The sequence below is a fragment of the Triticum dicoccoides genome, chromosome 4A, assembly GCF_002162155.2.
Source record: "Triticum dicoccoides isolate Atlit2015 ecotype Zavitan chromosome 4A, WEW_v2.0, whole genome shotgun sequence".
NCBI lineage: Eukaryota > Viridiplantae > Streptophyta > Magnoliopsida > Poales > Poaceae > Triticum > Triticum dicoccoides.
Window position 1 is genome coordinate 571,156,311 of NC_041386.1, and position 72,089 is coordinate 571,228,399.

Here is a 72,089-nt window from a genome sequence, read left to right on the forward strand (position 1 = left end):
ATGAGACCCATGATTGTAATATCTCGCTCCTCGGAGCCTATTGAATAAACTACTTGAGTCGTAGAGTCATTTTGTGATGCCATGTTGTATTGCACATATCGAGCATATTGTGTGTATGTTATTGAAATGCTTGGTATGTGTGGGATCTGACTATCTAGTTGTTTATCTTTAGTAGCCTCTCTTACCGGGAAATGTCTCCTAGTGTTACCGCTGAGCCATGGTAGCTTGCTACTGCTCTGGAACACTTAGGCTGGCCGGCATGTGTCCTTCTTCGTTCCTGTGTCTGTCCCTTCGGGGAAATGTCACGCTTTGAGTACCGGAGTCCTGTTAGCCCGCTACAGCCCGGTTTACCGGAGTCCTGCTAGCCCAGTGCTACAGCCCGGACCCACTTGCTGATGACCGACACGTTCGAAGCTGGGTCATGGATGCCTGTCCCTGTAAGTCTGTGCCACTTTGGGTTTACGACTAGTCATGTCAGCCCGGGCTCTTTATCATATGGATGCTAGCGACACTATCATATACGTGAGCCAAAAGGCGCAAACGGTCCCAGGAAAAAGTAAGACGACACCCGTGGGGATACCGTGCGTGAGGCCGCAAAGTGATATGAGGCGTTACCAGCTAGATCGATGTGACATCGAGTCGGGGTCCTGACAGCGTTGGCATCAGAGTCGGACTGCCTGTAGGTTCTCCAAGCCAAACTGGTCGATGTTGAGTCTAGAAATTCTTTAGTTATATGTAGGGGAATTGTTTGTGGGTTGGAACGTAAGGCTCTTTTTACTCCTTATACCTTATGACTTTCTGATCTGAGTCAGTCCATTCTTCCACCGGGGGTTAAGGAATTAGGATCTGTTCTCTCTATCAGGATCACGAGTTACTAATCAGTAGTACCCTATAAGTTTGATGGTTACCAGCCTAGTTCAGTTCTACTACCACATTATGTTGCCAGAATGGTTTCAGAACTTTGATATGGTGATGTTGAGTGTGTACGAAATCCTTTGTCAAATGTCTCAAATCCTTTCTGAGCATTTACAGCTGTTATGCTGCCAAAATTTTGCTAGAAATTCTAATGCCTTTGCATTATGATTGTGCTTTCAGATGGCCACTCGCGACCTCAATCAAGTGGTTCGCCTGACTCGATGCCTAGATGTACCCGGCCATACTGCTAAGTTGGTCAGGGTAATGACTGAGGCTGGATATCGCTGGTATCCCGAGTACACGGTCGAAGAGCAATTCCGAGACTTTAATCAAAGCCAGTATCTCTGCACTGTCAGGATATTTCCATCTTATCCTGGATCCACCGAGCCTCTTCACTGCTCTTATGGACTCGGGGTTACCATTGAGATGGCTGTGCAGGACGCCGCCTACTCTATGATGACCATTATGCGGGTCAGATCTGGCCTATTTCGGGACTCTGATTTCCGGTATATGCCAGGATCACTTCCGGGAGCACAAGGGTATCTCCAGGCTATCTATGCTGACCCCACCCAGGAGGATTCACGGACTCACACCACTGCTGAGATGCTCGAGGATAAGGACCGTGAAAATCGGGCCTTGAGGTTAGAGCTCTTCAATACCCGTGCTGACCACTGGGCCACTTTGACTCGGTTCGCACCGGCGGTGCAAGCTGGATATTCAGATATGCGCGATCTCTATCCTGTGAGATCCGCTCTGCCAGACGTGATGGTTTGGCGTGATGTAGGAGGCATCACCCCACCTCGCGGTCCCCGCAGGCCACCGTTTGTTGGTCCAAGGCCTCATCCTAGCCCCTATGGTCCACAAGCTTCGCGAGATCGTCTGTTTCCGGATGATCATGTTGAGCTTCCAGGCTATGGAGGTGACTTCTACGAGGACTACTACGGATCGGTCTGAGTTAGCAGTAGTATCACTAGTTCGCACTAGCTGTGTCTTCTATCGTCCCGCGTGACTCGTGGGTTATGACCTAGTTTGTACTCTTTCCGAAGGTGTAGAGAAATAATGTATAGGAGCTTGGAATGCCTCCGATGAGATGTAATCCTCTTTTCACCGTAATAGTACTTTGTTTGGTCTTGTACTAAACCCTGTATGGTGTGTATGACGATGGAATAAAGAAGCAGTTTCTGTATCTACCATGTCATACGGATGATCATCTTGCATTTCGAGTTATTCCTTACATTTTATCCTATGTCGGAATCTTATCATCCTGATTAAATCATTGTCTTGTTTACCTAGGATGGTCAACACGCGCGCTAACCCTGCTTCTCAAGAGCAGGCCGAAGGCAGTGAAGCCAGGAATGAAAATCTGCCTCATCCTCCTTCACTAGCCGAGGTGATGATGGAAGCTGAGAGAAACAAGCGGGAGACAAACCGTTTGTTGGAGCGTATTGAACAGAATACAGCACACCATCAGAGGGCTAACGTGGTGTCACTCAGTGATTTTATCAAATTGCATCCACCCACGTTCCACCACTCCGTCGAGCCTCTCGACGCTGATGACTGGCTTCGCAGTATCTCTCACAAACTGCGTTCCGCGCTGGTAGCGGAGGCTGACAAGGTCACCTTTGCTGCATATCATCTTGAAGGCCCCGCCAGTCTATGGTGGGAGAATTATGGAGCTATGCGCCCAGCGGGCCATGTCACTACTTGGGCTGAATTCAGCGAGGCTTTCCGTGAACATCACATTCCGGAGGGTCTCATGGACCGTAAACGTGAAGAATTTTGCAGTTTCACCCAAGGCCGACTTTCTGTGGATGCCTATAGCAGGGAGTTTGGTAATCTTGCCCGATATGCAACTGAGGAAGTTTCTACTGACGCCAAGAAGCAAGCAAGGTTCCGTAAGGGCCTTAGTCCTGAGCTTCGCCGCGACCTCCGTCTGCATGAGTGCACATCTTTTTCGAAACTTGTCAACAAAGCCATCAGTGCTGAAACTGGTCAGACTGACTATGACGCAACACGCAAGCATGGACGTGACACGGGTTCCTCATCCGGTGCTGGTCCTCAGAAGCGCCGCGTGTGGGTGCCCAACACCGCCCTGCCACCCAGGTTCACACCGAGGCCATTTTTCCAGGCGCCTCGCCCTGTACAACAGTCTGCTCCAGCCAAGCCCTATGGGGGTCCAACCAATAATGTTCCTCCACGTACCAGTTCCATGACTTGTTTCAAGTGTGGGGAATCTGGTCACTATATGCGTGAATGCCCCCAGACCAACCCCAATCAATCTGCTAAAGCTGTTGGCCGTGGCAAGCCGACAGGAAAAGTATTCCACGCCAAGCCGGTCACCGCTTCACGTGGCCATGTCAACTGTGTCTCTGCCGAAGAAGCTCAAGAGGATCCCAACGTCGTTCTCGGTACGCTTCTTGTTAATTGCCACCCGACATCTGTCCTTTTCGATACAGGAGCCTCTCATTCCTTTATATCTGAAAATTATGCTCGTTTGCATAACGTTGCATTCTGTGACATGTCATCCACTATGGAAATCTCTACCCCTGGGTCTAGATGGCAGACCTCTAGGGTAAGTTATGGAAATGAGATCCAAGTCGACAGACTTGTTTTCCTTGCGTCTTTAATAGCCCTTAAATCTTCAGATATTAATATCATTCTGGGTATGGACTGGATGTCAGCTCATCATGCCCAAATTGATTGCTACTCTAGGACTGTTCAACTCACCCATCCTTCGGGGAAGATAGTCAATGTCTTGACCCGAATAGCCAAGCGACAATTATATTCTCTTAACGCCAGCCCTTTGCCAGACCTTGAGGACGTTCCGGTAGTCCGTGACTTCCCGGATGTCTTTCCAGAGGAATTGCCAGGTGTTCCACCTGACAGAGATGTTGAGTTCGTAATAGACCTCATTCCAGGAACCGTTCCGATTGCTAGAAGACCTTATAAGATGGCACCACTAGAACTAGCCGAGCTTAAGAAACAACTCGATGAGTCCTTGAAAAAGGGTTTCATCCGCCCTAGTTCATCTCCGTGGGCTTGCCCCGTCCTATTCGTCAAGAAGAAGGATGGTACGGACCGGATGGTTGTAGATTACCGACCTGTCAACTTGGTCACAATCAAGAACAAATACCCGCTTCCCAGGATCAACGACCTGTATGATCAGCTCGCGGGATCCTCAGTCTTCTCCAAGATGGATTTGAGGTTGGGCTACCATCAAATCAAAATCAGAAACGGGGACATTCCTAAAACGGCCTTTGTTACTCGTTATGGCCAATACGAGTACACCGTCATGTCCTTCGGTTTAACCAACGCTCCAGCCACCTTTTCTCGGTTAATGAACTCAATCTTCATGGAGTATTTGGATAAATTCGTCGTAGTTTATCTCGATGATATACTCATCTACTCCAAGAACGAGGAAGAACATGCCGAACATCTAAGGCTAGTGTTGAAGAAACTTCGAGAGCATCGCCTTTATGCCAAATTTTCTAAATGTGAATTCTGGTTGTCAGAAGTGACCTATCTGGGTCATGTAATATCTGGTAAAGGTATTGCTGTTAACCCTGAGCGAGTTCAAGCCGTCCTTAACTAGACTCCACCTGAATCAGTCAAGCAAGTTCGGAGTTTTCTAGGCTTAGCGAGCTATTGTCGTCGCTTTGTCGAGAACTTCTCCAAGGTTGCCAAACCTCTAACCGAACTCCTCAAGAAAGATAAGAAGTTCGAATGGACTCCACAATGTGAGCACAGCTTTCAGGAACTGAAAAGACGCCTGACTTCTGCTCCCGTGCTGGTACCGCCAGACTTCTCCAAGGACTTTGTTATCTACTGCGACGCCTCGCGACAAGGACTAGGTTGCATTCTCATGCAAGATCGACACGTAATTGCCTACGCTTCACGGCAATTGCACCCACATGAGGAGAATTATCCTACTCATGATCTAGAGCTTGCAGCCGTAGTCTATGCACTTAAGACCTGGCGACATTACCTCCTCGGTAATCGTTGCGAAATATTCACTGATCACCAAAGTCTGAAGTATATTTTCACCCAACCGGATTTGAATCTCAGGCAGAGACGTTGGGTTGAATTGATCACCGACTTCGACTTAGGAATAACCTACACCCCATGGAAAGCCAACGTCATGGCTGATGCGCTAAGTCGTAAATCTTATTGTAACAACCTGATGTTACAACAAAGTCAACCGCTTCTCCATGAGGAATTTCGGAAGCTTAACCTTCACATTGTTCCTCAAGGTTTTCTCTCCACCTTGGTGGCAAAACCTACCCTTACGGATCAAATTATCAAAGCACAGAAGGTAGATCCGGGAATCTCCCGCATCAAGAGGAACATTCAGAAAGGAATTGCGGATTGTTTCTCCATTAATGATCAAGGAGTCGTATACTTCGGGAATCGACTAGTAGTTCCCAAAGTGCGCAACCTAAGGCGATTAATCCTTAAGGAAGCTCATGAATCTCCTCTCACTATTCATCCCGGTAGTACTAAGATGTATCAGGACCTACGCCAGAGGTTCTGGTGGACTAGGATGAAGAGAGAAATTGCTTAGTATATTGCTAAGTGCGACGTCTGTCGTCGTGTAAAAGCAGAGCATCAACGGCCTGCTGGCACCCTTCAACCCCTAGCTATTCCTGAATGGAAATGGGATAAAATTGGTATGGATTTCATTACCGGTTTTCCCAGGACCAAGAGAGGGAATAATGCTATTTTCGTCGTGGTCGATCGTCTTTCCAAAGTAGCCCACTTCTTACCTGTTCGTGAGAGTATAACCGCTAGTCAGCTGGCAGATTTGTACATCTCCCGAATAGTGTCTCTCCATGGTGTTCCTTTGGAAATTAACTCGGATCAAGGAAGTCTTTTCACCTCTCGATTTTGGGAAAGTTTCCAAAATGCTATGGGAACCCGTCTTTCCTTTAGCACCGCTTTCCACCCTCAGTCGAGTGGTCAAGTGGAACGCGTCAACCAAATTCTAGAAGACATGCTTCGAGCCTCTGTTATCTCATTCGGAATGGACTGGGAGAAGTGCCTTCCATTTGCCGAATTCGCTTACAACAACAGCTATCAATCTAGCTTGGGTAAAGCCCCTTTTGAAGTTCTCTATGGACGACGATGTCGAACACCCCTTAACTGGTCAGAGACCGGGGAAAGAAAATTCTTTGGCCCGGACATGATTCAGGAAGCAGAAGAACAAGTTCGTATCGTTCGTGAAAAGTTGAAAACAGCCCAATCCTGTCAAAAGAGTCAATATGACCGAAAACATAAGGCTATGACTTTCGAGGTTGACGAGAAGGCTTATCTTTGGGTCACCCCTCTGAAGGGAACCCATCGTTTCGGTATCAAAGGCAAATTGGCTCCTCGTTACATTGGACCTTTTCGCATTCTTGCCAAACGAGGAGAAGTTGCCTACCAGTTGGAACTACCTCCGCACCTCTCCAGAGTTCACGATGTCTTCCACGTTTCTCAACTCAGGCGTTGCTTCTCGGATCCTATCCGTGAAGTGGACCACGAAACGCTTGATCTCCAAGATGATCTTACATATCGAGAGTACCCCATTCGTATCCTCGATCAGGCCGAACGTACCACGCGACGTCATAATATCAAGTTTCTCAAGGTTCAATGGTCGCACCATTCTGAGGATGAAGCAACTTGGGAAAGGGAGGATCGTCTTCGACTTGAATATCCCGCCTTCTTCTCGGAGGAACCCAAATCTCGGGATGAGATTCTTTTGAGTGGGGGTGAGTTGTCACAACCTAGCTAGTCATGCATTAGAGTGTTGCATCATGTTTACTCTTTCATCAGAAACTTGAAATGGGGATGACAGAACCCCCAGTCCCCTCTGAAACCAACTAGGGTTACTAAAATAATTTTTCAATGAACCTGAAATGCCCTTCTAAAATGCCCATCATTTTTGCCTTGGTTCAGAACCTCTGCCAAAAGTGGTGCACATTTTCCTAGGACATCCTAGGGTTTTTGATTTAAATCATAAATATTTGAATTTGGGCATTTAAAATAATATAAAATATTTAAATGCTCAAATATCTCCAAACTAAAATGTTTCATATTGGAAATAATCCAACTATGGGCCAGGAATAGTTTGGTGATTTTTGAAGTTGCCTAGGTATTTTATTAAATTCAACAAAGTTGCAGATATATTAAATAAAAACAGAAACAGAAAAAAAGGGGAAAAACTTCCCTGTGCGGCCCAGCCAGCTGGCCGGCCCAACAAGCCAGCCCAGCCCACCACCGCCGTCGTCCTCCTGGCGCCAGTCGGCCAGGCGTGTGGCCGGCGCGCGCGCACGGCCGGAGCGCCACGCCACCAGCCCGTCTGCCTGCCTCCCCCGCCAGCACGACGCCGCGGCGCTTCTTCTCGGTGCCGCCCCGATCCCCTGGCCTTATCCCCCTCTCTCTCCCGTGCTGCTCTCTCTCTCTCTCTCTCTCTCTCACGGCCGAACACCACCGTCGCCGCCGTTCGCCATAGCCGCCGTCTCCGACCACCCCTCGCTCCCCCGAACAGCTCAGGAGCTCCGCCTCGACTCCCTCTTCCTCCCCACCGCTCCACAGCTCCCCGGAAGCCCTGCATCGCCGCCACGTCGCCGTTCCCCTCTTCGGGCTCCGACCACCGTCGCCGTCGATTCGCCGTCTCCAGCACGTCCCCGAGCCCACTTCGACGCCCACTGCAACCGCGGTGAGCTACGCCACCGTTTCCCCCTCTCCTCCCCCTCGTTTCCCCACCGTAGCCTCCTCCCCACCATGGCCGAACCTCCGCCGTCGCCGAGCTCGTCGTCGACGCAGCTCCGGTGACCATTTGGTCACCCCGGCGAGTCCAACGAGTTCGCAAGACCCCGTAGAGCATCCCTAGCGCCTCGCTTCGCTCGACTTCGAGCTCCAACCCCGTTCCCGTGCACGACCGAACCCCGGCGGCCGCAGCCGAGCTCGCCGCCGTCGACTCCGGCCACCCCGACCCCAACGAACTCTGCCAAGAGCTGCGGTTTGTCCTCAGCTCCACTCCGGTGGTCTCCGCGGCCCCTCTGGTGGCCGAAATGGCCAAAACCACTCCCGCCGCCGTGTCGGGCTCGCCGGCGGCTAAACGCCGGCAGCCGACTTTGACTTTGACCATGGGTGGGCCCTGGTTGACTCCCCTGAGTCAATGACAGGTGGGGCCCAGCCCTGTTAATTAAACAGGATTAGTTTTAATTAAATTTTAATTAAAATAATCACCCTGACATGCGGGACCCACTGTCAGGTTTGACCCGGACCTGTTCCGTTGACCTGCTGACGTCAGGCTGACGCAGTAATTGATTTTCTGAATTTAAATTAAATCAGGAAATTCCAGAATATTATTTAAACTTCAAAAATTCATAACTTTTATTCTGTAACTCCAAATTGGACAAATTATATATGAAAAATGATCAGAAAAATCCAATCTATCCATCTGTACTATTTTCATGCATGATCAAACAAGTTAAATTGATGTTTTAAGCAGAACAAGGAAAAGCACTTTAAAAGACCATATTTGAACTTAAAATTTGAATCCTTGATTCAAATTTGTTCAAACCCCTCTGTTCTTGGTTGCATTAGCCCAACACACTCATATTGCCATGTTTCATGCATGCATCATATTGTTGCACATTGTTTGGTGATGGTTGTGTATCGATGTCCTTTGCGACAGGTTCTGCCCCCGAGGAGTACCGTGATTACCCTAACGAAGAACCATATCAGTGCATCGAACCATCAGGCAAGCAACCAACCATTTGATCATATCGATACAATCCCATGTTCTCGCTCCTGCTCTCTTTTACTGCATTAAGACAACGCGATTCAAACTGCTGTGTGCTACGGTAGTTGAACCCATTTCCTCTGCATGACCTGTCATTGCCACAGTAACTAGATGAAACCCACTAGCATGTGTAGGAGTTGCTTGAGCCATATGTATGTGTTGTTCCTACCTTGCTATGCCTGCTATGCTTAGAGTCGTGTCAGGTCTGGTTCATCGGGGTGATGGGCTGGAGTGAAATGATTATGTCGGTAATGAGAGTGGTGTGGTGAACATGATTTGGTAAAGGTATCGATGAGAGGCCATGTAGGAGTACATGGTGGGTTGTTTCATTGAAGCCGACCTTAAGCACTGAGATCTGTATGTGTGATTTAAGAATCAGCTACTACCATGCATTGGGCCCGAAACCAATGGACCCTCTCGGCTTCTTATTCACCCTAGTTCTCCGTCCAGGAGTTGCAAGTAGTTTCTGGTGTTTGTAGCCTACTGGAGGCCGTGGACAGCGCTGACCGTAGGGGTGGGCTGTGATGCGGTAGGTACGTGGCCGGGTGTACCGAATACCCGTTAGGTATCTCGGGAACCCTGTTCACATCGTTCGGGGCCGTATGGGAAACCTCGGCTGGACTCCCTGCGGATGGAACCTGGATAGGCGATAAACCTGGACTGGAGGCTTAGGTGATTAGGTAGGTCGTGGCCGACACCCACGTTGGGCTTCCGCTTGAAGGTTGCCGAGTACATGTCGTGTAAACGACGGTAAGTGGTGAGAGCGTGTATGAAGAAGTACCCCCTGCAGGGTTAACATGATCTATTCGAATAGCCGCGTCCGCGGTAAAGGACTACTTGGTTGCCTATACAGTTCATAGACAAGTAAATGGAAACTACTAAAAGCCTCAAGATAAGTGTGAGTGCCGAGGATGGCTCTTCCGTAGGAAGACGGAGGCGGATCCTGGGTAGTGTATTGAATTGGTGAGTAGTGGACTCGTGTGCGCAAAATCATTTCAGTTGGAGTATCGTAGGATAGCCTAGCCAAGTGTCAAAGCTGGCTTGCTGCAATAACTCCACCAACCCTTCTTGATACTATGCATGTATGTAGGATCTGATGTAAGTCTTGCTGAGTACCTTTGTACTCATGTTGCTATAATCTACATTTTTACAGAAGACGCTGCAACCCCTTCTGATGGGTTCTATGTAGACGTTGACATCAACGAGTAGGCTAAAGACCCAGGTGGTGACCCTGAGCTTGTGAAGGACCACGTAGTATAGCTAGGCTTTCCAAGCCTCTTTTATTTTACTAGTTGTCTGTACTCAGACAAGTTACTTCCACTGCTGGTTTGTATGACTGTATGACTTGTATGTTGGGTCGTGAGACCCGTACCTTTGTGTATGTTATGTATGGCTCCCTGAGCCTTAAATAAAGTACTTGTGTCGTAGAGTCATGTTGTGATGCTTCGTTGTATTTGCACATATCGAGCATATTGTGTGTATGATTGAAATGCTTGGTATGTGTGGGATCTGACTATCTAGTTGTTTATCTTTAGTAGCTTCTCTTACCGGGAAATGTCTCCTAGTGTTACCGCTGAGCCATGGTAGCTTGCTACTGCTCTGGAACACTTAGGCTGGCCGGCATGTGTCCTTCTTCGTTCCTGTGTCTGTCCCTTCGGGGAAATGTCACGCTTTGAGTACCGGAGTCCTGTTAGCCCGCTACAGCCCGGTTTACCGGAGTCCTGCTAGCCCAGTGCTACAGCCCGGACCCACTTGCTGATGACCGACACGTTCGAAGCTGGGTCATGGATGCCTGTCCCTGTAAGTCTGTGCCACTTTGGGTTTACGACTAGTCATGTCAGCCCGGGCTCTTTATCATATGGATGCTAGCGACACTATCATATACGTGAGCCAAAAGGCGCAAACGGTCCCGGGAAAAAGTAAGACGACACCCGTGGGGATACCGTGCGTGAGGCCGCAAAGTGATATGAGGCGTTACCAGCTAGATCGATGTGACATCGAGTCGGGGTCCTGACACGCATATGCAAAAGATAGGTCTAATCATTTCATCAAAGCGCTCAAAATCCTCATCATCCTTTTTCTTGGATGATTTAGGAGGAAAAGGCATGGGTTTCTGAACCCAAGGTTCTCTTTCTTTACCGTGCTTCCTAGCAATGAAGTCTCTCTTATCATAACGTTGATTCTTTGATTGTGAGTTATCAAGATCAACAGCAGGTTCAATCTCTACATCATTGCTATTGCTAGGTTGAGCATCAACATGAACATCATCATTAACATTATCACTAGGTTCATGTTCATTGCCAGATTGTGTTTTAGCATCAGAAATAGAAATATCATTGGGATTCTCAGGTGTGTCAACAACAGGTTCACTAGAAACATGCAAAGTCCTATCATTTTTCTTTTTCTTCTTCTTAGAAGGACTAGGTGTATCAACATTAGCTCTCTGAGAATCTTGCTCAATTCTCTTGGGGTGGCCCTTAGGATACAAAGGTTCCTGAGTCATTTTACCTCCTCTAGTCATAACTCTAACAACATTATCATTCTTCTTATCATTTCATTCATTGAGCAAATCATTCTGAGCTTTAAGCACTTGTTATACTTGAGTGGTAACCATAGAAGCATGTTTACTAATAAGTTTAAGTTCACCTTTAACTCTAGACATATAATCACTCAAGTGTTCAAGCATATGAGCATTATGTTTCAATTGTCTACCAACATAAGCATTGAAGTTTTCTTGTTTAACAATAAAATGATCAAACTCATCTAAGCATTGGCTAGCAGACTTATAACGAGGGATATCACCTTCATCAAATCTATTGAGAGAATTTACCTTTACTACCTGTGTCGGGTTATCAAGACCATGTATTTCTCCAATAGGTGGTAAATTCTTAACATCTTTAGCTTTAATACCTTTTTCTTTCATAGATTTATTTGCCTCTTGCATATCTTCGGGACTGAGAAATAGGATACCTCTTTTCTTCGGAGTTGGCCTAGGAGTTGGTTCAGGAAGTGTCCAATCATTTTCATTACTCAACATATTGTTCAATAGCAATTCAGCTTGATCAACAGTTCTTTCCCTGAAAACACAACCAGCACAACTATCCAGGTAGTCTCTGGAAGCATGAGTTAGTCCATTATAAAAGATATCAAGTATTTCATTTTTCTTGAGAGGATGATTAGACAAAGCATTAAGTAATCGGAGAAGCCTCCCCCAAGCTTGTGGGAGACTCTCTTCTTTAATTTGCACAAAATTATATATTTCCCTTAAGGTAGCTTGTTTCTTATGAGCGGGGAAATATTTAGCAGAGAAGTAATAAATCATATCCTGGGGACTACGCACACAACCAGGATCAAGAGAATTAAACCATGTTTTAGCATCACCCTTTAATGAGAATGGAAACAACTTAAGGATAAAGTAATAGCGAGTTTTCTCATCATGAGTAAACAGGGTGGCTATATCATTTAATTTAGTAAGATGTGCCACAACAGTTTCAGATTCATAGCCATAGAAAGGATCGGATTCAACCAAAGTAATTAACTCATGATCGACAGAGATATCATAATTCTTATGAGTAACAAATATAGGTGAAGTAGCAAAAGCAGTGTCATATTTCATTCTAGCATTCAAAGACTTTTCTTTAAGCTTAGCTAATAATTTCTTAAGATCAGATATATCATTGCAAGCTAAGAAGTCTCTAGCAGTTTCTTCATCCATAACATAACCCTCAGGAATAACGGGTAATTCATATCTAGGGGGAGAATCTTCATCATCACTTTCATCAATATTATTAGTTTCAATGATTTCATTCTCTCTAACCCTAGCAAGTTGTTCATCAAGAAATTCACCTAGTGGCACAGTATTATCAAGCACAGAAGTAGTTTCATCATAAGTGTCATGCAAAGCAGAAGTGGCATCATCAATAATGTGCGACCTATCAGAATCAATAGCATGTGTAGGTGTCACAAGTTTACTCAAAACATAAGGTGAATCAAGTGCAGAGCTAGATGGCAGTTCCTTACCTCCCCTCGTAGTTGAGGGAAAAATCTTGGTTCTTTGATCTTTCATGTTCTTCATAGTGATAAGCAGATATAAATCCCAAGTGACTCAAAGAATAGAGCTATGCTCCCCGGCAACGGCGCCAGAAAATAGTCTTGATAACCCACAAGTATAGGGGATCGCAACAGTTTTCGAGGGTAGACTATTCAACCCAAATTTATTAATCTGACACAAGGGGAGCCAAAGAACATTCTCAAGTATTAGCAACTGAGTTATCAATTCAACCACACCTGGAAACTTAATATCTGCAACAAAGTGTTTAGTAGCAAAGTAATATGATAGTAGTGGTAACGGTAGAAAAAGTAATATTTTTGGGTTTTATAGTGATTGTAACAGTATCAACGGAAAAGTAAATAAGCGAAGAAAAATATATGAAAAGCTCGTAGGCAATGGATCGGTGATGGATAATTATGTCGGACGCGATTCCTCATGCAATAGTTATAACCTAGGGTGACACAGAACTAGCTCTAGTTCATCAATGTAATGTAGGCATGTATTCCGAATATAGTCATACGTGCTTATGGAAAAGAACTTGCATGAAATCTTTTGTCTTACCCTCCCGTGGCAGCGGGGTCCTATTGGAAACTAAGGGATATTAAGGCCTCCTTTTAATAGAGTACCGGGCCAAAGCATTAACACATAGTGAATACATGAACTCCTCAAACTACGGTCATCACCGGTAAGTATCCCGATTATTGTCACTTCGGGGTTAACGGATCATAACACATAATAGGTGACTATAGACTTGCAAGATAGGATCAAGAACTCACATATATTCATGAAAACATAATAGGTTCAGATCTGAAATCATGGCACTCGAGCCCTAGTGACAAGCATTAAGCGTAGCAAAGTCATAGCAACATCAACCTCAGAACATAGTGGATACTAGGGATCAAACCCTAACAAAACTAACTCTATTACATGATAAATCTCATCCAACCCATCACCGTCCAGCAAGCCTACGATGGAATTACTCATGCACGGCGGTGAGCATCATGAAATTGGTGATGGAGGAAGGTTGATGATGACGATGGCGACGGATCCCCCTCTCCGGAGCCCCGAACGGACTCCAGATCAACCCTCCCGAGAGAGATTAGGGCTTGGCGGCGGCTCCGTATCGTAAAACATGATGAATCCATCTCTCTGATTTTTTTCTCCCCGAACACAAATATATGGAGTTGGAGTTGAGGTAGGGGGAGCGTCAGGGGGCCCATGAGGCAGGGGGCGCGCCCCCACCCTCATGGCCAGGGTGTGGGCCCCTGAGTGGATTCTTTTGCAAGTATTTTTTATATATTTCAAAAATAATCTCCGTTGATTTTCAGGTCATTCCGAGAACTTTTATTTCTGTACAAAAATAACACCATGGCAATTCTGCTGAAAACAACGCCAGTCCGGGTTAGTTCCATTCAAAACATGCAAGTTAGAGTCCAAAACAAGGGCAAAAGTGTTTGGAAAAGTATATACGACTGAGACGTATCACAACGCGATAAAGGGGTTGTCAATCCCTTCACGGTCACTTACGAAAGTGAGATCTGATAGAGATAATAAGATTAATATTTTTGGTATTTTTATGATATAGAGTAGAAAATAAAGATTGCATAATAAACGGTAATAGAAATAGCAAGTTGATATGAAAATAATATGATGGAAGGTAGACCCGGGGGCCATAGGTTTCATGAGTGACTTCTCTCAAGATAGCAAATTCTATGGTGGGTGAACAAATTACTGTCGAGCAATTGATAGAAAAGCGAATACTTATGAGAATATCTAGGCATGATCATGTATATAGGCATCACGTCCGCGACAAGTAGACCGAAATGATTCTGCATCTACTACTATTACTCCACACATCGACCACTATCCAGCATGCATCTAGAGTATTAAGTTCATAAGAACAGAGTAATGCATTAGGCAAGATGACATGATGTAGAGGGATAAGTTCAAGCAATATGATATAAACACATCTTTTTATCCTTGATGGCAACAATACAATACGTGCCTTGTTGCCCCTGCTGTCACTGGGAAAGGACACCACAAGATTGAACCCAAAGCTAAGCACTTCTCCCATTGCAAGAAAGATCAATCTAGTAGGCCAAACCAAACTGATAATTCGAAGAGACTTGCAAAGATATTTAAATCATGCATAAAAGATTTCAGAGAACAATCAAATATTGTTCATAGATAATCTTGATCATAAACCCACAATTCATCGGATCTCGACAAACACACCACAAAAAGAATTACATCGAATAGATCTCCAAGAGAATCGAGGAGAACTTTGTAGTGAGATCCAAAGAGAGAGAATAAGCCATCTAGCTAATAACTATGGACCCGAAGGTATGTGGTAAACTACTCACACGTCATCGAAGAGGCTATGGTGTTGTTGTAGAAGCCCTCCATGATCGATTCCCCCTCCGGCGGAGCGCCGGAAAAGGCCCCAAGATGGGATCTCACGGGTACAGAAGGTTGGTGGAAATAGGGTTTCATGGTGCTCCTCGATGTTTTCGGGGTATATGGGTATATATAAGAGGAAGAAGTACATCAGTGGAGCTGCGAGGGGCCCACGAGGGTGCGGGGAACGCCTACCCCCCTGTGCGCTGATACGTCCATTTTGCATCATGCTTTTATATCGATATTTATTGCATTATGGGCTGTTATTACACATTATGTCACAATACTTATGTCTATTCTCTCTTATATTTTACAAGGTTTACATGAAGAGGGGGAATGCCGGCAGCTGGAATTCTGGGATGGAAAGGAGTAAATATTAGAGACCTATTCTGCACATCTCCAAAAGTCCTGAAACTCCACGGGAATTATTTTCAAAATATATAAAAAATATTGGGCGAAAGAAGTACCAGAGGGGGGCACCCACCGTCCACGAGGGTGGGTGCGCGCCCCCTGCCTTGTGGCCCCCCTCGTGGCCCTCCAATGCCCATATTTGGCTATATGGAGTCTTTCGTCGAGGAAAAATCATAAGCAAGCTCATGGGACGAAACTCCACCGCCACGAGGAGGAACCTTGCCGGAACCAATCTAGGGCTCCGGCGGAGCTGTTCTGCCGGGGAAACTTCCCTCCGGGAGGGGGAAATCATCACCATCGTCATCACCAACGATCCTCTCATCGGGAGGGTGTCAAACTCCATCAACATCTTCACCAGCACCATCTCATCTCAAACCCTAGTTCATCTCTTGTATCCAATCTTTGTCTCAAAACCTCAGATTGGTACCTGTGAGTTGCTAGTAGTGTTGATTACTCCTTGTAGTTGATGCTAGTTGGTTTACTTTGTGGAAGATCATATGTTTAGATCCATTATGCATATTAATACCCCTCTGATTATGAACATGAATATGTTTTGTGACTAGTTAAGTTTGTTCCTGAGGACATGGGAGAAGTCTTGCTATGAGTAGTCATGTGAATTTGGTATCTTCGATATTTTGATGAGATGTATGTTGTCTCTCCTCTAGTGGTGTCATGTGAACGTCGACTACATGACACTTTACCATTGTTTGGGCCTAGAGGAAGGCATTGGGAAGTAATAAGTAGATGATGGGTTGCTAGAGTGACAGAAGCTTAAACCCTAGTTTATGCGTTGCTTCGTAAGGGGCTGATTTGGATCCATATGTTTCATGCTATGGTTAGGTTTACCTTAATACTCCTGTTGTAGTTGCAGATGCTTGCAATAGGGGTTAATCATAAGTGGGATGCTTGTCCAAGTAAGGGCATTACCCAAGCACCGGTCCACCTAGATATCAAATTATCAAATTATCAAAGTACCAAATGTGAATCATATGAACATGATGAAAACTAGCTTGACGATAATTCCCATGTGTCCTCGGGAGCGCTTTCCTTTATATAAGAGTTTGTCTAGGCTTGTCCTTTGCTACAAAAATGATTGCGCCATCTTGCTGCACCTTATTTACTTTTACTATTTGTTACTCGTTACAAATTACCTTATCACAAAACTATCTATTACCGATAATTTCAGTGCTTGCAGAGAACACCTTGCTGAAAACCGCTTATCATTTCCTTCTGCTCCTCGTTGGGTTCGACACTCTTACTTATCGAAAAGGCTACGATAGATCCCGTACACTTGTGGGTCATCAAGACTCTTTTCTGGCATCATTGCCGGGGAGTGAAGCGCCTTTGGTAAGGAAAAATTTATATAGTGTGCTGAAATTTACTGTCACTTGTTACTATGGAACATAATCCTTTGAGGGGCTTGTTCGGGGTATCTTCACCCCGACCAGTAGAACAAAGAGTTGGACCTCAACCTACTGAACCTACTAAAAATGTTTACTTTGAAATTTCTTTGGGTATGATAGAGAAACTGCTAGCTAATCCTTTCACAGGTGATGGAACATTACATCCCGATTTGCACCTAATCTATGTGGATGAAGTTTGTGGATTATTTAAGCTTACAGGTATGCCCGAGGATGTTATCAAGAAGAAGGTCTTCCCTTTATCTTTGAAGGGAGACGCATTGACATGGTTTAGGCTATGTGATGATATTGGATCATGGAACTACCAACGATTGAAATTGGAATTTCATCAGAAGTTCTATCCTATGCATCTTGTTCATCGTGATCGTAATTATATATATAATTTTTGGCCTTGCGAAGGAGAAAGCATGGCTCAAGCTTGGGGGAGACTTAAGTCAATGTTATATTCATGCCCCAATAATGAGCTCTCAAAAGAAATGATTATTCAAAAAAATTATGCTCGGCTTTCTCTCAGTAATCGCTCCATGCTCAATACTTCTTGTACTGGATCTTTTATGATGAAGACTATTGAATTCAAATGGGATTTATTGGAGAGAATTAAACGCAACTCTGAAGATTGGGACCTCGACGAAGGTAAGGAGACAGGTATAACACCTAAGTTTGATTGTGTTAAATATTTTATGGATACTGATGCTTTCCATGAATTTAGCACTAAATATGGACTTGACTCCGAGATAGTAGCTTCTTTCTGTGAATTCTTCGCTACTCATGTTGATCTCCCTAAGGAGAAGTGGTTTAAATATAATCCTCCCATTGAAGTAAAACTAGTTGCACCTATTAAAGCTGAAGAAAAGACTATCACTTATAATGATCCTGTTGTTCTACTTCTTATATTGAGAAACCACCTTTCCCTGTTAGAATAAAGGATCATGCTAAAGCTTCGACGATGCTCAACAAAAGTAATATTAAGACACCCAAACCCCCTGAGCAAATTAAAGTTGAACCTAGTGTTGCTATGCTTAAAGATCTCTTGGCCGATAACATTGTTGGGCATGTTATTTACTTCTGCAGTGAATATGCTAGAATTGCTAGACCTGATACTAAAAATAAACATAGACCTGTTGTAGGCATGCCTGTTATTTCTGTTAAAATAGGAGATCATTGCTATCATGGCTTATGTGATATGGGTGCTAGTGCAAGTGCAATACCACATTCCTTATATAAAGAAATTATGCATGATATTGCACCAGTTGAGATTGAAGAGATTGATGTTACAATTAAGCTTGCCAATAGAGATACTATTTCACCAGTTGGGATTGTTAGAGATGATGAAGTCTTGTGTGGGAAAGTTAAATATCCTGCTGATTTTCTTGCTCTTGGTTCCCCACAAGATGACTTTTGTCCCATTATATTTGGTAGACCCTTCTTGAATACTCTTAATGCTAAGATAGACTGCAATAAGGATATTGTTTCTGTTGGTTTAGGGGATATGTATCATGAGTTTAATTTTGCTAAATTTCGTAGACAACCCCAAGATAAAGAATTGCCTAGTAAAGATGAAATTTTCGGTCTTGCATCTATTGTCGTGCCTCCTAGTGATCCTTTGGAACAATATTTGCTAGACCATGAAAATGATATGTTTATGAATGAAAGAAGGGAAATAGATGAAGTATTCTTTAAACAGGGACCTATTTTGAAACACAACTTGCCAGTTGAAATCCTAGGGGATCCTCCTCCACCTAAGGGTGATCCCGTGTTTGAGCTTAAACCTTTACCTGATACTCTTAAATATGCTTATCTTGATGAGAAAGAGATATATCATGTTATTATTAGTGCTAACCTTTAAGAGCATGAAGAAAAGAAATTATTGAAAACTCTGAAGAAGCACCGTGTTGCTATTGGATATACTCTTGATGATCTTAAGGGCATTAGTCCTACTCTATGCCAGCACAAAATAAAATTGGAGAAAGACGCTAAACCGGTTGTTGATCACCAACGACGGTTAAATCCTAAGATGAAAGAAGTGGTAAGAAAAGAAATACTAAAGCTTCTGGAGGCAGGTATAATTTATCCCGTCGTTGATAGTCAGTGGGTAAGTCTTGTCCATTGTGTCCCTAAGAAGGGAGGCATTACTGTTGTTCCTAATGATAAAGATGAATTGATCCCACAAAGAATGGTTACAGGTTATAGAATGGTAATTGATTTCCGCAAATTAAATAAAGCTACTAAAAAGGATCATTACCAGTTACCTTTTATTAATCAAATGCTAGAAAGATTATCCAAACATACACATTTTTGCTTTCTAGATGGTTATTCTGGTTTCTCTCAAATACCTGTGTCAAAAGAGGATCAAGAAAAGACAACTTTTACTTGCCCTTTTGGTACCTTTTCTTATAAACGTATGCCTTTTGGTTTATGCAATGCACCTGCTACTTTTAAAAGATGTATGACTGTTATATTCTCTGACTTTTGTGAAAAGATTGTTGAGGTTTTCATGGACGATTTCTCTGTTTACGGAACTTCTTTTGATGATTGCTTAAGCAACCTTGATCGAGTTTTGCAGAGATGTGAAGAAACTAATCTTGTATTTAATTGGGAGAAGTGCCACTTTATGGTTAATGAAGGTATTGTCTTGGGGCATAAAATTTTTGAAAGAGGTATTGAAGTTGATAAAGCTATAGTTGATGCTATTGAAAAGATGCCGTGTCCTAAGGACATCAAAGGTATAAGAAGTTTCCTTGGTCATGTCGGTTTTTATAGGAGGTTCATTAAGGACTTTTCTAAAATTTCTCAGCCTTTGACCAATCTTTTAAAAAAAGATGTCCCATTTGTTTTTGATGATGATTGTATAGAAGCATTTGAAATACTTAAGAAAGCTTTGGTTTCTGCACCTATTGTTTAGCCTCCTGATTGGAATTTACCATTTGAAATCATGTGTGATGCTAGTGATTATGTTGTAGGGGTTGTTCTGGGACAAAGAGTTGATAAGAAATTGAATGTTATTCAATATGCTAGTAAGACTCTAGACAGTGCTCAAAGAAATTATGCTACTACTGAGAAAGAATTTTTAGCAGTTGTATTTGCTTGTGATAAGTTCAGACCTTATATTGTTGATTCTAGAGTAACTGTTCACACTGATCATGCTGCTATTAAATATCTCATGGAAAAGAAAGATGCTAAACCTAGACTTATTAGATGGGTTCTCTTGCTACAAGAATTTGATTTGCATATTATTAATAGAAAGGGAGCTGAGAACCCCGTTGCAGACAACTTGTCTAGGTTAGAAAATGTTCTTGATGGCCCACTACCTATTGATGATAGCTTTCCTGATGAACAATTAGCTGTGATAAATGCTTCTCATACTGCTCCATGGTATGCTGATTATGCTAATTGTATTGTTGCTAAGTTTATACCACCTAGTTTCACATACCAGCAAAAGAAAAAGTTCTTCTATGATTTAAGACATTACTTCTGGGATGACCCACATCTTTATAAGAAGGAGTAGATGGTGTTATTAGACGTTGTGTTCCTGAGCATGAACAGGAACATATCCTACGCAAGTGTCACTCCGAAGCTTATGGAGGACACCATGCTGGAGACATAACTGCACATAAGGTACTGCAATCCGGTTTTTATTGGCCTACTCTCTTCAAGGATGCCCGTAAGTTTGTTTTGTCTTGTGATGAATGTCAAAGGATTGGTAATATCAGTAGACGTCAAGAAGTGCCTATGAATTATTCACTTTTTATTGAACCATTTGATGTTTTGGGGCTTTGATTATATGGGACCTTTTCCTTCCTCTAATGGGTTCACACATATTTTAGTTGTTGTTGATTACGTTACTAAGTGGGTAGAAGCTATTCCAACTAGTACTGCTGATCATAACACCTCTATTAAGATGTTTAAAGAAGTTATTTTTCCGAGGTTTGGACTCCCTAGATATCTTATGACTGATGGTGGTTCACATTTTATTCATGGTGCTTTTCGTAAAATGCTTGCTAAGTATGATGTTAATCATAGAATTGCATCTCCATATCATCCACAGTCTAGTGGTCAAGTAGAACTTAGCAATAGAGAGCTTAAATTAAATTTGCAAAAGGCTACCAATAGATCTAGAAAGAATTGGTCCAAGAAACTTGATGATGCATTATGGGCTTATAGAACTGCATATAAAAATCCTATGGGTATGTCTCCATATAAAATGGTCTATGGTAAAGCATGTCACTTACCTCTTGAATTAGAACATAAGGCATATTGGGCTATTAAAGAGCTCAATATGACTTCAAACTTGCCGGTGAGAAGAGGCTTTTTGACATTAGCTCACTTGATGAATGGAGAACCCAGGCTTATGAGAATGCCAAACGGTTTAAAGAAAAAGTTAAAAGATGGCATGATAAAAGGATACAAAACATGAGTTTAATGTAGGTGATTATGTATGGTTATACAACTCTTGTTTAAGGTTTTTTGCAGGAAAACTCCTCTCAAAATGGGAAGGTCCTTACATCATCGATGAGGTCTATCGTTCCGGTGCCATAAAAATCAACAACTTCGAAGGCACAAATCCGAAGGTGGTGAACGGCCAAAGAATCAAACATTATATCTCTGGTAATCCCATAAATGTTGAAACCAATGTTATTGAAACCATAACCCTGGAGGAATACATAACTGACACTTTCCAGAACGTTTTAGACCCCGAAAAGGAATAGGTACGTGGTATGGTAAGTAAACTGACTCCAAAGCAGTTCTAATGGCAATTTTTCTCCGTTTTGAAATATTTAAGAAAATAGGAAAATAAGAAGCAGACCGGAAAGGACACGAGGCTTCCACGAGGGTGGAGGGCGCGCCCCCCTGATACATCTCCATCGTATCTACTTTTCCAAACACTTTTGCCCTTGTTTTGGACTCTAACTTGCATGATTTGAATGGAACTATCCCGGACTGACGTTGTTTTCAGCAGAATTGCCACGGTGTTATTTCTTTTACAGAAATAAAAGTTCTCAGAATGACCTGAAAATCAACGGAGAATTATTTTGGAATATATAAAAAATACTGGAAGGAAGATCGACGTCAGGGGGGCCTCCACCTGTCCACGAGGGTGGGGGCGCGCCTGCCCCCCTGTGCGCGCCCCTAACGCTCCACCGACCTCAACCCTGACTCCATATATTCACTTTCGGGGGAGAAAATAAAATCAGAGAGAAGGATTCATCGTGTTTTAAGATACGGAGCCGCCGCCAAGCCCTAAACTCTCTTAGAAGGGCTGGTCTGGAGTCCGTTCAGGGCTCCGGAGAGGGGAATCCGTCGCCATCGTCATCATCAACCTTCCTCCATCACCAATTTCATGATGCTCACCGCCGTGTGTGAGTAATTCCATCGTAGGCTTGCTGGACGGTGATGGGTTGGATGAGATTTATCATGTAATCGAGTTAGTTTTGTTAGTGTTTGATCCCTAGTATCCACTATGTTCTGAGATTGATGTTGCTATGACTTTGCTATGCTTAATGCTTGTCACTAGGGCCCGAGTGCCATGATTTCAGATCTGAACCTATTATGTTTTCATCAATATATGAGAGTTCTTGATCCTATCTTGCAAGTCTATAGTCACCTACTATGTGTTATGATCCGGTAACCCCGAAGTGACAATAGTCGGGACCACTCCCGGTGATGACCGCAGTTTGAGGAGTTCATGTATTCACTATGTGTTAATGCTTTGGTCCGGTACTCTATTAAAAGGAGGCCTTAATATCCCTTAGTTTCCAATAGGACCCCACTGCCACGGGAGGGTAGGACAAAAGATGTCATGCAAGTTCTTTTCCATAAGCACGTATGACTATATTCGGAATACATGCCTACATTACATTGATGAACTGGAGCTAGTTCTGTGTCACCCTAGGTTATGACTGTTACATGATAGATCGCATCCGGCATAATTCTCTATTACCGATCCATTGCTTACGAGCTTTCCATATGTTGTTCTTCACTTATTTACTTTTCCGTTGCTATTATTATCATCACTATAAAACACCAAAAATATTACTTTTGCTACTGTTACCTTTTGCTATCGTTACTGCTACTATCATATTACTTTGCTACTAAATACCTTGCTGCAGATATTAAGTTTCCAGGTGTGGTTGAATTGACAACTCAGCTGCTAATACTTGAGAATATTCTTTGGCTCCCCTTGTGTCGAATCAATTAATTTGGGTTGAATACTCTACCCTCGAAAACTATTGCGATCCCCTATACTTGTGGGTTATCAAGACTATTTTCTGGCGCCATTGCTGGGGAGTCGGAACCACAATTTGATCCTCACCGGCAATCTGTTTATCAGTGGAATCCGGAAGAGATTGCCAACCAGTGGCACCAGGGGGATTCTTCTCAGTACGACCCCAACTATTACTTTGGATATCCACCAGGCCAGCGGTGGCCATAGACCAACTTAGGCCAAAAGCCTAAGCTTGGGGGAGTACATATTTCTCACCGACATTAAACTTATGTTCACACACCCATGCTAGTTGTCGGTGCTCATACTTTTTCACTGTAATATCCATGCTAGTTTATTTGCCTTTTTATGCTTTCTTCTTGTGTGTTTGATAAACCTTAAGAAAAAATAAAAAAATAGTTCTAGCTTTTTAGCTAGTTTACTTTCCATGCCTGTAGTGGTAGTAATTAAAAAGAAAACCTAAAAAGATTTCTCGTTCTTCTTTTTCTTGTTGGGAGCTTTCCCGTGTAAATAATTTTGTTTCTTTTCTTTGGGGGTCGAGAGGAGAAGACCATAATGAAAATGTTGAGTGGATCTCATATGCATTATTGTTGATATAACAAAGAGCCCATATTACCTTGTCTTCTCTCTTGAATTGAATGCTTGCAGATTCCAGCTTAGTCCAATGCACATGCATTATTATTATTTTCCACACTATTTGGTCGTGAAAGTGAAAGGCAATAATGATGATTATATGATGAACTTATTGAGATGAGAAAAGCTGGTATGAACTCGACCTCTTTTGTTTTTGTAAATATGATTAGTTCATCGTTCCTGATGCAGCCTATTATGAATAAACATGTTTGCAATGACAATTAGAGATTATAGTTGCTTATGCCATGCTTAATTAGCTAGGAGCTTATAATGGTTTACCTTGCGTGCCAACATGCTATTAAAATGGTTGTGATGTGGTATGATAGGGTGGTATCCTCTTTTGAATGATTCGAGTGGCTTGACTTGGCACATGTTCACGCATGTAGTTGAAACAAAATCAACATAGCGTCTATGATATTTATGTTCATGGTGCATTATATCCTACTCATGCTTGCATTCGGTGTTGATTAATTTTAATGCATGTTCATGACTGTTGTCGCTCTCTAGCTGGTCGCTTCCCAGTCTTTTTCTAGCCTTCACTTGTACTAAGCGGGAATACTGCTTGTGCATCCAATTCCATAAACCCCAAAGTTGTTCCATATGAGTCCACCATACCTACCTATACACGGCATCTACCTGCCGTTCCAAGTAAATTTGTATGTGCCAAACTCTAAACCTTCAAATAATCATCATGTTTTGTATGCTCGAATAGCTCATGTGTCAACTAGGGTTGTCTGTATCTTCCATGCTAGGCGGGTTATTCTCAAGAGGCGTGGACTCCGCTCCTCACTCACGAGAAAATGGCTGGTCACCGGGATGCCCAGTCCCATGCTTTATGCAAATCAAATCAAAATAAATGCAAACAAAACTCCCCCGGGACTCTTGTTAGTTTGAGGCACTCATCGTTTCGAGCAAGCCATGGATTGACGCTTGTTGGTGGAGGGGGAGTGAGGGAGTCTTGGATTACGGGGTCTCCGTACAGCCGGACTATATCCTTTGGCCGGACTGTTGGACTATGAAGATACCAGATTGAAGACTTCGTCTCGTGTCCGGATGGGACTCTACTTGGCGTGGAAGGCAAGCTAGGTAGTACGGATATGGATATCTCCTCCTTTGGAACCGACCTTGTGTAACCCTAGCCCCCTCCGGTGTCTATATAAACCGGAGGGTTTTAGTCCGTAGAACAACATACAATCATACCATAGGCTAGCTTCTAGGGTTTTGCCTCTCCGATCTCATGGTAGATCAACTCTTGTAATACTCATATCATCAAGAATAAATCAAGCAGGACGTAGGGTTTTACCTCCATCAAGAGGGCCCGAACCTGGGTAAAACATCGTGTCCCCTGCCTCCTGTTACCATCCGCCTTAGACGCACAGTTCGGGACCCCCTACCCGAGATCCACCGGTTTTGACACCGACATTGGTGCTTTCATTGAGAGTTCCTCTGTGTCATCGTCGTTAGGCTTGATGGCTCCTACTATCATCGATAGCGATGCAGTCCAGGGTGAGACTTTTCTCCCCGGACAGATCTTTGTGTTCGGCGGCTTCGCACTGCGGGCAACTCGCTTGGCCATCTGGAGCAGATCGAAAGTTATGCCCCTGGCCACCAGGTCAGGTTTGGAAGCTTAAATTACACGGCCGATATCCGCGGAGACTTGATCTTCGACGGATTCGAGCCCCTGCCTTGTGCGCCACGCGGTCACGATGAGTACGATCTAGCTCTACCATCGGACAGTATTCAAGAAATCGCACCGGCAGCCGCTCCGACCCTCAACTCGGAGCCAGTCGCGCGATCCGTGGACGGGTGGATAGACCCCGCCAAGGAGTCCGTATCCTCTACGTCGATCGAGCCAAATATCGACCTTACCCTTCACGAGAGCCGTGTTGCCAAACTGCCGGATCCTTCTCCGGCCACGGACTCTAAACCGCCTATGCTCGTTCCTGTCGAATCCGATTGGGCGCCGATCATGGAGTTTACCTCCGCGGATATTTTTCAGCACTCGCCCTTTGGCAACATACTGAACTCATTAAGGTCTCTCTCCTTGTCAGGTGAGTCCTGGCCGAACTACGTCTGGCAGGATTGGGATGCGGATGAAGAAGAAATTCGCCGCCCACCCACCACCCACTTAGTAGCCACTGTCGATGACTTAACCGACATGCTCGACTTCGACTCCGAAGACATCGATGATATGGACGACGATGCAGGAGACGAACAGGAACCACTGCCCACAGGGCACTGGACGCCCACTTCATCACATGACGTATACATGGTGGACACACCCAAAGAAAAAAACAATGAGGAACGGAAGGACGCAGCGAAGGGTGGTTCCCTCGAGAAGAAGTCAAAGCGGCGGCGTAAACGCCGCTCCAAATCCCGCCTCGGCAGAAATAACGATCATATAGACCCAGCGTTAGAGCAGGGTGAATCATTACCCGACCACGGCAACACGGAAAATCAAGCCGAACAACCCAACCCCGTCGAAGATAATAGTCCGGACGACATCATACCGGACAGGCGCCAGGAGCAAAATAATGCCCACCAAAGGCTTGTTGCCACGGCGAGGAGTCTGAAAAAACAGAAGCAAAGGCTCAAGGCTGCACAAGACACACTCAAAATCAAATGGAGTGAAGTACTCAACACTGCAGCGAAGTACGGCAGTAATCGCCACACCAAGAGCTATCCGAAGCGAAAGTTGCTACCTGAATTTGACGAGGAGGCCTTAGATCCTCCACAATTAAAAAATAAAACGGCCATCCGGTCGGATAGACGACCTCATAGCCAACATAAAGCGGCAATCAATGCCGCACATAAACCAGTACGTGATCCGCGTAAGGGCTCACATCAAAAGGACGGCGCAACCAGATCCATCTATGGACCACGCAGGCGGGCTCCAACATACAATGCAACACAACAAACATCCGAACACCATGGTACACCCAAATACAGGGATGCCGCACACCCTCTATGTTTCACCGACGAGGTGCTGGATCATGAATTTCTAGAGGGATTCAAACCCGTAAACATAGAGGCGTACGACGGAACAACAGACCCTGGGGTCTGGATTGAGGACTACATCCTCCATATCCATATGGCTCGAGGAGATGATCTCCACGCCATCAAGTACTTACCCCTCAAGCTCAAAGGGCCAGCTCGGCACTGGCTTAAAAGCCTCCCCGAAAACTCCATCGGAAGCTGGGAAGAGCTCGAAGACGCCTTTCGGGCAAATTTTCAAGGGACATATGTCCGACCACCGGATGCAGACGATTTAAGTCATATAACTCAACAGCCCGGTGAGTCAGCCCGAAAACTTTGGAACAAGTTCCTCACTAAAAAGAACCAAATAGTTGATTGTCCGGACGCCGAAGCCTTAGCAGCCTTCAAGCATAGCGTTCGAGATGAATGGCTTGCCAGACACCTCGGTCAAGAAAAGCTGAGAACAATGGCAGCATTAACAAGCCTCATGACCCATTTTTGCGTGGTCGAGGACAACTGGTTAGCCCGATGCAGCACCAGCGACCCAAGTACATCCGAAGTCAGGGATGGAAACGGGAAATCACGATGCAACAAGAATAAGCACCGAAATAAAGAAGACAGCCCAAAGAGCACAGCGGTAAACGCCGGATTTAGAAGCTCTCGGCCAGGGCAGCAGAAGCCTCCCTCCAAAGGCAACAGAGACGAATTGTCCAGCCTAAACAAAATTTTGGACCAAATATGTCAGATCCATAGCACCCCTCATAAACCTACAAATCATACCCACAGAGAATGTTGGGTCTCCAAACAGTCCGGCAAGCTCAACGCCGAACACAAGGGGCAGGATACACGAAGTGAAGTCGAGGAAGAACAAAGCACAGGGGAGCAGAAGAAATTCCCACTAGAAGTGAAAACAGTCAACGTGTTACATGTGATAAAAGGGAGAAACAAAGCGACACCTTTAGAGGAACGTGCCCCAGGGCCTATCACCGCTGAGCTCCGCCACTGGTCGTCCCAACCGATCACCTTCGACCAACGGGATTACTCGCCAAGTATCCGGCGTGCAGGATGGGCTGCCTTGGTATTAGATCCAATAATTGACGAATACCACTTCACCCGAGTCCTAATGGACGGCGGCAGTAGTTTAAATACTGATATATCAGGACACAGTCCGCAAAACGGGGATAGACCCAACAAAAATTTGCCGCAGCAATGCTACCTTTAAAGGAGTAACGCCAGGCCCGGAGGCTCACTGCAGGGGCTCCGTGCTACTATAGGTTATATTCGGCTTCCCCGATAACTTCCGCAACGAAAATTTAACTTTCCATGTCACTCCGTTCCAAAGTGGCTATCAAGCACTACTCGGACGCAAAGCTTTCACTCGCTTTAATGCAATACCGCATTACGCTTCCTATCAGTGTCAAAACCGGCGGATCTCGGGTAGGGGGTCCCGAACTGTGCGTCTAGGCCGGATGGTAACAGGAGGCAAGGGACACGAAGTTTAACCAAGGTTCGGGCCCTCTCGATGGAGGTAAAACCCTACGTCCTGCTTGATTAATATTGATGATATGGGTAGTACAAGAGTAGATCTACCACGAGATCGGAGAGGCTAAACCCTAGAAGCTAGCCTATGGTATGATTGTTGTTGTGTATGTTGTCCTACGGACTAAAACCCTCCGGTTTATATAGACACCGGAGAGGGTTAGGGTTACACAAAGTTGGTTATAATGGTAGGAGATCTGCATATCCGCATCGCCAAGCTTGCCTTACACGCCAAGGAAAGTCCCTTCCGGACACGGGATGAAGTCTTCAATCATGTATCTTCATAGTCCAGGAGTCCGGCTGAAGGTATAGTCCGGTTATCCGAACACCCCCTAATCCAGGACTCCCTAAGTAGCCCCTGAACCAGGCTTCAATGACGACGAGTCCGGCGCGCAGATTGTCTTCGGCATTGCAAGGCGGGTTCCTCCTCCAAGTACTTCATAGAAGATTTTGAACACAAAGATAGTGTCCGGCTCTGCAAAATAAGTTTCCACATATTGCCATAGAGAGAATAATATTTACACAAATCTAATCTGCTGACGTATTCCGTAGTGCGACACACCACGGCCAAGCCTTTATCCGAGTCGTTTTATTATCCCACCTCAGCGCGTCATGCGAGGCGGTTTCCTTGGCACGTCTTGTTAAAGCAGAGATCGTGTCCCCTTATTCCGGAATTCTCATCAATATGGGTGTGGGTAACCCAACCGCTTCTAGGACTCCTAGATTATAGGCAAGTCCAAACGGACACGGAGAGGACGCTTGATATTCACCCTCTTTATAAAGGGACAAGGCTTTTATTTTTCCCTCCCATGCTCAATCGAATCCTTCCCCCACCTCAAGCCCAAACGCCCAAAGTTCAGGTCAGGTGCTCCGAACCTTCAGTCATGTCCGGATCTAGCCTTCAAGGCCGATGGGTGCCTTCCTCCGTCACGGAAGAAGACATCAAAAAGTGGAGGGAGCCAGATATCTGACCGCCGAGATTTTGCATCGGCTGCCTCCCCGAGGGCTGGCCGTCCCCACCCCCGAACCCCACGAGAACGTCGTGTTCGTCTCCCACTTCCTCTGAGGTCTAGGCCTTGCTCTGGATCCTTACGTCAGGGGTTTGATGTTTTATTACGGGCTAGACTTCCATGATCTAGCTCCAGACTCCTTTCTTCATATCACGACATTTATTGTCGTGTGCGAGGCCTTCCTTCGGGTTACCCCTCACTTTTGCCTATGGCTCAAGACCTTTGAAGTAAAGTCGAAGATGATCGAGGGGAAACACGCAGTGTGTGGAGGTGCCTCAATATGCAAGATGACGGGAGCTTCGTGGCCCAAAGGTTCCATCCCAAAGGTGTCTGAATTGTGGCAACAGGAGTGGTTCTACATCGCGGCTCCTAGAAGTGCCAAGTGGGCGGCCGCCCCTGTTTTCCGCTCGGCCCTCCACCACAACTGATGTCATGGATCAGCAGAGGTCTGAGCTGGGGTCCAGCCAAGGACGTGCCTATACTGCAAAGCCGCATTCGAGATCTCTTCAATGGAGATTTCAGTTTGGTTGCGGTAATACAAGTTATGCTGGTTCGTCAAGTCCAGCCTTGCAAACGCCGGCCTCTTCATCTGTGGGAGTTCAATCCTGAGGGACCGCGTGTTATTCAAAATTTTCTCAGCCTGATGCACGAGGAGATGTACAAGTCATTCTTCGGACCTCAGGTGGAGTGTCCGGAAATCACCGAGGACGTGGGCCTGAGTAGTAACCGTGCCGCCGAACAGGTAAGGCATCTTCCAGCCGAACATACTATCTCTCCTTTGTTATGAAGTTATTTCTGAGAGTTCGCCTTTTGACCAGGACTGGCTAACAAAGGCAAAGTTGATTCGGTGTTCGGCCCCCCTCCCTGAGGGTTTGGAAAATCCAGTATTGGAAAAGATGCTCCAGACCGCACCTTGCCCGGAGCCCTTGAAGGAAGATACTGTGGAGGATAATACGGGCGGACGCGGGCCCCCAACGCTGCCCATTCTAACCGAGGGAGCGAGCGTCTCCATGAAGGAAGACAACCAGAAGAGGAAAAGGACTGCACCCGGGGATTCGGAAGCCGAAGCTTCCAAACGGGAGAAGAAGTCTCCCACAGAGGGTCCTACCTTGGGGGGCGCTGTTGCCGCACAAAGTCCGCGGGGGGGATCAATTTTCCCGCGAGTCGTAAGTGACCCGAAATACTTTAGATATGCCATCTTTTTCCCCTGAGAAAATAACCACCGCATATATCTTTGCAGTTCGGGCCTTAGTCCCTCTCAAATGAGCTCGTCTTCGGGGGATCTTCTTCCAGAGATGATGGAGAGCGAAATGCCTCCTCCAGACTCCTCCGCTCCGGAAGCGGGCGACCCTGAAGTGTCGTCGCGGAGGGCCTCTTCGAGTCCGATGAGGCCAGAATATAATCCCATTGACCCCCGAAGCTCCCAGTGTCCGGCTCCCGAAGAGAGCAGACAAAAGTGTCCGGCACCGTCTAGTGTGCGATCGGATGTTCTGAGGGAGTTGGTGGGGCGAGCGGCCATCTCATATGAACACCGTGTGCTGATGAATACGGTGATGGAGAGAATCTCGTCCGCTGAAAGCGGATTGCATGAAGCTTTTATGAGTCTACTGACAGGCTTTGAGGTACGTAAAAGAATGTATGATAGTCCTGCACATGCTAGGCGTGCCCTGTGTAGATAGTAGCCCCTGAGACTCTGGTTGTCGTCGGAATCGACGACGAACAGAGGATCATATTCCCAGGTAATAACCATACTGCCTCTATGTGCAGGTGATGGAAGCTTCGGTGGCTAGTCGGACTAGCGAGTTTGCCCATTTAGAACGGCAGTTGGATGCGGCAGACGCCGACATCGAGCTTGTTAACAAAAGGCTTGACGAGGCACAGGGTAAGTGTCATTATCTGGTAAACATCACATAGGAAGAGCAGCATGATGCCAGTATCTTTAATATATTGTGACTGCAGATGGAGCTGCCACTGTTGAAGCCTTGCGGGCAGAACTTGCCCGAGCCAAGGAACAAGCGAGGTTGGGTAATGCGGTTGCTTTGAAGGCGGCCGAAGAGTTGCAAGCCGAGAAGGCCGCGCATGGCGAGAGCCAAGACAAGATGACCAAGATGGACATAGAATTAAAAGCCGCCGCCGACCGTTGCCGGGTTCTTGAAAAGGAAAACCAAGCGAAGGCATCGGACCTTGAGAAGGCTGCTACGACGAGAAAATACCTCCGCTCTGCTATGAGGGCAAAGAAGGAGGAGCTGCAGGAAGCCGGGGATATTATAGCTGGGAAATCCTTTATGTTGCGGAGGAAGTTCGGAGATCCACAGTATGCCCCTCTGGATTGGCTATGGAGTTTAGAGGATGTTTATATGGATTTGGCGGCGAGCGCTGCCGATGCGGCCAAGTACTTCCAGGGTCAGACGGGCCGTGAAGTAGACCAGCTGTTTTGGAGACAATTCCATTCTCCCGAGCGTCCGCTTTCATTGACTGGCCAATTAGCCGAATGGGCCGAACTAAATAGGTTGTCCGGACTTTCCATGAGGTCTGTTGTGGATCAGCTATGGCCCGAAAGGTCAAAACCGAACAACTATTTCAGCTTGGTGCAGCAGTTCCTTGACGTGGTGCCGTGCATTAATGCGATGAAGAGGTCGGCGGCGTGCATAGAGGGCGCACGGATGGCCTTCGCCCGTGTTAAGGCATACTGGGCGGAGATGGATGCTACCAATGTTGCAGCGCGGGATTCGGCCATAGGTCGAAAGGCTGCTGAGCACTACTTTGAAGAAGTTCTTGAGGGTGCCCGTTTGATAGAGACCCAGTGCTCAAGAAATATTATGTTTGAGTGATATGTAATCTCATTGTAAGCGAAATGCTTTTATAAATTTTTATAAGGCTATTTTAAACTTTTGCCTGAAAGTAATATGATGCCTCCTGGGCGGCCGTTTATGTATACATGTGTATAACCTGAAAGATTGCAGTCGTCGGCTTCAACCCCCATGCATATAATGCGGAGGTGCTCGCAAAAACAAGCGTTCACACTTAACCCAACGTCTTGGTCCTATTAAGGAGGTGATAGCGGAGCGAGCGAGGCAACCGGACTATAATGCTTTAGCACTTTCACTTAGCCATAGGAGTTTGACAGTGGGGCTACTAGATAGCCCCTGGTGGCTCGGCACTCTCCCGATTCTGGGGTGCGTAAATGCCTGGCCGGAAAACGGCCCTTCGTTAAGGCGGAGGAATTCTAACATTCCCACAGGTCATCGAGTGGTTGACTAGTCTCACGCTATATCATGACAGTCAGTTTTTGGCTTTCTCTACTGAGGTGCTCGTCCGGATGAACCAGGGCACAATCGCAGTAGTTCTCCTGGTGCTACCTTAGCCGGTAAAGCAGAACGTAAGGCACCAAAACACAGGAGCCGAGCAAACCCAACATTTGACCAAAGACAATGATTCAGAGCTGATGCATATAGGGCCAAACTCGCGACGCCGAACACTCCCTAAGGTATTCGGTCTTTGTGGTATAAACCGGGCCTAAATAATGGCCTTTGTAAGAAGCCCCTTGTGTCCAGGTACGTGCATTGTTCTGGCGTGGGCACATGCCAAGACGTCAGCATCCTTCTCAATGGTGGATATGTATCAACAAGAGACAGTAAAAAAGGTTTACGCGGGGTCTTAATCTAAAAAGAATCCTTGGAGCGGGTCCCTGCTGCACGTCTGCGCCTGTGTCTCCGTTGTGTCGTATCCTGGACGGGTGTAGCACGATGATCGTCTGTAAAAGAGAGGAAGTTAAGTGAAAAAGTTGTCGTGCAAAAAGATAGTTTTTAAACAAACCATGTATAATTCAAGATGATAAGAAATTGCCACTTGTCTGCGCGCGTTGAGCCCCTTGTATTGACAAATAGGGGTGTGACCACTTATTCGGTATAAATAGCGGCGCCGGACTTGATTAGTTGTTTCTGAGGTCTTGACGACCTATTTGGATGCTTTCACTGGTCCGGGCGCCTTTAGTGTGCGGCTGCCAAGGCAGCCGCACTCTCTTCGGCGCGCAGAGATCGCTTGATATTTCCGTTCACTGAAATGATGCCACGTGGACTGGGCATCTTGAGTGTGAGGGAGGCGTAGTGTGGTATTGCATGAAAGCGAGTGAAAGCTTCGTGTCCGAGCAGTGCTTGATAGCCACTTTGAAACGGAGCAATGTGGAAGGTTAAATGCTCGCGACAGAAGTTATCGGGGGAGCCGAATATAACCTGTAGTAGGAGGGAGCCCGTACAACGAGCCCCTGGGCCTGGCGTTACTCCTTTAAAGGTAGTATTGCTATGGCGAATTTGTGTTGGGTCTAACCCCATCCCGCTGATTGTATCCTGATATATTAAGTTTAGGATGCTACCATCGTCCATCAAGACTCGTGTGAAGTGATATCCGCCAATTACTGGGTCTAATACCAGGGCAGCCCATCCTGCGTGTCGGCTACTTGCTGAGTAATCACGGTGGTCAAAAGTGATTGGTTGAGACGACCAGTGGCAGGACTTCGCGGTGACAGGCACTTGGGTATATTTTCCTGGGAGTGCCGTGTTGTTTTTTCCCTTGATCACGTGTAACACGTTTACTGTTTTGACTTCTGGTGGAAATTTCTTTTGTTCCGCCGTGTCTTGCTTGGGAGGCTCGTCCTCGTCTTCACTTGGTGTATCCTCCCCCTTATGTACGGCGTTGAGCTTGCCGGACTGCTTGAAGACCCAACATTCTCTATGGGTATGATTAGCAGGTTTACCAGGGGTACTATGGATCTGACATACTTGGTCCAGAATTTTGTTGAGGCTGGACAGTTCATCCCTGGTGCCTTTAGGGGGCGGCTTTTGACCTGGCCGAGAGCTTTTGAATCCGGCATTTACTGCCGTGCCCTTCGTGATGTCTTCTTTATTCCGGCATTTGTTATTGCTGTTGCGCCGTGATTTCCCGTTTCCATCTCTAACTTCAGATGTACTGGGGTCGCTGGTGCTGCATCTGGCTAGCCAACTGTCCTCACCCACGCAAAAGCGGGTCATGAGGTTTGTTAATGCGGCCATCGTTCTCGGCTTATTTTGGCCGAGGTATCTGGCGAGCCATTCATCACGGACACTATGCTTGAAAGCTGCCAAGGCTTTGGCGTCCGGACAGTCGACAATTTGATTCTTTTTAGTAAGAGACCTGTTCCAAAGCTTTCGGGCTGACTCTCCGGGCTGTTGAGTTATACGACTCAAATCGTCCGCATGCGGAGGTCGGACATAAGTCCATTGAAAATTTGCCTGAAAGGCGTCTTCGAGCTCTTCCCAACTTCCAATGGAGCTTTCAGGGAGGCCTTTGAGCCAGTAACGAGCTGGCCCTTTGAGCTTGAGGGGTAAGTACTTGATGGCGTGGAGATCATCTCCTCGAGCCATATGGATATGAAGGATGTAGTCCTCAATCCAGACCCCAGGGTCTGTTGTTTCATCGTATGCCTCTATGTTTACGGGCTTGAATCCCTCTGGAAATTCATGGTCCAGCACCTCATTGGTGAAACATAGGGGGTGTGCGGCACCCCTGTAGCTGGGTGTACCGCGTTGTTCGGATGTTTGTTGTGTTGCATTGTATGCTGGGGCGCGCTTGCGTGGTCCATAGATGGATCTTGTTTCACCGTCCTTTGGGTGCGAGCCCTCGCATGGGTCACGTGTTGTATTGTGAGCGGCGTTGTATGCCGCTCTGTGTTGGTAGAGGGGTCGTCTATCCGACTAGGTGGCTGCTTTGATATTTGCTTGTGGGGGGTCTGAGGCCTCCTCGTCGAATTCGGGTAGCAGCTTCCGCTTTGGGTAGCTCTTGGAGGGGTGATTGTCGCCGTACCTTGCTGCTGTGTTGAGTATTTTACTCCATCTGATTTGGAGTGTGTCTTGCGCGGCCTTGAGCCTTTGCCTCTGCTTTTTAAGACTCCTCGCGGTGGCAACAAGCTTTTTACGGGCATTCTGCTGCTCCGGGTGCCTGTCCGGCGTTATGTCGTCCGGACCATTATCCTTGATAGAATTTGTTTGTTCGGTTTGATTATCCGGATTGCCGTTGTCCGGCAGCGGTTCGCCCTGCTCCAGCGCTGGGTCTGTGTGATCGCTATTTCTGTCGAGGCGGGATTTGGGGCGGCGCTTTCGTTGCCGCTTTGACTGCTTTTCGAGGGAACAAGCCTTCGGTGCGTCCTTCCGCTCCTCGTCGTCATCTTTTGGTGCGTCCACCATGTATATGTCATATGACGAGGTGGCGTTCCAGGGCCCAATAGGCGCCGGTTCTTCATCGTCTCCTTCATCGGCGTCCATACCGTCGATGTCTTCAGAGTCGAAGTCGAGCATGTCGGTTAAATCGTCGACAGTGACTACAAAGTGGGTGGTGGGCGGGCTTTGAATTTCTTCATCGTCCGTATCCCATCCTTGCTGACCACAGTACGGCCAGGGCTCTCCTGATAAAGAGAGAGACTTTAGTGATTTCATAATATCGCCGAAGGGCGAGTGCTAAAAGATGTCCACGGCAGTAAACTCCATGATCGGCGCCTAATCGGATTCGATTGGCAGGGGCGCGAATGGTTCGGAGTCCGGAGAGGAGTCCGGCTCCTTGGAGTCACGAGTCTCGCGGAGTGCGGGGCTGGTGTTCGGCTCGATCGCCGTTGGGATCGCAGCCCCCGAGGCGGCGTCCAACCACCCATCCTCGATCGGCGCAGTTGGCTCTGAATTAAGGGTTGAAGCCGATGCGGGCGCGGCCTCCAGGGCACTGTTCGGCGGCAGAGCTAGATTATGCTCGTCGTGACAGTGCGGCGCGCTCGGCACTGGCTCGAATCCGTCGAAGATCAAGTCCCCGTGGATGTCAGCCGTGTAGTTTAAGCTTCCAGATCTGACCTGACGGCCAGGGGCATAACTTTCGATCTGCTCCAAATGGCCAAGTGAATTGGCCCGCAGTGCGAAGCCGCCGAAGACGAAGATTTGTCCGGGGAGGAAGGTCTCACCCTGGACTGCGTCTCTATTGATGACTGTAGGAGCCATCGAGCCTGACGGCGATGACACAGAGGAACTCTCAATGAAAGCACCAATGTCGGTGTCAAAACCGGCGGATCTCGGGTAGGGGGTCCCGAACTGTGCGTCTAGGCCGGATGGTAACAGGAGGCAAGGGACACGAAGTTTTACCCAGGTTCGGGCCCTCTCGATGGAGGTAAAACCCTACATCCTGCTTGATTAGTATTGATGATATGGGTAGTACAAGAGTAGATCTACCACGAGATCGGAGAGGCCAAACCCTAGAAGCTAGCCTATGGTATGATTGTTGTTGTGTATGTTGTCCTACGGACTAAAACCCTCTGGTTTATATAGACACCGGAGAGGGTTAGGGTTACACAAAGTCGGTTACAATGGTAGGAGATCTGCATATCCGTATCGCCAAGCTTGCCTTCCACGCCAAGGAAAGTCCCTTCCGGACACGGGACGAAGTCTTCAATCTTGTATCTTCATAGTCCAGGAGTCCGGCTGAAGGTATAGTCCGGTTATCCGAACACCCCCTAATCCAGGACTCCCTCACTTCCCTCAAGCTCAAGATGCCCGGTCCACGCGGCATCATTACAGTAAATGGAAATATTGAGCGCTCCTTGTGCGCCGAAGACGGTGCGGCCGCCTTGGCCGCCGCACACTAAGTGGCCTCACCAACTCAAGCATTTGACAGGTCGTTAAGACCATGGACACGGCTAGACGAGTCCGGCTCAGCTATATGTAATTAATACATGTTTGATGGCTACACCCCTATTACAATACAAGGGGCTCAACGCACGCGCAAAAGTGGCAATAAGGCTCACCTTTCCTCATTTTCAACTATATACTGTTTATTTAGTATAACTTAACTTTTGCACGGCAACTTTTCAATTAAGTTCCTCTCTTTTTCAGATGACCATCGTGCTACACCCGTCCAGGATACGGCACAACGGAGACACAGGCGCAGACGTGCAGCAGGGACCCGTTCCAAGGATTCTTTGTAGATTAAGACCCTGCGTAAACCTTTTTTTACTGTCTCTTATTGATTTACATCCCTCGGATTCTCAGTACAACCGAGAAGGATGCTGACGTCTTGGCATGTGGCCACGCCAGAATAATGCACGTACCTGGACACCAGGGACTTATTACAAAAGGTACTGTTTAGACCCGGTTCACACCATAAAGACCGAATACCTTAGGGAGTGTTCGGCGTCGCGAGTTTGGCCTTATATGCATCAGCTCCGAATCATGTCTTTGGTCAAATGTTGGGTTTGCCTGGCTCCTGTGTTTTGTTGCCTTACGTTCCGCTCTATCGGCTAAGGCGGCACCAGGAGAACTACTGCGATTGTGCCCTGGTTCATCCGGACGAGCACCTCAGTAGAGAAAGCCGAAAACTGACTGTCATGATATAGCGTGAGACTGGTCAACCACTCCATGACTTATTGGAATCTTCGGGATTCCTCCGCATTAACGAAGGGCCGTTTACCGGCCAGGCATGTACGCACCCTGAATCCGGACGAGTGCGGAGCCACCAAGGGCTATCTAGTAGCCCCACTGTCAAACTCCTATGGCTAAGTGAAAGTGTTAAAGCATTATAGTCCGGTTGCCTAGTTCGATGCGCTATCACCTCTTTATTAGGACCAAGATGTTGGATTAAGTGTGAATACGCGTCTTCTGCTAACACCCCCGCATTATATGCGTGGGGGCTAAAGCCGACGACTGCAATCTTTCAGGTTATATACATGTATACATAAACAGCCGCATAGGAGGCATCACAATACTTTCAGGTAAAAGTATAAATACAGCCCTGATAAATTCAATAAAACGTTGTTTTTACAATGGGAATACATGTCACTCAAACATAACATTCTTCGAGCACTGGGCCTCTATCGAACGAGCGCCCTCAAGAACTTCTTCAAAATAGTGCTCAGCAGCCACTCGGCCTATGGCCGAACCCTGCGCCGCGACAGTGGTGGCATCCATCTCCGCCCAGTATGTTTTGACACGGGCAAGGGCCATCCGCAAGCCTTCTATGCACGCCAACCTCTTCATCACATTAATGCGTGGCACCGCACCAAGCTAAAATAATTGTTCGGCTTTGGCCTTTCCGGCCACAGATGATCCACGACAGACCTCATGGCAAGTCTGGACAATCTATTGAGTTCGGCCCATTCGGCAAGTTGATCAGTCAATGGAAGCGGACGCTCTGGAACATTAAATTGCGACCAGAACAGCTTGTCCACTTCACGATCTGTTTGATCTTGGAAGTATTCGGCCGCATCGACAGCGCTCGCCACTAAGTACATATATGCGTCGGCCGAACTCCACAGCCGATCCAGAGGGGCATATCACGGATCACCGAACTTCCTCCGCAGCATAAAGGACTTCCCAGCCACTATGTCCCCGGCTTCACGTAGTTCCTCCTTCTTCGCTCTCATTGCAGAGCGGGTGTCTTTGGTCGCCATTGTGGCCTTTTCAAGGTCCGTAGCCTTCACTCGGTTCTCTTCTTCAAGAAACTGGCAGCGGTCGGCAGTGTCTTTTAACTTCACAACCATTTTGGCCATTTTCTCTTTGCTCTCGCTATGCGCGGCCTTCTCGGCTCTCAACTCTTCAGCCGCCTTCAACGCGGCCGCATTACTACTCATTGCTTGCTCCTTGGCTCGGGCAAGCTCCACCCACAGGGCCTCCATGGTGGCAGCTCCATCTGCAGTCACAACACATTAAAGATACTGGCATCACGCTACTCTTACTAGGTGACATTCACTATAAACATCACCTACCCTGTGCCTTGTCAAGCCGCTTGTTAACAAGCTCGATATCGGCATCCGCCGCATCCAGTCGCCGTTTTAGTTCGGCAACCCCATCAGTCCGGCTAGCCACTGGAGCTTCAGACACCTACACATAACGGCAGTCTGGTTATTACCTGGGATTACAATCCTCTGTTCGCCGCCGTTCTCGACGACAACCAGAGTCTCAGGGGCTACTATCTACACAGGGCGCACCTAAAAATGTGCGGTACCATCACAAATGTATATCATTTCACGTACCTCAAAGCCCGTCAGTAGACTCATAAAGGCTTCATGCAACCCGTTTTCGGTGGACGAAATCCTTTCAATCACTGTACACATTAATGTACGGTGCTCTTCTGAGATAGTCGCTCGCTCTAGCAGACCCTTCAGTACGTCCGACTGCATACCAGATGGTGCCGGACTCTTTTGATTGCTCTCTTCAAGAGCCGGATACTGGGCTTCGGGTGACCATGGGATTACCTTCCGTCCTTGCCGGATCCGGAGAAACTCTCCGTGATGACACTTCAAGGTCGCCCGCTTCTTGAGCCAGGGAGTCTGGGGGAGGCGTTTCGCTCTCCATCATCTCTGGAAGAAGATCCCCCGAAGAAGAGCTCTGCTGAGAAGGGCTCGATTCCGAACTGCAAGATAAATGCTTCGCTTATCTTCCTCAGAAGTAAGGTAGTATATCTTCACTATTAAGTACTTTTTGATTACTTACACCTCGTTAGAGGGCTGATCCCCGCATGGACTTTGTGCGGCAAGAGCATCCTCCGAGGCGGGACCCTCTGGTGGAGTTTTCTTCTCCCGTTTGGAAACCTTGGTTTCCGGGTCATCAGAGGTAGTCCTCTTCCTCCCCCGGGGCGAGGGAATGTCAGATTCATTCCCTTGGTTATCCTCCCTCACGGAGGCGCTCGTTCCCTCGGTTGGAATAGGTAGCGGTGGGGGCCCGCTTTCGCCCTCTTTATTCCCCCCTTCATCTTCCTTTGAGGGCACCAGGCAAGGTGCTGGCTCGAGCATCTTTTCCAGCACCGGATTGTCCAAGCCTTCGGGAAGGGGGGCCAAACACCGGACCATCTTCGCCTTTGTTATCCAGTCCTGGTCAAAAAGCGATTCTTCAGAATGACGTCATGATAGATGAAAGACAGTGTATTCGGCTAGAGGATTACTTACTTGGGCCGCGGTGCGGTTGCTGCTCAGGCCCACGTCCTCGGAGGTGTCCGGAAACTCTATTTGGGGTCCGAAGAACGACTTGTACATCTCCTCGTGCGTCGGGCCGAGGAAATTCTGGATAGCGCGCGGTCCTTCTGGGTTGAATTCCCACAAGCGGAGGGGCCGGCGTTTGCAAGGCTGGGCTTGACAAACCAGCATGACTTGCACTACCATAACCAAACTAAAATCTCCCTCGAAGAGATCCCGGATGCGGCTCTGCAGTATGGGCACATCCTTGGCTGGACCCCAGCTCAGCCCCCTGCTGATCCATGACATCAGTTGTGGTGGAGGGCCCGAGCAAAAGGCGGGGTAAGCTACCCACTTGGCACTTCTAGGAGCGGTGATGTAGAACCACTCCCGTTGCCATAATCCGGACACCTCTGGAAAGGAACCTTTTGGCCACGGAGCTCCAGCAATCTTGCTTATTAATGCACCCCCGCACGCTACATATTGCCCCTCGACCGTCTTCGGCTTCACATCAAAGGTCTTGAGCCACAGGCCGAAGTGAGGGGTAATGCGGAGGAAGGCCTCACATATGACAATAAATGTCGAGGTGTGGAGAAAGGAATCCGGGGCTAGATTGTGGAAATAAAGCCCGTAATAGAACATCAAACCCCTAACGAAGGGATCCAGAGTGAGGCCTAGTCCTCGGAGGAAGTGGGAGATGAACACGACATCTTCATTGGGTTTAGGAGTAGGGATGACCTGCCCTCGGGCGGGCAGCCGATGTGAGACTTTGGCGGTCAGGTATCTTGCCTCCCTCAACTTCTTGATATCCTCTTTCGTTACGGAGGAGGGCATCCACCGGCCCTAGAGGCTGGATCCGGACATGATTGAAGGTCCGAAGCACCTGACCTGGGCTTTGAGTGTTAGAACTCGAGGCGGGGGAAGGATTCGATTGAGCATGGGAGGAAAAAAAGTAAAAGCCTTGACCCTTTATAAAGAGGGTGAATATCAAGCATCCTCCTCGTGGCCGTTTGGGACTTGCCTAAAATCTAGGAGTCCTAGACGCGGTTGGGTTACCCATGACCGTATTGATGAGAATCCCGTAATTAGGGGGACACGATCTCTGCTGTGACAAGACGTGTCAAGAAACTGCCTCGCGTTATGTGCGGGGGTAGTTAAAGAAAAACGGTTCGAGTAATCACCAAGCCATGGCATAATGTCATGTTGCCAAAGCATGTCAGCATATTAGATTTGTGGAAATATTATTCTCTCTACGGTGGTATGTGGAACTTATTTTGCAGGGTCGGACACTATCCTTGTATTCAGATTCTTCCGTGGTGTATTCAGAGGAGGAGCCCGCCTTGCAATGCCAAAGACAACACTGCGCGCCAGACTCATCGTCATTGAAGCCTGGTTCAGGGGCTACTGAGGGAGTCCTGGATTAGGGGGTCTCCGGACAGCCAGACTATATCCTTTGGCCGGACTGTTGGACTATGAAGATACCAGATTGAAGACTTCGTCTCGTGTCCGGATGGGACTCTACTTGGCGTGGAAGGCAAGCTAGGTAGTACGGATATGGATATCTCCTCCTTTGTAACCGACCTGGTGTAACCCTAGCCCCCTCCGGTGTCTATATAAACCAGAGGGTTTTAGTCCGTAGGACAACATACAATCATACCATAGGCTAGCTTCTAGGGTTTAGCCTCTCTGATCTCGTGGTAGATCAACTCTTGTAATACTCATATCATCAAGAATAAATCAAGCAGGACGTAGGGTTTTACCTCCATCAAGAGGGCCCGAACCTGGGTAAAACATCGTGTCCCCTGGCTCCTATTACCATCCACCTTAGAAGCACTGTTCGGGACCCCCTACCCGAGATCCGCCGGTTTTGACACCGACAGGGAGTATAAACTTTACCATTCTGTTTGGAACCGCCTATAATGTGTGTAGCATGGAAGATATCGATATCTCTCGGTTGTTATGTTGACAATGAAAGTATACCGCTCAAAATATTATTCATATCTATTTCAAAACCGAGCTCTGGCACCTCTACAAATCCCTGCTTCCCTCTGTGAAGGGCCTATCTATTTACTTTTATGCTGAGTCATCACCCTCTTATTAAAAAGCACCAGTTGGAGAGCACCACTGTCATTTGCATCCATTACTGTTAGTTTACATTGAGTATGACTTGACTGGATCTCTTTTACCATGAATTACAATGTCTAGTCAGTCCTTGATCTTTAAAGGTGATCTGCATTTATGATTTGCGGTCTCAGAAAGGGCTAGCGAGATACCATCTTGTTATATCATCTCATGATTGTTTTGAGAAAGTGTTGTCATCCGAAATTTATTATTATTGCTCGCTAGTTGATTATGCCATTGATATGAGTAAACATGAGACCTAAATGTTATTGTGAATATGGTTAGTTCATAATCTTTGCTGAAAACTTGAATGTTGGCTTTACATATTTACAATAACAAGAGCAAGCAGAATTTGTAAAAGTTTTTCTTTATCACTTTCAGTTTATCAATTGAATTGCTTGAGGACAAGCAAAGGTTTAAGCTTGGGGGAGTTGATACGTCTCCGTCGTATCTACTTTTCCAAACACTTTGGCCCTTGTTTTGGACTCTAACTTGCATGATTTGAATGGAACTAACCCGGACTGACACTGTTTTCAGCAGAATTGCCATGGTGTTATTTTTGTTCAGAAATAAAAGTTCTCGGAATGACCTGAAAAATCAATGGAGAATTATTTTGGAATATATATAAAATACTGGAAGGGAGATCCATGTCAGGGGGGCCTCCACCTGTCCACGAGTGTGGGGGGTGCGCCTGCCCCCCTGGGCGCGCCCCTGCCTCGTGGGCCCCCTAACGCTCCATCGACCTCAACCCTGGCTCCATATATTCACTTTCAAGGAGAGAAAAATCAGAGAGAAGGATTCATCGCGTTTTACGATACGGAGCCGCCGCCAAGCCCTAAACTCTCTTGAAAGGGCTGATCTGGAGTCCGTTCGGGGCTCCGGAGAGGGGAATCTGTTGTCGTCGTCGTCATCAACCTTCCTCCATCACCAATTTCATGGTGCTCACCGTCGTGCGTGAGTAATTCCATCGTAGGCTTGCTGGACGGTGATGGGTTGGATGAGATTTATCATGTAATCGAGTTAGTTTTGTTAGTGTTTGATCCCTAGTATCCACTATGTTCTGAGATTGATGTTGCTATGACTTTGCTATGCTTAATGCTTGTCACTAGGGCCCGGGTACCATGGTTTCAGTTCTGAACCTATTATGTTTTCATCAATATATGAGAGGTCTTGATCCCATCTTGCAAGTCTATAGTCACCTACTATGTGTTATGATCTGGCAACCCCAAAGTGACAATAGTTGGGACCACTCCCGGTGATGACCGTAGTTTGAGGAGTTCATGTATTCACTATGTGTTAATGCTTTGGTCTGGTACTGTATTAAAGAGGCCTTAATATCCCTTAGTTTCCAATAGGACCCCACTGCCACGGGAGGGTAGGACAAAAGATGTCATGCAAGTTCTTTTCCATAAGCATGTATGACTATATTCGGAATACATGCCTACATTACATTGATGAACTGGAGCTAGTTCTGTGTCACCCTAGGTTATGACTGTTACATGATCGATCGCATCCGGCATAATTATCTAGCACCGATCCATTGGCTACGAGCTTTCCATATATTGTTCTTCGCTTATTTACTTTTTCATTGCTATTGTTATCATCACTATAAAACACCAAAAATATTACTTTTGCTACTGTTACCTTTTGCTATCGTTACCACTACTATCATATTACTTTGCTACTAAATACCTTGCTGCAGATATTAAGTTTCCAGGTGTGGTTGAATTGACAACTCAGCTGCTAATACTTGAGAATATTCTTTGGCTCCCCTTGTGTCGAATCAATAAATTTGGGTTGAATACTCTACCTCGAAAACTATTGCGATCCCCTATACTTGTGGGTTATCACCCCCTGCCTCGTGGACACCCCGTGTGCTCTCCGGACTCTGTTTTCTTGCATGATACTTCTTTTGGTCGGTAAAAATTCATTATATAATCTCCCGAAGGTTTTGACCATCGTATCATGCAAATATCCTCTGTCTTTGTTTCGAGCTGTTTCTGCTGCAGATTAGAGCAATATTTCATCCCAAGATTCGGAGGGAGAAAGCTATGTGAATGATTACCTGGCAGATCATAAGGTCTACGGGGACGTGGAGCATTGTGGTTGGACCACGGAAGAAGAAGAAGAAGAAGACTATGAGCCTAGGGGAAAGGAGGAGACGAGCTCAGATGAAGATGAAGTCCCATTACCTCAACCTGGGGACATGCATGTGGAGTTCAAGAAGTCAAGCCTCCCCAATAGAGCAAAGAAACCTAAGGTCGAGTTTATCCCTTTTTGTCTCTTGCAGAAGAACAAACAAGAACTATGCAAAAAGGTATTAAGCCTTGAGAGGGAGATCGAGGACCTAAGGGAGCAAAATTCTATCATCAAGTGCAAATTAAGGAAGAAGCACACGCCATCAACAACTCCATCATCACCATCCCCAAAGAAGGAGGCATAAACACATGGGTATGGGCACTCCCCTTGGCAACTGCCTGGCTTGGGGGAGTGCCCCGGTATCGTATCACCATCACACTTTTATCTTTACCATTTTTCTTAGTTTGATCCTTTTGGTAATATCTTGATCTAGTAGAATAAAGTTTTGATATGATCTAGTTTTTAGTTTTGCTTTATGATCCTTCTATGTAATCGAGTCCGTGAGCTATATATAATAAAGATTAGTGTTGAGTCAAGGGCTTGATTATTTTTCTATGATCTTGAGGGAATAGAATAAGAGACAAGAAATAAAAAGAAATAAAGAGATCGTATGGATCTTATGGAGAGTAATGACTTCACATATAAAGAGTATGATGAATAAAAGTTGTTGAGAGTTGACAAACATAGTTTTGGTCATCATTGCAATTAGTAGGAAGTAATAAAGAAAGAGAGGTTTTCACATATAAATATACCATCTTGGACATCTTTTATGATTGTGAGCACTCATTAAAATATGACATGCTAAAGAGTTGACGTTGGACAAGGAAGCCAACGTAATGGGTTATGTTTTCTTACATCTAAGATAAATTATATTGTCATGGATCATCCAACATGTTGAGTTTGCCTTTCCCTCTCATGCTAGCCAATTTCTTTGCACCGAGTAGAGATGCTACTTGTGCTTACAAATATCCTTAAACCTAGTTTTGCCATGAGAGTCCACCATATCTACCTATGGATTGAGTAAGATCCTTCAAGTAAGTTGTCATCATTGCAAGCAATAAAAATTGCTCTCTAAATATGTATGATTTATTAGTGTGGAGAAAATAAGCTTTATATGATCTTGTGATGTGGAAGAAATAAAAGCGACGGACTGCATAATAAAGGTCCATATCACAAGTGGCAATATAAAGTGACGTTCTTTTGTATTAAGATTTTGTGTGTCCAACCATAAAGGCACATGACAACCTCTGCTTCCCTCTGCGGAGGGCCTATCTATTATTCTTGTCTATTACTTTATATAAGAGTCATGGTGATCTTCACCTTTCCTTTTTTACATTTTATCCTTTGGCAAGCTCAATGTGTTCGAAAGACCAGGTATATATGGCTAATTGGATGTGGGTTTTCATGAACTATTATTGTTGACATTACCCTTGAGGCAAAAAGTTGGGAGGCGAAACTATAAGCCCCTATCTTTCTTTGTATCCGATTAAAACTTCATAACCATAAATCACGCTTGAGTGTTAGCAATTGTGAAAGACTAAATGATGGTTGAGTATGTGGACTTGCTGAAAAGCTCATATTGACTCTTTCCGATGTTATGATAAATTGCAATTGCTTCAATGACTGAGATTATAGCTTGTTAGTTTTCAATGAAGTTTCTGATTCATACTTGAGTATGTGAATGAATTGTTACTTTAGCATAAGAGATCATATGACAATATATATATACATATATATATATATTGCTGTTCTAAGAATAATCATGTTGCCCTCATGTCCGTATTTTATTTTATCGACACCTTTATCTCTAAACATGTGGACATATTTTTTGATTTTGGCTTTCGCTTGAGGACAAGCGAGGTCTAAGCTTGGGGGGAGTTCATACGTCCATTTTGCATCATGCTTTTATATCGATATTTATATTGCATTATGGGTTGTTATTACACATTATGTCACAATACTTATGCCTATTCTCTCTTATTTTACAAGGTTTACATGAAGAGGGGGAATGCCGACAGCTGGAATTCTGGGCTGGAAAAGGAGCAAATATTAGAGACCTATTCTGCACATCTCCAAAAGTCCTAAAACTCCACGGGAATTATTTTTAGAATATATAAAAAATATTGGGTGAAAGAAGTACCAGAGGGGGGCCACCCACCGTCCACGAGGGTGGGGGTGCGCCCTACCCCCTGGGCGCGCCCCTACCTCGTGGGCCCCCTGGAGGCCCTCCGATGCCCATCTTTGGCTATATGGAGTCTTTCGTCGAGGAAAAAATCATAAGCAAGCTCACGGGACAAAACTCCGCCGCCACGAGGCGGAACCAATCTAGGGCTCCCGCGGGGCTGTTCTGCCGGGGAAACTTCCCTCTGGGAGGGGGAAATCATCACCATCGTCATCACCAACGATCCTCTCATCGGGAGGGTGTCAATCTCCATCAACATCTTCACCAGCACCATCTCATCTCAAACCCTAGTTAATCTCTTGTATCCAATCTTTGTCTAGAAACCTCAGATTGGTACCTGTGGGTTGCTAGTAGTGTTGATTAATCCTTGTAGTTGATGCTAGTTGGTTTACTTGGTGGGAGATCATATGTTCAGATCCATTATGCATATTAATACCCCTCTGATTATGAACATGAATATGCTTTGTGAGTAGTTAAGTTTGTTCCTGAGGACATGGGAGAAGTCTTGCTATAAGTAGTCATGTGAATTTGGTATTCGTTCGATATTTTGATGAGATGTATGTTGTCATCCCTCTAGTGGTGTCATGTGAACGTCGACTACATGACACTTTACCATTGTTTGGGCCTAGAGGTAGGCATTGGGAAGGAATAAGTAGATGATGGGTTGCTAGAGTGACAGAAGCTTAAACCCTAGTTTATGCGTTGCTTCATAAGGGGCTGATTTGGATCCATATGTTTCATGCTATGGTTAGGTTTACCTAATACTTCTGTTGTAGTTGGAGATGCTTGCAATAGGGGTTAATCATAAGTGGGATGCTTGTCCAAGTAAGGGCAGTACACAAGCACCGGTCCACCCACATATCAAATTATCAAAGTACCGAACGCGAATCATATGAACATGATGAAAACTAGCTTGACGATAATTCCCATGTGTCCTCGGGAGCACTTTCCTTTATATAAGAGTTTGTCCAGGCTTGTCCTTTGCTACAAAAAGGATTGGTCCATCTTGCTGCACCTTATTTACTTTTACTACTTGTTACTCGTTACAAATTACCTTATCACAAAACTATCTGTTACCGATAATTTCAATGCTTGTAGAGAATACCTTGCTAAAAACCGCTTATCATTTCCTTCTGCTCCTCGTTGGGTTCGACACTCTTACTTATTGAAAAGGCTACGATAGATCCCCTACACTTGTGGGTCATCAGGCGCGCCCTCTTGCCTCGTGGCCTCCTTGCTTCTTTCTTGACGTCCACTCCAAGTCTCGTGGATCACGTTTGTTCCAAAAATAACTCTGAAGGTTTCATTCCATTTGGATTCCGTTTGATATTCATTTTCTGCGAAACACTGAAATAGTCAAAAAAATAGCAATTTGCACTGGGCCTTTGGTTAGTAGGTTAGTTCCAAAAATAATATAAAAAGGTAAATTAAAGCCCATTAAACATCCAAAACAGATAATATAATAGCATGGAATAATAAAAAATTATAGATACGTTGGAGACTTATCAGTTGGGAATGGTGATGGGATCGCTACTCAAGCCGTCAAAGTCATGTCTTTAGTTTATCTTCAAGATTTATCTTAGAACCGAATAATGATTATTTCATTGCAAACTTGTGTAAAATACTATCTTTTGGGTTATGCGGCGGATATTCTTATAAGTTTTAAACAATGGCATTTGATACGTCTCCAACGTATCTACTTTTCCAAACACTTTTGCCCTTGTTTTGGACTCTAACTTGCATGATTGGAATAGAGCTAACCCAGACTGACGTTGTTTTCAGCAGAATTGCCATGGTGTTATTTTCGTGCAGAAATAAAAGTTCTCGGAATGACTTGAAACTTCACGAAGAATATTTTTGTAATATATAAAAAATATTGGCGAAAGAATCAAGACCAGGGGGCCTACACCCTATCCACGAGGGTGGGGGCCCACCTACACCCCTGGGCGCGTCCCCCTCCCTCATAGGCCCCCTGGAGCTCCACCGACCTCAACTCGAACTCTATATATTCATGTTGGGGGAGAAAAAAATCAGAGAGAAGGATTCATCGCGTTTTACGATACGGAGCCGCTGCCAAGCCCTAATCTCTCCTGGGAGGGCTGATCTGGAGTCCGTTTGGGGCTCCAGAGAGGGGAATCCATCGCCATCGTCATCATCAACCTTCCTCCATCACCAATTTCATGATGCTCACCGCCGTGCATGAGTAATTCCATTGTAGGCTTGTTGGACGGTGATGGGTTGGATGAGATTTATCATGTAATCGAGTTAGTTCTGTTAGGGTTTGATCCCTAGTATCCATTATGTTCTGAGATTGATGTTGCTATGACTTTGCTGTGCTTAATGCTTGTCACTAGGGCCCGAGTGCCAAGATTTCAGATCTGAACCTATTATGTTTTCATGAATATATGTGAGTTCTTGATCCTATCTTGCAAGTCTATAGTCACCTATTATGTGCTATGATCCGTTAATCCCGAAGTGACAATAATCGGGATACTTACCGGTGATGACCGTAGTTTGAGGAGTTCTTGTATTCACTAAGTGTTAATGCTTTGGTCCGGTACTATATTAAAAGGAGGCCTTAATATCCCTTTATTTCCAATAGGACCCCGCAGCCACGGGAGAGTAGGACAAAAGATGTCATGCAAGTTCTTTTCCATAAGCACGTATGACTATATTCAGAATACATGCCTACATTACATTGATGAACTGGAGCTAGTTCTGTGTCACCCTATGTTATAATTGTTGCATGAGGAATCACATCCGACATAATTATCCATCACTGATCCATTGCCTACGAGCTTTTCACATATTGATCTCCGCTTAGTTACTATTCCGTTGCCACTGTTACAATTACTACAAAACTGCTACTATTACTTTTGCTACCATTATCGCTGCTATCATATTACTTTGCTGCTAAATACTTTGCTGCAGATATTAAGTATTTCAGGTGCGGTTGAATTGACGACTCAACTTTTAATACCTGAAAATATTCTTTGGCTCCCCTTGTGTCTGATACGTCTCCGTCGTATCTACTTTTCCAAACACTTTTGCCCTTGTTTTGGACTCTAACTTGCATGATTTGAATGGAACTAACCTGGACTGATGCTGTTTTCAGCAGAATTACCATGGTGTTATTTATGTGCAGCAACAAAAGTTCTCGGAATGACCTGAAACTTCACGGAACGTCTATTTGGAAATAATAAAAAATCCTTGCAAAAGATGAAGACCAGGGTGCCCACACCCTAGCCACGAGGGTGGGGGCGCGCCTGCCCCCCTAGGGCGCCTCCCCCTACCTAGTGGCCCCCCTGGAGCTCCTCCGACCTCAACTCCAAATCTATATATTTGCTTTCAGGGAGAAAAATATAAGAGAGAAGGATTCATCGTGTTTTACGATACGGAGCCGCCGCCAAGCCCTAAAACCTCTCGGGAGGGCTGATCTGGAGTCCGTTCGGGGCTCCGGAGAGGGGAATCCGTCGCCATCATCATCATCAACCATCCTCCATCACCAATTTCATGATGCTCACCGCCGTGCGTGAGTAATTCCATCATAGGCTTGCTAGACGGTGATGGGTTGGATGGGATCTATCATGTAATTGAGTTAGTTTTGTTAGGGTTTGATCCCTAGTATCCACTAGGTTCTCAGATTGATGTTGCTATGACTTTGCTATGCTTAATGCTTGTCACTAGGGCCCAAGTGCCATGATTTCAGATCTGAACCTATTATGTTTTCATCAATATATGAGTGTTCTTGATCCTATCTTGCAAGTCTATAGTCACCTATTATGTGTTATGTTCTGTTAACCCCGAAGTGACAATAATCGGGATACTTACCGATGATGACCGTAGTTTGAGGAGTTCATGTATTCACTATGTGTTAATGCTTTGTTCCAGTACTCTATTAAAAGGAGGCCTTAATATCCCTTAGTTTCTATAAGGACCCCGCTGCCACGGGAGGGTAGGACAAAAGATGGCATGCGAGTTCTTTTCCATAAGCATGTATGACTATATTCGGAATACATGCCTACATTACATTGATGAACTGGAGCTAGTTCTGTGTCACCCTAGGTTATGATTGTTACATGATGAACCGCATCTGGCATAATTCTCCATCACCGATCCATTGCCTACGAGCTTTCCATATATTGTTCTTCGCTTATTTACTTTCCCGTTGCTATTGCTATCATCACTACAAAGTACCAAAACATTACTTTTACTACTGTTACCTTTTGCTACCGTTACCACTACTATTATATTACTTTGCTACTAAATACTTTGCTACAGATACTAAGTTTCCAGGTGTGATTGAATTGACAACTCAGCTGCTAATACTTGAGAATATTCTTTGGTTCCCCTTGTGTCGAATCACTAAATTTGGGTTGAATACTCTACCCTCGAAAACTGTTGCGATCCCCTATACTTGTGGGTTATCACGACCATTTCCTGGCGTCGTTGCCGGGGAGCATAGCTATATTCTTTGAGTCACTTGGGATTTATATCTGCTTATCATTATGAAGGACTTGAAATATCCAAGAACCAAGATTTATCCCTCAACTACGAGGGGAGGTAAGGAACTGCCATCTAGCTCTGCACTTGATTCACCTTCTGTTTTGAGTAAGCTTGCGACACCTATACATGCTTCTGCTATTCGTTCTGATATGTCGCATGTTATTGATGATGCCACTGCTGCTATACATGATACTTATGATAAAACTACTTCTATGCTTGATACTACTATCCCACTTGGTAAATTTCTCAATGAACAACTTGCTAGGGCTAGAGAGATTGAAAATATTGAATCTGATAATACTGATGAAAGTGATGATGAAGAATCACTTGTTATTCCTAAGGGTTATGTTTTTGATCAAGAAGCTTCTTTGGCTATTTTAGCTTGCAAAGATAGAAACGAACTTAAGAGGTTATTAGCTAAATGGAACAAGCAATCTCTAAACGCTAGAATGAAACCTGACCCTGCTTTTGCTACTTCACCTATTTGTGTTACCGATAAGGATTATGAATTCTCTATTGATCCTGATATAATTACTTTGGTTGAATCTGGTCCTTTCCATGGCTATGAATATGAAACTGTTGTGGCACATCTTACTAAATTAAATGATATTGCCACCCTGTCCACTAAAGATGAGAGAACTCGCTACTTCTATATTCTTAAAATATTTCTATTCTCATTAAAGGGTGATGCTAAGATATGGTTTAATTCTCTTGATCCTGGTTGTGTGCGTAGTCCCCAGGATATGATTTATTACTTCTCTGCTAAATATTTCCCTGCTCATAAGAAACAAGCTGCTTTAAGGGATATATATAATTTTGTGCAAATTGAAGAAGAGAGTCTCCCACAAGCTTGGGGGAGGCTTCTCCAATTACTTAATGCTTTGCCTGATCATCCTCTTAAGAAAAATGAAATACTTGATATCTTTTATAATGGACTAACCGATACCTCCAGAGACTACCTGGATAGTTGTGTTGGTTCTGTTTTCAGGGAAAGAACACCAGATGAAGCTGAAATTCTATTGAATAATATGTTGACAAATGAAAATAATTGGACACCTCCGGAGCCAATTCCTGAGCCTATTCCTAAACCAACTCCAAAGAAGAGGGGCATTCTATTTCTCAGTCCTGAAGATATGCAAGAGGCAAAGAAATCTATGAAATAAAAAGGTATTAAAGCTGAAGATGTTAAGAATTTACCTCCTATTGAAGAAATACATGGTCTTAATTTACCGTGTGTTCAAGAAACATATGATCTTAATCCTTTACCTATTGAAGAAACTCATGGTCTTGATAACCCGACACGGGTAGTAAAGGTAAATTCTCTCTATAGATATGATAAAGCTGTAATCCCATTTACTAAGTTTGCTAGCCCATGCTTAGATGAGTTTGATAAATTTATGGCTAAGCAAGAAGACTTTAATGCTTATTTTGGTAGACAATTGAAATACAATTCAAATATGCTAGAACACTTGGGTGATTATATGGCTAATGTCAAAGATGAACTTAAACTTATTAGTAAACATGCTTCTATGGTTACCACTCAAGTAGAACAAGCACTTAAAGCTCAAAATGATTTTCTCAATGAATTGAATAGTAAATATAATGATAATGTTGTTAGAGTTATGACTAGAGGTGGTAAAATGACTCAGGAACCTTTGTATCCTGAAGGCCACCCTAAGAGAATTGAGCAAGATTCTCAGAGAAATAATATAGATGCACCTAGTCCTTCTAAAAGGAAGAAAAAGAAAAATGATAGGACTTCGCATGCTTCTAGTGATCCTATTACTGAAATACCTGAGAATCCAAATGATATTTCTATTTCTGATGCTGAAACTCAATCTGGTAATGAACCTGAAACTAGTAATAATGTTAATGATAATGTTCATGATGATGCTCAACCTAGTAATGATAATGATGTGGAAATTGAACCTGCTGTTGATCTTGATAACCCACAATCAAAGAATCAACGTTATGATAAAAAAGACTTTGTTGCTAGGAAACATGGTAAAGAAAGAGAACCATGGGTTCAGAAACCCATGCCTTTTCCTCCCAAACCATCCAAGAAAAAGGATGATGAGGATTTTGAGCGCTTTGCTGAAATAATTAGACCTATCTTTTGCGTATGCGATTAACTGATATGCTCAAAATGAATCCTTATGCTAAGTATATGAAAGAAATTGTTACAAATAAAAGAAAGATACCGGAAGCTGAAATTTCCACCATGCTTGCTAATTATACTTTTAAGGGTAGAATACCAAAGAAACTTGGAGATCCAGGAGTACCCACTATACCATGCTCTATTAAAAGAAACTATGTTAAAACTGCTTTATGTGATCTTGGAGCCGGTGTTAGTGTTATGCCTCTCTCTTTATATCGCGGACTTGATTTAATAAGTTGACACCTACTGAAATATCTTTGCAAATGGCTGATAAATCAACTGCTATACCTGTCGGTATTTGTGAGCATGTGCCTGTTGTAGTTGCAAACGTTACTATTTTAACGGACTTTGTTATTCTTGATATTCCTGAGGACGATAGTATGTCTATTATTCTTGGAAGACCCTTTTTGAATACTGCAGGGGCTGCTATTGATTGCACTAAAGGCAATGTCACTTTTCATGTTAATGGTAATGAGCATACGGTACACTTTCCGAAGAAACAACCTCAAGTTCACAGTATCAACTCTATTGGAAAAATTCCATCGATTATATTTGGAGGTTTTGAATTTCCTCTTCCTATTGTCAAGAAGAAATATGATATTCTTATTATTGGGGATGTGCATATCCCCGTTGAGGTAACATAGCATTATTCAAAATCTCTCTGGTTCTATGTTATTCGGAATGAGTTCGTTAACAAGACTTGATCAACCTTGTTAGTGGATTCCTTTTGATGATCATGAGATGGATGAAACTAGAAGGCACAACCTTCTGTACCCCACTTTTACTTTCTATTATTTATATTAAATAAAATAAAATAAATATTTTTCTGTCTGTTATCTGATTATCTGTGCAATATAAAAATACCCCAAAAATAAAAGTTCTCCAAATGCCCTGAAATTTAAATATGATTTTTTCCAGAATATTTGAGAATATTTGGCACTAAGAACACAACAGGGGGGTCATCCACCTGACCACGAGGATGGAGGGTGCACCCTACCCCCCTGGGCGCGTCCCCTGCCTCGTGGGCCTACGGTGGCCCTCCTCCACTTATTCCTGCACCCACACACTTCTTATTCCTCCCACAAACAAGAATATCCAGCTCATGCACGAATTCTAGCTCATCTTGCTGCCATTTTCGATCTCCTTGCTCAAAGCACCTCTCACAAAACTGCTTGGGGAGATTGTTCCTTGGTATGTGACTCCTCCATTGGTCCAATTAGTTTTTGTTCTAGTGCTTTATTCATTGCAAATTTTTGCTGCCTATGTGACCATGTTCTTGAGCTTGCATGTCAAATTTATTTGGCCAAAAGTAGTTTTGATGCATGATATAGGCCCTAGGCACTTGTAGGAGTAGTTGCTATCAATATTATTGAGTTTGGTTTACTTTTATTTTGAAGTTACTAAAAATTTTCAGAGGAAGAAAAATGCTTAGGAAAATGTTCCAGGGTGGTTCTTCAAGGAAGCAAGGACCCAGGCTTGCAATGCGTGATGCTGATGATGAGACACCAAGAGACGCTCCAGTGCGTCCTTGTGAGTGGCCTTCTGAAAACTTTATGGATCGAGCGGGAATTAAGGAAGAATTTAATGCATATTTGCGTAACACTGATCTTGTGAGTTTCGAGGAAGAGAAGTGCAGCTAGTATCACAACCTCACCAGTACCTTTGTGAGGAGGTTTGAATTTTCAACTTGACGTAATTCTCCAACTGTCATGTTTGATCTTTATGAAAATTCTTATACTATGGACTTAGAGGATTTTACCACTACTTGCAAACTTCCACAATGGGGTAGTATAAGGGATCCTCGCAAATCTGAATTTAGAGATTTTCTTGCTAGCATAACGGTGGGAGAATCTAGAGATATAACACAAGCTACCATAGGGAGCATTCACTTTCCTGCTATACATTATTTTGCTCTCTTCATAGGTAGATGCATTAATGGTAAAGATGAGGCATGTCACATGTGTGTCCCTGATCTCAGTATTCTTAGGAGTGCTGTGTTAGGAGATAAATCTTATAATTTGGGAGCCATTGTTGCACGTATGTTGCATCTTAATAGATTTAATGGAGATTTCTCTGGTGGAATTTATGCAACCCGCATAGCTAATTTTCTTGGTGTAGCCATACGCGAAGATGATATTGAATTACCTCCTGCTTATCTAGATTTTAATGCTATGGTTCACCACCAGTTTGTCGAGAGGAATGAATCACCTCTCCAGTATCGACTAATCTTTGATAGACGCCATGCTGTCCGTATTACTCTCCCTGCTCCTACCTTCTTTGATTATCAGGAAAGAGGAAAATATACTATTACCAGAGAGGAGGCAGATGAGTACGAGAGGAGAGAGGAGGCCGCTCGTCGCCACGCTGCAGCTCAGCAGGCGATAGCCGCTGCATCGCAGTACGACCCCATCTACTATTATGGATATTCGCCAGGCCAGCCGTGGCCATAGACCAACTTAGCAAAAGCCTAAGCTTGGGGGAGTATGTATTTCTCACCGGCATTACATTTATGTTCACACACTTATTGCTAGATGTCGGTGCTCATACTTTTTCATTGTATCATCCATGCTAGTTTATTTCCCTTTTGATGCTTTCTTCTTGTGTGTTTGATAAACCTTAAGAAAAAACAAAAAAATATTAGTTGTAGCTTTTAATTAGTTTACTTTCCATGCTCGTAGTAGTAATTAAAAAGAAAAACCCAAAAAGATTTCATGTTCTTCTTTTGCTTGTTGGGAGCTTTCCCGTGTAAATAGTTTTATTTCTTTTCTTTTCTTTAGGGTTCGATAGGAGAAGACCATAATTAAATTGTTGAAGTAGCTCTTATATGCATTATTGTTGATCTGACAAAAGAGCCCATATTGCCTTGTCTTCTCCTGTTTATTGAATGCTTGCAGATTCCAGCTTAGTCCAATGCACGTGCACTATTATTATTATTCACATCGTTCGGTCGTGCAAGTGAAAGGCAATTATGATGATATATGATGGAGTGACTGAGATGAGAAAAGATGGTATGAACTCGACCTCTTTTGTTTTTGTAAATATGATTAGTTCATCATTCCTGATTCAGCCTATTATGAATAAACATGTTTGCAATGACAACTAGAGATCATAGTTTCTTGTGCCATGCTTGATTAGCTATGAGTTATAATGGTTTACCTTGCGTGCCAACATGCTATTAAAATGTTTGTGATGTGGTATGATAGGGTGGTATCCTCCACTGAATGATTTAAGTGACTTGACTTGGCGCATGTTCACGCATGTAGTTGAAACAAAATCAACATAGCCTTCACGATATTTATGTTCATGGTGGATTATATCCTACTCATGCTTGCATTCAGTGTTGATTATTTTTAATGCATGTTCATGACTGTTGTCGCTCTCTAGCTGGTCGGTTCCTAGTCTTTTTCTAGCCTTCACCTGTACTAAGCAGGAATGCTGCTTGTGCATCCAATCCCTTAAACCCCAAAGTTATTCCACATGAGTCCACTATACCTACCTATATACGGTATCTACCTGCCATTCCCAGTAAATTTGTATGTGCCAAACTCTAAACCTTCAAATAAATATCCTGTTTTGTATGCTCGAATAGCTCATGTATCAACTAGGGTTGTCTGAATCTTCCATGTTAGGCGGGTTATTCTCAAGAGGAGTGGACTCCGCTCCTCACTCGTGAGATAAATGGCTGGTCACCGGGATGCCCAGTCCCATGCTTTATGCGAACTAAATCAAAATAATTGCAAACAAAACTCCCCCTCGGACTCTTGTTAGTTGGAGGCACTCGTTGTTTCGAGCAAGCCATGGGTTGATGCTTGTTGGTGGAAGGGGGAGTATAAACTTTACCATCATGTTTGGGAACCGCCTATAATGTGTGTAGCATGGAAGATATCGCCATCTCTTGGTTGTTATGTTGACAATGAAAGTATACCGCTCAAAATATTATTCACCTCTGTTTCAAAACCGAGCTCTAGCACCTCTACAAATCCCTGCTTCCCTCTACGAAGGGCCTATCTATTAACTTTTATGCTGAGTCATCATCCTCTTATTAAAAAGCACCAGTTGGAGAGCATCGCTATCATTTGCATTCATTACTGTTAATTTACATTGAGTATGACTTGAGTGGATCTCTTTTACCATGAATTACAATGTCTAGTCAGTCCTTGGTCTTTAAAGGTGCTCTGCATTTATGTTTTGCAGTCTCAGAAAGGGCTAGCGATATACCATCTTGTTATATCATATTATGATTGTTTTGAGAAAGTGTTGTCATCCGAGATTTATTATTATTGCTTGCTAGTTGATTATGCCATTGATATGAGTAAACTTGAGACCTATGCGTTATTGTGAATGTGGTTAGTTATAGTCTTTGCTGAAAACTTGAATGCTCACTTTACATATTTACAACAACAAGAGCAAACAAGGTTTGTAAAAGTTTTTCCTTATCACTTTCAGTTTGTCAACTGAATTGCTTGAGGACAAGCAAAGGTTTAAGCTTGGGGGAGTTGATTTGTGTCGGTCGTATCTTCTTTTCCAAACACTTTTGCCCTTGTTTTGGACTCTAACTTGCATGATTTGAATGGAACTAACCCGGACTGACGCTGTTTTCAGCAGAATTACCATGGTGTTATTTATGTGCAGAAACAAATGTTCTCGGAATGACCTGAAACTTCACGGAGCAACTTTTTGGAAAATATGAAAAATACCTACAAAAGATGAAGGCCAGGGGGCCCACCACCTGTCCACGAGGGAGGGGGGCGTGCCTGCCCCCCTACCTCGTGGGCCCCCTGATGCCTCTCTGACTCCAACTCCAACTCCATATATTGTGTTTCGGGGAGAAAAAAATCAGAGAGAAGAATTCATCGCGTTTTATGATACGGAGCCACCGCCAAGCCCTAAAACCTCTCGGGAGGGCTGATCTGGAGTCCATTCGGGGCTCCGGAGAGGGGAATCCGTCGCCATCGTCATCATCAACCATCCTCCATCACCGATTTCATGATGCTCACCGCCGTGTGTGAGTAATTCCATCGTAGGCTTGCTGGACGGTGATGGGTTGGATGGGATCTATCATGTAATCGAGTTAGTTTTGTTAGGGTTTGATCCCTAGTATCCACTATGTTCTCAGATTGATGTTGCTATGACTTTGCTATGCTTAATGCTTGTCACTAGGGCCCGAGTGCCATGATTTCATATCTGAACCTATTATGTTTTCATCAATATATGAGTGTTCTTGATCCTATCTTGCAAGTCTATAGTCACCTATTATGTGTTATGATCCGTTAACCCCGAAGTGACAATAATCGGGATACTTACCGGTGATGACCGTAGTTTGAGGAGTTCATGTATTCACTATGTGTTAATGCTTTGTTCCGGTACTCTATTAAAAGGAGGCCTTAATATCCCTTAGTTTCCGTAAGGACCCCGCTGCCACGGGAGGGTAGGACAAAAGATGCCATGCAAGTTCTTTTCCATAAGCACGTATGACTATATTCGGAATACATGCCTACATTACATTGATGAACTGGAGCTAGTTCTGTGTCACCCTAGGTTATGACTGTTACATGATGAACCGCATCCGGCATAATTCTCCATGACCTATCCATTGCCTACGAGCTTTCCATATATTGTTCTTCGCTTATTTACTTTCCTGTTGCTATTGCTATCATCACTACAAAATGCCAAAAACATTACTTTTACTACTGTTACCTTTTACTACCGTTACCACTACTATCATATTACTTTGCTACTAAATACTTTGTTGTAGATACTAAGTTTCCAGGTGTGGTTGAATTGACAACTCAGCTGCTAATACTTGAGAATGTTCTTTGGCTCCCCTTGTGTCGAATCAATAAATTTGCGTTGAATACTCTACCCTCGAAAACTGTTGCGATCCCCCATACTTGTGGGTTATCAACACCTACTGAAATATCTTTGCAAATGGCCAATAAATCAACCGCTATACCTGTCGGTATTTGTGAGGATGTGCCTATTGTGGTTGCAAACGTTACTATTTTAACTGACTTTGTTATTCTTGATATTCCTGAGGACGATAGTATGTCTATTATTCTTGGTAGACCCTTTTTGAATACTGCAGGGGCAGTTATTGATTGCAACAAAGGCAATGTCACTTTTCATGTTAATGGTGATGAGCATACGGTACACTTTCCGAGGAAACAACCTCAAGGCCACAATATTAATTCTATTAGAAATACTTCAATGATTACGATTGGAGGTTTTGAATTTCCTCTTCCTACGGTCAAGAAGAAATATGATATTCTTATTGTTGGGGATGTGCATATCCCCGTTGAGGTAACCTAGTGTTATTCGAAAATTCTCCAGTTTCATGTTATTCGAAAAGAGTTTGTTAACAAGACTTGATCAACCTTGTTAGTGGATTCCTTTTGATGAGCATGAGATGGATGAAGTTAGAAAACACAACTCTCTGTACCCTTTTTTTACTTTCTATTATTTAGATTAAATAAAGCAAAAATAGTATTTTCTGTCTATTTTCTGAATTATCCTTGCAATAAAAAATACCTCGAAAATAAAATTTCTCCAAATGTCCTGAAAATTTTAGATGATTTTTTGTAGAATATTTAAGAGTTATTGGCACTGAGAACACACCAGGGGGACCCACCACCTAGCCACGAGGGTCCAGGGCGTGCCCCCTGCCTCGTGGACCCCACGTGGGCCCCCTCCACTTATTCTTGCACCGACACACTCCGTCTTCCTCCAGAAAAAATCATCCACCAACTCAAACCCGAGTTCTAGCTCATCTTGCTGCCATTTTCGATCTCCTTGCTCAAAGCTCCATTCACAAAACTGCTTTGGGGGATTGTTCTTCGGTATGTGGCTCCTCCAATGGTCCAATTAGTTTTTGTTCTAGTGCTTTATTTATTGCAATTTTTTGCTGCTTAGGTGACCCTGTTGAGGGAGTCCTGGATTAGGGGGTCTCCGGACAGCCGGACTATCTCTATTGGCCGAACTGTTGGACTATGAAGATACAAGATTGAAGACTTCGTCTCGTGTCCGGATGGGACTCTACTTGGCGTGGAAGGCAAGCTAGGCAATACGGATATGGATATCTTCTCCTTTGTAACCGACCTTGTGTAACCCTAACCCTCTCCGGTGTCTATATAAACCGAAGGGTTTTAGTCCGTAGAACAATCACAACATACAATCATACCATAGGCTAGCTTCTAGGGTTTAGCCTCTCTGATCTCGTGGTAGATCTACTCTTGTACTACCCATATCATCAATATTAATAAAGCAGGACGTAGGGTTTTACCTCCATCAAGAGGGCCCGAACCTGGGTAAAACATCGTGTCCCCTGCCTCCTGTTACCATCCGGCCTAGACGCACAGTTCGGGACCCCCTACCCGAGATCCGCCGGTTTTGACACCGACATTGGTGCTTTCATTGAGAGTTCCTCTGTGTCGTCATTGTTAGGCTTGATGGCTCCTACTATCATCGATAGCGATGCGGTCCAGGGTGAGACTTTTCTCCCCGGACAGATCTTCGTATTCGGCGGCTTTGCACTGCGGGCTAATTCGCTTGGCCATCTAGAGTAGATTGAAAGCTACACCCTGGCCGTCAGGTCAGATTTGGAAGTTTGAACTACACGGCCGACATCCGCGGAGACTTGATCTTCGACGGATTCGAGCCACAGCCGGGCGCGTCGCACTGTCATGATGGGTATGACCTAGCTCTGCTGCCGAGCAGTACCCCAGAGGCCGCGCCCTCATCAGCTCCGACCCTTAGCTCAGAGCCAACTGCGCCAATCGAGGAAAGGTGGTTAGACACCGCCTCAAGGGCTGCAGTCTCAATGGCGATCGAGCCAAACACCAGCCTAACCCTCTGCGCAGCCCGTGACTCCAAGGTGCCGGACTCTTTTCCGGACTCCGAACCATCCGCGCCCCTGCCAATCGAATCCGATTGGGCGCCGATCATGGAATTTACCGCCGCGTATATCTTTCAGCACTCGCCCTTCAGCGACGTTCTGAATTCACTAAGGTCTCTCTCTTTGTCAGGAGAGCCCTGGCCGGACTATGGCCAACCGGATTGGGATGTGGACGATGAAGAAATTCGACGCCCACCCACCACCCACTTCGTAGCCACTGTCGATGATTTAACTGACATGCTCGACTTCGACTCCGAAGACATCGACGGTATGGACGACGATGTAGGAGACGAACATGAACCAACGCCTATAGGGCACTGAAAAGCCACCTCGTCATATGACATATACATGGTGGATACACCCAACGAAGGCAATGGAGACGAGATAGCGGAGGATGACCCCTCCAAGAAGCAACCCAAGCGCCGACGTCAGCAGCGCCGCTCTAAGTCCTGCCAAAGCAAAAGTGGTGATACCGGCACAGGAGATAATAACACTCCGGATAGTGCCGAAGACAACAACAATCCCCTCCAACAAGATTTAGAGTAGGAGTATGAAGGAGCCAGCTCTCCTGAGAGCGGCAGATGGAGAGGAGGAGGATGACAATTACATGCCCCCCTCCGAAGACGAGGCAAGCCTCGGCGACGGTGAATTCGCTGTACCAGAGGATCCCGTCGAACAAGAGCGCTTCAAGCGCCGGCTTATGGCCACGGCAAATAGCCTGAAGAAAAAGCAGCAGCAGCTTCAAGCTGATCAAGATCCGCTAGCTGATAGATGGACTGAAGTCCTTGCGGCCGAGGAATATAAACTCGAGCGCCCCTCCAAGAATTACCCAAAGTGCAGGCTACTACCCCGACTGGAGGAAGAAGCGTATGATACGGCTGATCGGCCGCCTCGTAGTCGCGATAGAGATGCATCCCAGCCAAAAGCTCAGCCTCCACCCCGACACCATTCAAATAAAAAGGCATGGGGAGATATGCCAGACCTACGAGACATATTGGAGGACAAAGCAAAGCATGCAATATCGATCTACGGATCACGACGGCGCACCACTCTACGAGACGATAAACGTCACGCTGGATACAGTAAAAGCAAATCCGGTCGGGCCGAACACAGCGGGCAAGACCCATTCGGGCTACGTCGCGATATAGCCCAATACAGAGGCGCCGCACACCTCTTATGCTTCACAGACGAAGTAATGGAACATCAATTCCCAGAAGGTTTCAAACCTGTAAATACTGAATCATACGACGGCACAACAGATCCCGCAGTATGGATTCAGGATTTCCTCCTCCACATCCACATGGCCCACGGTGATGACTTACACGCCATCAAATACCTCCCACTAAAGGTCAAAGGACCAGCGCGGCATTGGCTTAACAGCTTGCCAGCGGACTCCATTAGCTGTTGGAAAGATCTGGAAGCCGCATTCCTCGACAACTTTCAGGGCATTTATGTGCGACCACCAGACGCCGATGACTTGAGCCACATAATTCAGCAGCCAGAAGAGTCGGCCAGGCAATTCTGGACTCGGTTCCTTACAAAGAAAAATCAAATCATCGACTGTCCGGATGCGGAGGCCTTAGCGGCTTTCAAACACAACATCCGAGACGAGTGGCTAGCCCGGCACCTTGGTCAGGAAAAGCCGAAATCTATGGCAGCTCTCATGACGCTCATGACCCACTTTTGTGCGGGAGAAGACAGCTGGCTGGCTCGCTGTAATAACATATCAAAGAACCATGGTACCTCAGATACCAAGGACGGCAATAGCAGGTCACGTCGCAACAAACATAAGCGCCCCATTAACAGCGAAAATACTGAGGATATGGCAGTCAATGCCGGATTCAAAGGCTCTAAACCCGGTCAGCGGAAAAAGCCATTCAAACAAAGTACGCCGGGTCCGTCCAGCTTGGACAGTATACTCGATCGCTCGTGTCAAATACACGGCACCCCAGACAAGCCAGCCAATCACACCAACAAGGATTGTTGGGTGTTCAAGTAGGCCGGCAAGTTAATTGCCGAAATCAAGGACAAGGGGCCGCATAGCGATGACGAGGAGGAGCCCCGGCAGCCGCACACCGGAGGGCAGAAGAGGTTTCCCATGCAAGTGCGGACGGCGAACATGATATACGCGACCCACATCCCTAAGAGGGAGCGGAAGCGTGCGCTCAGGGACGTATATGCATTGGAGCCAGTCGCCCCAAAATTCAACCCTTGGTCCTCCTGTCCGATCACCTTCGATCACGGGGACCATCCCACTAGTATCCGTCATGGCGGATTTGCCGCACTGGTCCTAGACCCAATCATTGATGGATTCCACCTCACTCGAGTCCTTATGGATGGCGGCAGCAGCCTGAACCTGCTTTATCAGGACACAGTGCGCAAAATGGGTATAGACCCCTCAAGGATCAAACCCACAAAAACAACCTTTAAAGGCATCATTCCAGGTGTGGAGGCCCATTGCACAGGCTCAGTTACACTGGAAGTGGTCTTTGGATCCCCGGATAATTTCCGAAGCGAAGAGTTAATCTTTGATATAGTCCCGTTCCGCAGTGGTTATCACGCGCTGCTCGGGCGAACCGCATTCGCTAGATTCAATGCCGTACCACATTATGCATACCTTAAGCTCAAGATGCCAGGACCTCGCGGAGTTATTACAGTCACTGGAAACACAGAGCACTCTCTCCGAACAGAGGAGCACACCGCGGCCCTCGCAGCAGAAGCGCAAAGCAGCCTCTCAAGGCAATCAACCAGTTTGGCGCTTCAAAGCCCGGACACCTTCAAGCGCGCTCGGGGCAATCGGCAAATAGACCGCCTGGCGCGATCTAAGCTCGTGTAGCAATACGGCGGCCATCCCAATCCCAGCCCAATGGCGAAACTCGTGTTGCGCGTACATAATTACACATTAAAAATACCATGGGCATAGGTGGGGAGGGGGGCACAACTGCGGCACGCCCCAAGACGCGGCTTAAACCGCACTAGGGGCTTCCCGTTTGGTTATTTTCTTTTTTTTAGGACCTTAATCTCTGGAAACACTGTTCGGCAACACTATTGCCGAACACATGATGCAGCAACCAAGGAGGCAGACAGCTACGTCATACCACGGAATTTCCAGGTTGATTACAGTAACGAGCGAAATATTCGATTTAATATCATTCCTCAGCTTGCCCTTGGAAGGGACATAGTCCTACTCTTTGCTTATCGCACTATTTGTATCACTCTGCTTTAACGCAATTTTTTAATAAACAATGCATGACATTACGACTATTATTGCATTCTTGTTATATATATATATATATATATATATATATATATATATATATATATATATATATGTGTGTGTGTGTGTGTGTGTGTGTGTGTGTGTGTGTGTGTGTGTTCATTAATGACGCCTTGCAACCGTACACCTTGGTACGGCTAATACACCAGGGGCTTACGTACCTCACAATACGGTGTGAAAAGTCCGAACACTTTCACAAGTGCGGCACCCCGAACTTATAGCATTATATGCATCAGCTCCGAATCATGTCTTTGGTCAAATGTTGGGTTTGCCCGGCTCCTATGTTTTGGTACCTTATGTTCCGCTCTATCGGCTAAGGTAGCGCTAGGAGAACTACTGCGATTGTGCCCCGGTTCTGTTGGGTTCAGCACCTCAGTAGAGAAAGCTAAAACTGACTGTCATAATAATGCGAGAGTCTGGTCGCTGTTCGGCGAGGTTTTCGAGTCCCTAAAGACTTATGCCGCTTAGAGCGAGGGGCCGGCCATGTCCGGCTTAAAGGCGTGTATCGTGCCCTAAATTCGGCCTTCCGAATACCAGGGGCTTCGCCAAAATTTCAAATTATAGAATTCTATGGCTAAGTGAGAGTGATAAAGCATTATTAGTCCGGTTGCCTTGTTCGCTGTGTTGAGCACCTCCCTCAACGGACCCAAACATGGAAACAAGAGTGCTCAGGTTTATCCCGAACACCCCAGCACTCGTGGCATGGGGGTAGAAGCCGAGGACTAGCCATCTCTCAGATTGGATAAACAGCCAAATAGAAGGTAATATTTTAAATTCAAACAAGCGTTGCATAACGCATATGAAACAAGTTTTCATAAATACAGGATAAAACGAGCAAGTCTCATTCAAATATTACATCTTTTGAACACTCATCTGCGATGAGACACGCACCCGGCAGAACACCCTCGTAGTACATCTCGAGGTGGCGGTGCTCCTTGCCCTCCAGCGGCCCCTCCTTGATCAGCTTCACGGCGTCTAGCTTGACCCACTGCAATTTCACACGGGCGAAAGCCCGGCATGCACCTTCAATGCAGATAGATCGCTTGACGACCTCCAGCCACGGGCATGCATCCACAAGCTGCCTCACCAGGCCGAAGAAGCTGTTCGGAAGGGCGTCGCCAGGCCACAGCCGAACTATAAAGCTCTTCATGGCCCGATCGGCCGCCACATGTAGCTCGACCATCTGCTTCAGCTGGTCGCTCATTGGCACCGGGTGTTCGGCCCCAGCATACTGAGACCAGAACAGCTTCTCCATTGAGCTTCCATCCTCGGCCTGGTAAAATTGTGCGGCATCGGACACACTGCGGGGCAAATCTGCGAATGCTCCTGGAGAGCTCCGGATTCGGGTAAGTAATTGGTAATTTACTTTTACATGCTTGCTTTGCATATAGAAAGCCTTACCCGCCACTATCTTCTTCATCGCGTCGATCTCTTGGAGAACCTTTTGGGCTTTGGCCTTGGCACTTTTTGTGCTCTTGAGGGCCGCGGCAAGCTCAGACTCCCGCGTCTTTGAGTCAAGCTCCAATGCCTCGTGCTTCGCCACGAGAGCCTGGAGCTCTTGCTGCACCTCGCCAACCCGAGCCTCGTGCTTCTCTCGCTCGGTGCGCTCCTTGGCTGCTTTATCTTTGGCCTTGGTTAGCGCTTGCTTCAGGGTCGCCACCTCTGTCGTGGCCCCTGGCAAACATACAATGATCCTGTCATTTTGCAATCGCGTCCTCTTTTATATATACATATCTATAGACAGGGTATTACTTACCCTTGTTCTCCTCGAGCTGCCTCTTGGCAAGGCCGAGCTCTTTCCTGGACCCCTCGAGGTCCTGCTTTAGTACGGCGACCTCCGCAGTCAGTGCGGCGGACGCCAGCAGCGAAGCCTGCATATGCATATTGACATACTTATATTAGACTCCTGCGATATTATTTGATCCTCTGCTCGTTTTTTCTTTGTGAACACCGAACAAAGCATCAGGGGCTACTGTCTATGCGGTAATATTTCTACTACATTTTATAACACTTACCTCAAAGCCTGTTAGAAGGCTGGCACAGGCTTCAGTCAATCCGCTCTTGGCGGACTGAACCTTTTGGATCACCGCACTCATGATAGTGTGGTGCTCCTTGTCGATGGAAGCACTGCGAAGCGCTTCCAGCAGATTGTCCGGTGCCTCTGGATGGACAGAGGTCACCGGCACAGGCGTCTTGCCCCTATTAGAAGGAGGCCGCCTGCCCGAGCCCGGAACCACTGGAGGGTCCGGCGCGGTGTTCGGCTGAGGGCCGAACTCGGAGCTCTCAGGGGCCCCATCCCCTCGGCTCCCGGAATCCGGAAGGTTGACTTGGGGCGCCTCCAGAACTGTCTCCCCTCGACCCGATGCCTCTTGAGACAGCACCTCAGCGTCGCCAGCAGGATGAGGGGAGGTGGCGGTCGGGACTGGATCACTATCCATGTCCGACGAGCCCAGGGAGCCGTCCGACGATACCTCGATATTGGCTTGTGGCGGCCTGCATAATTATGTTCGACGTTAGGGAAAACAGTGCGACAAAGGAATTCTATGAGTTACTCTGGTATTTGAATACTTACGATCTCCCTGGGGGCTTGGCCCTGGGCAACCACTCGTCTTCGCCTTCGTCGGCGGCGCTGGAACTGTCTGGAAGGAGAGTCCTTCCCCTCTTGGACCCTCCGGCCTCCCCAGTTGGGGCGGCCTTCCTTTTTTTATCTCCCTCGCCTAGAGGGGGAGCATCTTCTTCTTCCTCCTTGTCTTCGAGGGAAGAGTGTGCCGCAGAGTTATCGGACGATGAGTCCGATAACACCTAGCATCGGGAACTCTTTAGGGTTCCCTTGGCCTTCTTGGTCTTCTCCGGCACCTTGTAAGGAGCTGGAGCCAGCATCTCCATCAGGAGAGCGCCCGTAGTGTCTTCGGGCAAAGGGGCCGGACAGTTAATCTGCCCTGACATCTCCACCTAGTCCTATCAAAGGCATGGAGATTAGACCCCGCGCATAATTAAGCTAGGGAAAATAAATGTCCTACGGGGTGTATTGAACTCACCAAACGCGCTAGACGCTTTGCGCTTAGTCCGCGGTCCTCGGCAAGAGAAGGGGGGACCTCGGCGCCCTTGAACAGCACCTTCCAGACGTCCTTGTGTGTCGTATCGGAGAGCTTGCTCAGAGTCTGGTGCTGGGCCGGGTCGAACTCCCACAAGGTAAAATCCCGTTGTTGACACGGGAGGATCCGGCAGATGAGCATAACTTGGACTATGTTGACAAGCTTGAGCTTCTTGCTCGCCATACTCCGGATACATTTCTGGAGTCCATCCAGCTCCACCGATGAACCCCACGACAAGCCCTTCTCTTTCCAGGAAGTGAGCCATGTTGGGAATCCGGATTGAAACTCAGGGGTTGCCGCCCATTTGGCGTCGCGCGGCTCGGTGATGTAGAACCACGCCGATTGACATTCCTTTATTGTCTCCATGAAGGAGCCTTCGAGCCATATGACATTGGGCATCTTGCCCACCATGGCTCCGCCGCATTCTGCTTGTTGGCCTCGTACTACCTTCGGCTTGATATTGAAGGTCTTTAACCACAGGCCAAAGTGGGGCCGGATGCGGAGGAAAGCCTCACACACGACGATGAACGCCGAAATGTTGAGGATGAAGTTCGGGGCCAGATCATGAAAGTCTAGCCCGTAGTAGAACATGAGACCACGGACGAATGGATGGAGGGGAAACCCTAGTCCGCGGAGGAAGTGGTGAAGGAAAACTACCCTCTCGTGAGGTTCCGGGGTAGGGACGATCTGCCCCGCAGCGGGTAGCCGATGCGCGATGTTTACGGCTAAGTATCCGGCTCCGCGCAGCTTCTTGATGTCTCCCTTCGTGACGGAGGAGACCATCCACTTGCCTCCCGCTCTGGACATGGTTGGAGAAGGTCGAGGTGGGAAGAGCGGACTTGGGCGCTACGGCTCGAGTGTGCAAAAACGGATGAGCAAAGGAGGAAGAAGGCGTGGATAGGAAGGTGAATCCTTATCCTTATGGGCGGACGAAGCTAAGCGTCCCCACTTGCCTGGTAAAACTCGCTTATCCCCCAAGCGTCGTAATTGATGGCGCGGTTGGGTAACCCACGCCCGTATTGATGAGAATCCCGTAATAAGGGGACACGATCTCTGCTTTGACAAGACATGTCGAAAAACTGCCTCGCGTTATGTGCGGGGCTGGTTAAAGGGAACGGTTCGAATAATCACCGGGCCATGACATAACGTCATGCTACCAAAACAAGCCAGCAAATTAGATCTGCGAAAATATTAATCTCTCTATGGTGGAATGTGGAACTTATTTTGCAGGGTCGGACACTATCCTCGTATTCAAATTCTTCTGTGATGTATTCGGAGAAGGAACCCGCCTTGCAATGCCGAAGACAATACTGCGCGCCGGACTCATCGTCATTGAAGCCTGGTTCAGGGGCTACTGAGGGAGTCCTGGATTAGGGGATCCCCAGGCAACCGGACTATCTCTATTGGCCGGACTGTTGGACTATGAAGATACAAGATTTAAGACTTCGTCTCGTGTCCGGATGGGACTCTACTTGGCGTGGAAGGCAAGCTAGGCAATACGGATATGGATATCTTCTCCTTTGTAACCGGCCTTGTGTAACCCTAACCCTCTCCGGTGTCTATATAAACTGAAGGGTTTTAGTCCGTAGAACAATCACAACATATAATCATACCATAGGCTAGCTTCTAGGGTTTAGCCTCTCTGATCTTGTTGTAGATCTACTCTTGTACTACCCATATCATCAATATTAATCAAGCAGGACGTAGGGTTTTACCTCCATCAATAGGGCCTGAACCTGGGTAATACATCGTGTCCCCTACCTCCTGTTACCATCCGGCCTAGACACACAGTTCGGGACCCCCTACCCGAGATCCGCCGATTTTGACACTGACACCTGTTCTTGAGCTTGCATGTCAAATTTATGTGGTCAAAAGTAGTTTTAATGCATGATATGGCCTCCAGGCACTTGTGGGAGTAGTTACTATCAATCTTGTTGAGTTTGTTCGGTTTTATTTTGAGTTACTAAAAGTTTCAGAAATTTTCCAGAGGAAGAAATATGTTTAGGAAAATGTACCAAGGTGGTTCCTCAAGGAAGCAAGGCCCAAGGCCTGCGATACGTGAGCCGGACAATGAACTACCATGGGAAGCTCAAGTGTGGCCTTGTGAATGGCCGTCAGAGGAGTTTATGGTCCGGGCAGGCATCAAGGAAGAATTCGACGCATATGTGCGTAATGCTGATCTTGTGAGCTTCGTGTCAGATAAGTGCCAGCATACCTCTATCTAACTGATTCCTTTGTGAGAAGGTTTATTTACATCCTCACGCAATTCTCACACCGTTTTATTTTATCTTTATGATAAATCATATACCATGGACCTAGAAGATTTTAATACAGCTTGTAAACTCCCGCACTGGGGCAATGTTAGTGAACCTCGCAAGCCTGAATATAAAGACTTTCTTGCTAGTATTACTGTGGGGGAATCTAGGGAAATCACACAAGCTACCATAGGGAGCATTCATTTTCCTGCCATACATTATTTTGCTCTCTTCGTGGGTAGATGCATTAACGGTAAAGATGAGGCTTGCCACATGTGCGTTCCAGATCTTAGTTTCCTCAAGAGTGCGGTATTGGGTGATAAACAATATAACTTGGGGGCTATTGTTGCACGTAGGTTGCATCTTAATAGTTTAAGTGCAGACTTCTTTGGTGGAATTTATGCAACTCATGTAGCTAATTTTCTTGAGATACCCATACATGAGAATGATATTGAATTGCCTCCTGCTTATATAGATTATAATGCTATGGTTTGTCATCAGTTTGTTGAGAGGAACGATCGGTTCCTCCAGTACCGACTAATCTTTGACAGACGGCGCACCGTCCATGTTGCTCTACTGCTCCTACTTTCTTTGACTTTCAGGCAAAAAGGAGATATGTTATAACCAGGGAGGAGGCGAACGAGTACGAGAGGAGGACGGAGGCAGCTCACCTCCAAGCTATAGCTCTTCAGGCAGTAGCTGCTGCATCTTAGTACGACCCCAGCTTCAACTTCGGATATCCACCAGGCCAGCCATGGACATAGACCAACTTAGGCCAAAAGCCTAAGCTTGGGGGAGTACGTATTTCTCACCGACATTACATTCATGTTCACACACTCATGCCAGTTGTCGGTGCTCATACTTTTTCATTTTACTATCCATGCTAGTTTATTTTATTTTTAAGCTTTCTTCTTGTGTGTTTGAAAAACCTTAAGAAAAACCAAAAAAATAGTTGTAGCTTTTAGCTGGTTTCCTTTCCATGCTTGTAGTAGTAATTAAAAAGAAAACCCAAAAAAATTCTCGTTCTTCTTTTGCTTGTTGGGAACTTTCCCGTGTAAATAGTTTTATTTCCTTTCTTGTTCTTTGAGGGTCGAGAGGAGAAGACCATGATGAAAATGTTGAGTGGCTCTTATATGCATTATTGTTGATTTAACCAAGAGCCCATATTACCTTGTCTTCTCCCTTGTATTAAATGCTTGTAGATTTCAGCTTAGTCCAATGCACGTGCACTATTATTATTATCCACACTGTTCGGTTGTGCAAGTGAAAGGCAATAATGATGATATATGATGGACTGATTGAGATGAGAGAAGCTGGTATGAACTCGACCTATCTTGTTTTTGTAAATATGATTAGTTCATCGTTACTGATTCAGCCTATTATGAAATTATCGGTAACATATAGTTTTGTGATAAGGTAATTGGTAACAGGTAACAAATAGTAAAAGTAAATAAGGTGCAGCAATATGGCCCAATCCTTTTTGTAGCAAAGGACAAGCCTGGACAAACTCTTATATAAAGGAAAGCGCTCCCGAGGATACATGGGAATTACAGTCAAGCTAGTTTTCATCACTTTCATATGATTGGCGTTCGGTACTTTGATAATTTGATATGTGGGTGGACCGGTGCTTGGGTACTGCCCTTACTTGGACAAGTATCCCACTTATGATTAACCCCTATTGCAAGCATCCGCAACTACAACATAAGTATTAAGGTAAACCTAACCATAGCACAAAACATATGGATCCAAATCAGCCCCTTACGAAGCAACGCATAAACTAGGGTTTAAGCTTCTGTCACTCTAGCAACCTATCATCTACTTATTACTTCCCAATGCCTCCCTCTAGGCCCAAATAATGGTGAAGTGTTATGTAGTCGACGTTCACATGACACCACTAGAGGGACGACAACATACATCTCATCAAAATATCGAACGAATACCAAATTCACATGACTACTTATAGCAAGACTTCTCCCATGTCCTCAGGAACAAACTTAACTACTCACAAAGCATATTCATGTTCATAATCAAAGGGGTATTAATATGCATAATGGATCTGAACATATGATCTTCCACCAAGTAAACCAACTAGCATCAACTACAAAGAGTAATCAACACTACTAGCAACCCACAGGCACCAATCTGAGGT